Genomic DNA, 72,089 nt, shown 5'->3' on the forward strand with positions numbered 1-72,089 from the left:
ACATTGAACCCTAAATTGAGTATTTTTGGAAGCAGCACGTAATTAACCAAAGTGGAATAAATCCAATTTTGAGGAAATGGAGAAAGGATGAGGATTCATAATGATTATAGTTCTTAGGATTCTGTTTTTACATCTTATTGAAAAGAAAAAAAAAATTAGACTGGAAGATTATTTTTTACTGTCTTCCAAAGCTCTGTGGTATATTCTTTGTGGGAGGTATGAAACCAGACTGGTACTTTCTTCTTTTATCTCATGTCTGTCCTTCCTGGAAGCCTGGGAAGATGGACTTTGGCAATTGACTCCCCAGTGATCTGGGTGGGGGTTGGGGGAGGGTCAACAGGCCACATAATGGGGAAACTCAGACTGTGAACTATCCAAAGAATTGTTCTTAATTCAACACAATGGGCTCAATTAGACCATTGCCATATCTATAGATTAAATATCAACCAACTTGTCATTTTCCACGTGTAGCAGAGACATATGTTGTTTGTATTGCCCAGAAGCTATTCAATTTCCTTCTGATAACATTTCAGCTTTCCCCTGGGGAACCACCTGTTATCTCACTTTCAGGTTACAGGTTTTCTGTGGAGTTGGCTAAGTTGCCAGCTCGAAGAGTTGGTATGTTTTTTAGCCTGGACCATCAGAATATCACACACCCTCGACCGTAGCAACTGGTTCAGTGATAGGCAGGTAATCAGAGTCAATAAAGTGAAACAGTTCTTTTGTTGAGATTGCTGAGACAAAAGCACTCTTTCCTTATTTTCCTCACCTTTATCGTGACAGAATGGAGGCCTGAATCTGTTATGCCATATTACTACCCCAGAAAGTGAGAGTGCAGCAGGACAGGCTCAGTGGACAGATCCGGGCATGATATTCTGCTGGTCCCATTCCCAGCCCTCTTCATTATGGGAATAAGTAAGTGTCCATTCTGAATCATGTTTTCTGTTATCTGGTGTTGTAAGTGCTTTTCCTGAAATATTCAATTTAGGGTTCAATTTCATGTTCCGTGATATTTCTGTTGTCATCCTCTCTGCCTTCTCTTATAAATCGGACTCAGTGAAAACATTTAATGTCCTGCTCATTTTGATGCCACAATATATGTTAACTTGTATTGATTTCCAAGTTGTGGTCGTGATATTCTTTGTCTTGGTGTTGGACTATATTTTTGAGAGCACTGAGCTTAGAAAAAAATTCTTATACCTATGGATACATTATTGAGAATTACCTTTTTATAACACTTTGTGGATATCGTGGCATTCGGTCTTGAAGTACGTACAAAAAGGTTTAAAAGCCAGGTCTTGGATGAATGAATAAAAGAGATGTGATATATAACTCTGATGTGATCAGAAAATACAGTGAATGTTAAAATTAAAAAAAATATTATAGTAAAAGACACATTGCCATGAATCTCTCCTCAAAATACACCTCCCCCCCACCACCAGTTTAAACACAGTTATCCCACCATTCTTGCCACTTTCCGAAGCAGTTCTGGAAGTCTTTTTTTTGTAAGTGTCTTTATTAACACTGTTGTGGCTGCCTGGATGTCCTGAATCAATTCAAAATGTTTACCTTTCATGGTCATTTTGACTGGGGAAGAGCCAGAAGTTGCATGGTGCCAGATTTGGTGAATAAGGTGGATGAGGACACCCATAATGTGTTTATTTGACAGAAATTGCCCTACCAGCAGTGATGTATGACACAGAGCGTTGTCAAGATGGAGGATAAAACCGTTTGCCCATTTTTATATAATGTTATTAACCAATGTTATCTCAATAAATTTAATAAAACCAAAACAAAACAAATGAAAAAAACATACCAGGTCTTGTCATCCCAAACTTTCTTTTCTGTTTGGAAAGATAGGACTGGTTATGTAAAGCAGCGGAATGGGAGAAACAGCTTTATATCGCTGTCAAAATGAGGGGTTCCATTGAGTCTGATGGTTCAGAAAAGGGATAGATGAATACGGTTTGGGGTGTTCAGAGAAGAATTCGTGGGAGATTGGAGACTTTAATTACATCTGACAGGTTGCCTCTGAGGAAAGAGGAAGCCAATGTGACTGAAGCAGAAGCTGTGCCTTAATAATATGATCTATTTTTATTAGAGTGTCAATTTAGTCATCTGAAAGATGTGGTTTTGTCAAATCTCAAAACAAATCTACATTAGAAGTAGAAGGATCAATTTCCAGTTTATGGTCCAGCAAACAGAGGTTTTGTGCGGTGATGTGAGTTGCCCGACTTACCCAGCTTTTAGGTGGTACAGTGATAAGCAAAATGAGCCACGGTCTTCCTGCAGAGTTTGTGCCTTTAAAGGTTGCACTGGCGATGTGGAGCCAATTCACAGAGAGCCTGCAACACCAGTCTGAAGAGACTGATGAGATTGCTCTGGAATTTTCTAGTTGCTCATACTGTGAGGATTTTAAGTTGAATCCGGATTTTGGTGCAATTTGAAATAACTTAAGTAAGAAGCCATCTTCATGTAGGTCCTTGGTGCCACTCGGATAAGGAAGCGTCTTTAAGTTGGAAGAAGGCTTTCTTTGCTTCATTGCATCCCAGTTTCCCTGGGAGCATCCTGTCCTCACCCCTGAATCTGTTCCCCAGCTTGTTTCCACACATCAGAGTAAAATTAGAATTGGAACGGAAGGTTAAAGCCTATTTTGCATTAGATGTACTTAAAGTCTATTTATAAATGTTTCTAACAGCTGCAAAGTAGCTTTCGAACATGTCTAATAATTGAAATTATTTTGTAATGCAATTCTTGTCATACATCATTAAGATCATCCTCCTATCTCTAGGCTGACTTAGGAGAGGCTCAGACATTTGGACTGCCCTGCTGAATAAATTGCATTTGTTTAGAGCTACCAGAAATGCAACTGCCTGGCTGAATAAATCAAATTTGTTTATAGCTATCAAAAATGCAGCATTAGTCTGGTGATTTCAGAGTGACTGCTCCATTCAGATGTTCAAAGTCTTAGCAGCTTTAGAGTTGTTTTGTAGAATTCATCCTTGTCTTGGTTACCAGGGTGTGGAAATGCCAGTCTCTTGTTATTTATTACAGGAGATAATCTTTTCCCCTGAGATCTATGTCTCTCTCTGACCATTCAATTTAGAAACGGAGAATTGCCCACAGTCTGTCCTGTGTCGGGACGAGTGCTTTTGCCTTTAAAACTCCCGTTCAGTCTTGCTTTCATTTTCCTAATTATTTCCATTATCTGTTGCTGCACATAGCAGCACTTTTGCTTTTATATATCTGTAGAGGAATCAGTGAGCTGAAAACAGTGTTTTGTTTCAGTTTACTTTTACTAGGAATACTGGTTACCTACATCCTTATCAGTATAAACATCCTAGAATTAAGGAAGGCGCAGAACCCAGGGGTATAGCAACCATACGCTAAGCCAGAAGCAGGCATCAAAATACATGCGTACCTCAGAGATATTATGGGTTCCCTTCCAGAACACAGCAACCCAGTCACAATTAAGTGAGTCAATCTCTTCGCTGGTAGAGGGTCTTGTCTTCATTTTGTAAGAAACGCAACATCTGTGAAGCACAATCAAGAGCAGCACAATAAAACAAGGTATGCCTGTATTCATTTAAAGTTCAAATCTGGAGAGAATAGAGTAGAGACAGGTGATAGCCCTAATGCGGAAGAAAGCCAAGGGCTGAAAAGTAAGAGTGACTCAGGGCAACGCAGAAGCAGAAGCTAGAAAGCCAATGTGGGTCACGACCCAGCACACATGAGATGTTTCACTGGGAGCCATGAAACAGCACTGAGATAGAACTCCGCTGGGCTGGGCCCTGATGCTGCTGGATTTTATTTTTAATTCTTATTTTCATCCATTCCACATTCAAGCTTCTACGTCCAGAAATTCTGTAAGGCCCCAAGTGAATTATACTACCCTTGATTGAGAACTGATGCATGGTGATTTGCATATATTATCTCTAATCCTCATAAGAACCCTCAAGGTAAGTACTTTTGCTGATGAGGGATTTATAACTCAGAGTGATTTAGTAAATCTACCTAGGGTTATGCAGTTACTGTGTGGCAGAGCCAGTTGTGTCTGAATCTAAAGCTGGTTTGGTTTTCTCTGAACTCCCTGGTTTTCCTTTTATCTAACGGAAGTCCAAGTCAGAATGTTGGCTCTCCAGTTGCAATCAAAATTATACACAGGCAGAAGACAAAGAGGTGAAAGAAAATATGGAATTCAACTGTTTACCTTATTGTCTTTTCAGATTAGCTCAGAGAACTTAAGTAACTTTCCAAGGTAACTGATCTTAGTGTGGCCAAAACAAATACGGAAGCCCAGGTGTCGATTCCTAGACCAGTATTAGGCTCAAGATCTTAGACCCTTTAGGCCAGGGGTGTCCAAACTTTTTTCAATGTTTTTTACCAAGGGCCATATGCGGTAAAATACACAAACAGCCGGGCCACTCACTCGAGGTGAAGTACGTATTGCCTCACCTGGTTTATTTAAGTAAACTAAATATATTTTTAGAATTTGCTGCGGGCCAATTAACAATGGATTGCGGCCGCAGTTTGGACACCCCTGCTTTAGGGCTAGGAATGCAACTGTGTAAGGGCATGACTGGCCAGAGGGGACTTAGTCCTTAACTGCAACTCCCTTCAGAGATTGCAGTGCATTAGCTGGGCACTGCCTAGTGTGGAAAGGGCTGCTTTCCCACACATGTCAGGTAAAGTCTTTGAAACTGCCTATGGCCATGCCTGAAAAATCACAAATAGGTTTCTTATCAGGAGCGAGACTCCTCAGATGCCATTATTACTCCAGACCAAAAGAGACAAAAGAAGAGGACCGTGCAATTTAAGCCCAGTGAATGTGTTCATGGTCATGTGAGGAAACACTGCCACACTTAGAATGACAAGTAGGGGGAGAGCATGGTGGGAGGAAGAAATACTCCAACATCCTCTTCTTTCTTCTGCTCACTCCACCCACCCCCATTGGCCAAATCCAATGAAAGGGCAGAGGGTGAGGAAGCTGGGGGTGATGCAGTTCTTAGTTGGCTTCCCACAGTACGCATCAGGGGATGGAGTCGGGAAGCAAAAGAAGCATAATCAGCACTCAGAGCTTTCAAAAATGCCAGTGATTGGGTTGCATCTCTAGAGATTCCGATTTAATTCTTTGGAAGTAGGCTTAGCACTTGTGTATATTTTGTAAAGTTTTTCAATTAAAATTAACCTGCACAAATAGAAGTTCACAAATTATAAGTGTAAAGCTCAATGAATTATAAAATGAACACACCACCATGCAGGTCAAGAGACAGACCACTATCGGCATTCTAGGATCCTCTCCCAACTGTCACTTTCTAGCTTCCCCCAAAAGCAACTACCATCCTGATTTCTGGCACCACAGCTTAGTTTACTTGTTTTTTAACTTTATACACATAGAATCATATAGTTTATATTCTTTTGTGTCATTCTTCTTACTCTGCAAAGAGAATTCATTGCATCTAGGTTTTTATCCCAATTCTGACAGAAGAGAATTTAGACCAGTGCTTCCATGCAGCCTCCCTATGATATCAAAATCTACAGTCAGTGAGTTTTCATCTTCATGTTTGGGATCTTAACTACAACAGAGTTCCTATTTTTCACTTTTCCTGCAGTTAGCTACTTATCTAGACATTTCTTGGCATAACTGATGTTTTCACTCTTTCAAGTCAAGTATTGCATAGCCTATATCAGGGATTCAGAGAAGGCTATGCTGAGGTCTCTAAGATAAAATGGATTAGAATGATGCATGAATTACAGCTCACTCTCTCAGGTAGTATAAGATGCATATGAAAGGAGCAATACTGATGGTAGAGGTACTATACATGCTTGAAAAGACTTTCCTTGCAAAAGAGAAGTATGATCTCTTCATTGCTGGGTCAGACATTCTAAAGAATTTTCTGTTTAGTGGTGAGGACAAGTCGTTTTAGTGATTTGAGTACAAGGTGTGGGGTTAATGGTCGATAATCGATAGTTAATGACTCTAGCAGATTGATGTAATAAATGTAATTTTTGAGGGAAACAAAAGTTTCCATGTAAATGCATAACTGGGATAACAATTTTAAGTAATTTACAGTAGATATTTAGACCTTAACAGATTCTAGAATCCACCTGTATAATAAAAATGTGGCAAAGGATACTGAATGTCTGTTTTAAGGAAAGATGACCCATTACCACATATGCACAGCACATGAAGAATGAGATTGTAATGTATAACTCAATAAAGCCTTATTTAATTTCAAGTGATGGACAGTAATTTCAAGTTTTAAATACACACAGGACTTGGTTGACTCATGTATTACCAAGTCAGTGTTGTGTAACTAGGGCCACAATGTCCTGCTCAGTGGCTAAAATCCAATTAGTCCCTTTTTGCAGATGGAAAATGTATTTAGAACTTAGCTTGAAGAGAATGCATTGTGACTGTGTCTTCTCCATGGGGACTCCTATGTTTTCTAAGAGGACTATTTATGAAATAAGATCTGCTCTGTCTACAGAATTCTGCATAAATAGCAGCCTTGTGATGACATCAGGATTGGATGCACATAGGCAGTTCCTTCCTGGTAGAGGTCTTCAATGTAGTAAAGGATCACCAGTCCCTTTTCTTAAGTGGTTGTTCATAAGCTGACTTGTTTCAGTGACACACAAAGTCATGCTGACGATGTGAAATCCTAACTGATGCTCTGACTAAAAAAACAAATTCAGCTAATACTTTCAGGGGGAATAGTGGATCTTCAGAGACTTGCTTTGAATTATACAACTTGCTCTCAATCTTTCTTAAAGCAACTTTTTCTTTCCTTTTTTTCCCCAAGAACTTGTTCTTAATTTGGCATCTTAGTGCCATGTACTAATAACATAAAATAGTTTTAAGGTCAGAAAAAGGAATGACCTTAAAGCTGTTTTGAGATTTATTTTTCTGGGCCAAACCCCTAATTGTGTAGCTAATGTGACATTCACCATTCTCTTACCATGGAAAATATTTCAACGTTGACAAAAACAAAATATCTCTAATGACTGAAATGGTTGTAAGGAGCTTTGAAGGCAGTCAAACTCTCTGTCAACATCTTTGCTTGTCAACCATGTCACTGACATTGAGGAATGGGAAGGTAAGGTTTGAAGAGATTTACAAGATTTGTGAGAGGGGAGTTAAATCTATCCATGCAAGAATTGTGTCAAATGCAATTTGAGTGACAGTAGTGACTGTTAATGAACAGTTCCCTCTGTCAAAGAAAGAATGAGGTGCTAAGGTCTCCTGTGTCCAATACATTGGGTTATGTCAGTTCCCAACATTCTTAAGATGCTTGCTCTAGACAGCATGATTGTGAGTAGGGGTGTGTGATGTTTATAGAGAAATTTTCCCTGTTACCCACCCATGGCTTATTACAAGTCTGTGGTGCTACTTTCACTGTAGTGAAAGAGAGAATGTAGTGAAGAGAGAATGTTGTCAATTCTTCTTAATGCTATTATTATCGATTTTCAAAAGTTGTTCTTTAGTATTTCCCTTCCTACTATTTTTGGTTTTAAAATTATTTCATTTATGGCATATAATGATGGTCCTTCGTAGAGTTTGTTACTCTAGTTATTTAGTTATTATTATCATTTTTAATGCCCTTAAAAACATTTAAAAGCAGATAAATTTATGTTGAGTGCTTTTCAATAAAATAAAAAGTCTGTTCTATAAATAGCAAAAGACCCAACTGCTATTTCACATGATGCTGTTCTAAATGATCAGAAATATAAAAATGAATGGGGACTTCCTTTCCACTCTGTAAACTGTAATATGCAAGTACATTGTAGAAAAAAGGGTTAGTGGAGTTAACGTCTAAGACTCAATCTCAATTGACAAGTTGGGTAGAGTACGATCCTGTTGTGTAATGTTCACCTTGAAGAAAGGGTTTCCAGGAATATCTCCCCTACTTTTACACTTACCTCATCCTCACCTAGACTATACAAAGAGGAGTTGCTATGAATTGGTCTGATTTTTGCATGGCTGTGATTATTATGCAGAGATATAGCTGGCTCTCTCAGGCTCTGTATTCCATGTGGCTGGAATACGACGAGGGTCCAGCCCAAGTGTGGATCTGATCTTCATTCTCCTGTCTCTTTCCTTTTGTGGTTATCTATTCAAGTGTTTAGCTGGAGTATAGCAATATCTGAGGTTCATGTTTTAGTTCAAGGGGGAAGTAGGCCTCCTATGTTGGGTTGGGGCTAGAGTTAGAGTTTGGATAACATAATACATTGCCATTCTAATTTATGATACTAGAGTTTCCTGTTTATATAGCTGTCTTGAAAAAATTGGATGGAGGTGCATTCTGGGATAGAATTTAGGATTTACAGATTTTCTGGCTATGAGTCAACCTACTGGAAACTCAGATAATATTAACAATAATACCCCAGTTTCATGAGAAATATCAATTCAGCTCTTTTGTGCTAAGCAAAAATTTCTATAAAACTCAGAAAAAAATTTCTGAGATGATATTAATGGCTGGTTTCATGCTGACTTTCCTTTAGTAAACCCTCTCCTTACTCCATTAACTTGTGTATCCCTCCCTCCACTAGATTACCATTTACCTAACAGATTTAATTCTCATAGACATATTATGATTCATTGCAAAATTTTGTTGGAGATTTAAGTATCTCTTAAAAAACTAAACTTTTGGGTCAGAAGGCAGAATTGCATTTATCTTTTTATGTCCAGCACTAGTTATCACTGTACCTGATATGTGGCAAATATTCACTGAAATTTTTTGAATGAGGATAGGAAGAAATAAATGAGTAATGTAACTAATTTCATCAAGTTTGATACCCATGCAATTATAGTATTATATCAGCATAGATCATCACCATTGATTTTAACATATAATGTCTTCCAATCCTAGTCCTATGAAATGGTAATAGGAACTTTCTTTTCCAACCCTTGTGAGTTTACAGATTGAGTTTTCTTTGGTTTGTGATTCTCTGGGATAGCCATGAAAATGCCAGTCATTTCCTTTGAGTGAAGCTATCACCACTACTTTCTCTTATCCTTATGAAAATACATAACTTCTTGGTTTTTGAATTTGTGTGACACGCATTGACTCAAATAAATTAACACCCTCATCTGATCTGACTGACTTTGGTAGTAACAGCAAGTACTTATGCCAGTGCAGACATCTATTGACATTACCCAGGAACCCAGAATTGCACAGTATATTATCATTTCTATAATATGCATTGATAACAGTAAAGTTTTATTTTACATTTTTGTTCCCTAGCACATCTGTTTACCTTGTAAAGGCATTTTTAAATATGTTTAGTTAGTCCCATGTGGATCATTTTTCAGAGACAAAACCTCAGCATACAGAGAAACTGATTTCTCTTTTTAGCATCTATGAATAGCCATATTAGACTTTTTAAATGCACTAAAAATAAGGGGAAAGTCTGGAACTAGTTACCTGTTTGTCTTCAACAACTACAGCTTTATTCACACAGAGTGGAATGGCAGTAGGTCTTTTTGATTTTTGATAATTTGTTTTCATTTGTTTCTGCGATATTTGGTAGTCCTGTAATTTATTGAAGTTTAAATAATTGCTTGAGACAATCAGCCCTGTTATTTTCAATTTAAAAAAAATCTGCCCTTAATATTTGTCTTCCTGTAAACCCATATCTAAACTACATAAACTTACCCTCCTGTGCCCTAGTTTTCTTGCCTGCAAAATAAAGATTTTGACTAAAATTTTCTCTAACTCAAATAGGCTATGAATCTATGAATATTTGTTATGCTTTCTCTATAATCCCAACTAGTTGTTTTAAAATCCTGATTCTCTTATGTATTGTATTCATAAAACTCTCAGGTTTACGTCACTGCAAATTTGATAAATATGGCCCCTAACACCGTCAGCCAATTATTGATTTTGCTGACAAAAATATTGATCGAGATAGGCTGGGGACAAAGTCCTGTAGGGAATTGATTCATTAGTTGCTACTCTTTGGGCATACTTCCATCAGTTATGACTCTACTAAATTGTACTAATTTCAAACTCATTTTTATACTTTACCTGTAGATATCAAAAAGGATTTTCAAATACTTTATTGCAGTTCAGCTATACCATATGTACATCAATGTCTGACTTAACTATCTTTCAACTCTACAAAAAATGGAATGTGATTAGTTTGATATTGTTCATTTTCAATTACTTATGTATTTAACTCATTTCTGTCTCTTAATACCTACAAGCTACTCCATTATAACATCATTCTATAACTCTTCCTGGAAATTACATAAAGCTTTTCAGTCAGAAGTTTGTAAAACCTGCCTGTTTTATTTTGAGTCTTGCAAAGGCCCCTCTCCAGTTTCTTTGCATCATTCCCATTTTACCTGATACTTCCAAGAGTATCCAAATGTGGCTCAGACAAACTCACTTATTTCCCTCAGCATCCCAGGATGCAGCCCTTCTAAAGCTGAGCCTGGAATTATTACAATCTTTTTCAAGTTTGTCACCCTCTTTAGGCTTCTGTAACCATTTACCATAATTTCTTGCATATCATTTTCTTCATCAGAGAGGTAAAAAAAAAAAAAAAAGTAGTTGAATAGTTCAAGTTTACCTTTGATGACAACCAGCGTTAAAATATTTGATTTTTTCTGGGACTCTCATTTCCTTAATACTGTTTACAAAATAGCTTTAGTTTTGCTGACAAAATGATCATCATGGGTTATCATGATGTTCTTTACATCACTCACCTGAGCTCATCAAAGATCTTTTTACATAACCACCCTGGTTTTCTCTTTTCTACCTCACTGAGGTACTTCACAATTGAATGGTCAGAATTATATTTCTTAGAACCTCACAGTCCTCTCCAGCCATCTTCCTTCCAGAGTCGAATGCCATGGAATCACTCCTATGACCTAAATATTAAAAAATGTGCTTACCTAAAAATCCATGCTAGTCATTTGACAGCCAGACTTCACATCCATATATAGTTGTAGAGCTTAATAAGTAAAATTGCTAATTTTATTTACAATTAATTGTCATTTCAAAGTCCATTCAAAATTTTACCACCTTTATTTCACCAATCAATATTCCTTCTTCAGGCTGGAGTCACAGTTTCTTCACATTCAAGTTTCTCAACTTGAACATTATCAAATTTTGAGCTTTGTTGTAGGATGTCATCCTGTGCGTTATAAGGTGTTTGGCAACATCCCTGGTTTGGTTCCACTAATGTCAGTAGCATCTTCCCCCGGTAACAATGTCTCCAGACATTGTCAAATGTCCTGTTAGTAATTAAATTACCCTGGTTGGGAACTAACTGCCCTACTAGTTTCCTTTACTCGCTAGGAGATGAACTTTCTACTCAAGATCTTCTCATGCCCTTTACCATTTCTCAAGCAAGTCTTCTAACCACCTCGCTTCCCCTCTGTGACTAGAACATAATGCATAGTAGTAATTTATCATCCCTTTTCTCCTTCTGATGAAATAGCTGTCATAAATATTTTCTCTCTCATCTTTTAACATTAAATACCTCAGTTTTATTAGACTTCTTCCATCGGGTAAGCGGGTTTTATAGCATATGTATATATTATTTAAATACAGAGCTATTCTACACCCCTTTAGGGCATAATTGGGATTTTACCACGTTATGAAATAGTATTTGTCTTTTAAAAATGTGCATTTTTCATTGTGATAGTGTGGTACCGTGTCAGGTGGTTGCTGGATTTATCATGGTGATCACTTCTTTAGGTATATAAATGTTGAATAACTATGCTGTACCCCTGATACTAATATAATATTGTATGTTAGTTATATTTTTAATAAAAACCTTAAAAAAAATAATGTGCATTTTTAAGAGTTAAAATCTGAAAAAAAATGCTAAAAATGTAAGCTTATAAAGATGAAATGAATGGTAAATACAATGCTATGGAAGTTTGGATATCATATTCACAACATCTGATATGATATGAGTGAAGTATATAAAGAAAGTAGGACTTTGGACCTTAAAAGAAATGGAGGATCAAATGGAGAGGCAGAGAAAGCAGGAAAGTCACAAATGGTAAAACTGTGACAAAAGCACAAAACTCCAGAAAGCAAAATATTTGGGGGAGTTGTGCAAGGTTTGTTTATGCTGCAGAAAATATTTCAGGGGAAATGATGAACATTTTATTAGGTGGTGTATTAGTTTTCTTTAGCTGCTGTAACAAATTACCACAAGCTCACAGGTTTATAATGCCACAGATGTGTTGTTACAATTGCATTTTTCATAGGGGCTCTTAGGGGAGAATCTGTTTCCAGCTTCTAGAGGCCAGTTTCACTCTGGTTTGTGTCACCCTTCTTTCATTTTCAAAGCCAACAATAGCAGGCAAGGTCATTCTTATGCTGCCCTGTCTCTGTCTCTGGTTCTCTGTTTCCAGGAAAGATATTCCAATTTTAAGCACCCATGTGATTAGATTGGCCATACCTAGATAATCCAGAAAAATATTTCTATTTGAAAGTTCTTAAATTAATCATACCTACAAAGTCCCTTTTGCCATATTAAGTAACATATTTACAGGTTCTAGGATTATGATGGGAGCACTTTGGGGGAGGGGTATTATTCTACCTATCACAGATAAATCGGCTAAATGCAGAAAGCCTTGAATAATTGCTCAAAGGGATTGTCTTACGTCTGTAGAGAGGAAGAGCCTTTGAAGGGGATCGTGTTTCATAAAGAAACTCAGATCATCACACACAATGAAGTGTTTCTATCACATTAGTAACCTTCATGTTTATTTCTATTTTTCCTTTTTCCTTTTGTTCTAACATTTCTGTGGCCTTTCCTTGATCCTTCAGCACCTGGGACTACCATTTAGCACCTATGTTGCCAGTTACAATGTGACTGATATCCTACTAGTGCCAAATGTCATAACGAGAGGCGGGGCATTCCTTTTGTTTATGTGCTAGGAATGAAGTTGGAAGGCCAATAAACCAGTGCTGGAATACTCAGGGACAGAAATGAAACAAACATATTAGCTCTAAGTCATAAAGAACATGACTTGGGGTAAAGCAGAAGGTCAGATCAAACATTCCTCCATAAAAAAACTGACCAGAGGTTAAGGCAGTGAAATGAGTTGTCTTAGTGTGTTTTGGCTGCTATAACAGAATACCATATACTAGGTGGCTTATTAAACAACATACATTTATTTCTTACAGTTCTGGAGGCTGGGAAGTCCAAGTTCAAGGAGCCAGCAGATTGGGTGTCTGTTGAGAGTTCACTTCCTAGTTCAAAGACAGCCATCTTTAATGCTATGTCCTCACATGGATACATGGAGAAAGAAAGAGATAAGGGAGCTCTCTAGGGTTTCTTTTATAAGTGAAATAATCTAATCCCATTCATAAGTGCCCCAACCCTCATGACCTCAACACTTCCCAAAGGCCACACCTCCAAATAACATCACATTGGAGATTCGGTTTCAACATATCAATTTGGGGGGTGGGGGTGGACAAACATTCAGTCTATAACATGGGCAGCACAATTAGAGCAATCACAACACAGTATAAGTAACAAGAGTTTAAAACTAAGGCAAAGTTTGCCTCAGCTAAAAACTCTCTCAAAATCTTCTTGCCTCAAGAGACAGTAATTTACTTTTCCAAATCAAGTTAACCTAGGGCTCAAGCTCTGTGATTAGCATTGCTCCTTAAAACTTGTAAGACCTGGAACTATGCTGATAGGAGAATCGTAGACTATTGGATACAGAGTATACTTAATGATCAGCATTTTCTAAACCTGCATTATAATCTCCTGGGGGAAAAATTAAAATATATATTCTCAGACTTGCCTAACCTGCAATATCAGAATCTTCATGCGGAGAGATCAGGGAATCTGTATTTCTAAACAAGCTCCCCAGACAATGTCTTTAAAGATAGCCTGGTACAGATATGTGGGCTGGCTATGGAAGTGACAGACATGTGCCCTCATTTCACAGAGTTAAATTGGGGTCTAAAGGAGTTAAGATATTTTCCCAAAGTCGCATTTAATAGAGTAGAATTCCTCAGTCTAAATGTCTGCAGTCCAATCACTGGTACATGACAGTTTGGAGTCTACTAAGAACTGCAGCACATATACACATATTCTGACCAAAGAAAGTTTCATGCACAGAGCTTCTCCTTTTTGCCCTGGACAATTTTGGGCTTGGCATTACAATTAGAAAAACCTAAAATGTGTCAATCAAAGAATTGATGTTGTATGTCTGTGTAGATACATGCTTTCATTTGCTCCAAAGCATCTATGGACAATTTCCTGCTTCCATCATGAGGCATATAAAGGCACCTGATCTGAAATCCCTAGTTTCTTGTTTTCCTCGCTACCTTTTTTTTTCAAGTTGGCCTCTTGTGCTTAAAAGGCATTCATTCAGGTCTTTCTTTAGGCCTGTAATACATTCTCTGAAATCATTCTAGAGAATGCAGATTTGATTAGGGTGATGTTTTTGAAATATCAGAGGTCTTTCTACCTCATCTGAAAAAAAAATTGGGAACACTGACAGATGTCCTCAGAGATAATGGTAACTGAAGCAGATCTTCAGAAATCCTTACAAATAGCTGTTATTCAATTTTTCACTTTCCATTTTTCCTTTGGACTAAACAATGTAAATACTGCAATGTAAATATATGAGGAAATAGAACTTTTTAAAACCAGTCAAACCTAAATTCTAATTACATGTTTTGTTTAATGCTTCCACTTTCCTCCCTCTTCCCTAATTTTGCGTATAATAGCTAGAACTTATCTTATTTGGATTTTGCATTAGTGACTAATTGGTAATGCCAGAATTGTTTTGAGGACACCGTGATTCACTTTATTTAACAAACGTTTATTCTGCCCCATGTGACAGACATACATGAAGGTGGCCTTCATGATCTTAACCTGGCCTTCATGCCAGTATGTGATTACTTTTGCTTGAATGTGGGCAGAACCTGTGACTTGCTTCTAACCAACAGAATATGGCAAAGGTGCTGGAATAAATGCGATTGCATATGTGATTATGGGATTATGACTCATAAAATGGTAATGCTTATCTTGCTGGAATCTCTCTCCCTCTGACTGCAAGAAAATAAGTGGCCATTTTGGGGAATCTTACATGGCAAGGAACTGTGGGCAGCCGCTAAAACTGGAGTTGCTTCCAGCCAACAGCCAAGAAGAGACTGAAGTCCTCTTTCTTACAGCTGCAAGAAATTGAATTCTGCCAACAACATGAGCATCGCCTCACATACTGGAGATGCAGTAGGTGCCAGGAGTGTCCTGCTGGTCCTTGCTGAAGAACTGGAAGCAGAAGCTGTAAATAACACATTTCACTCAAGAGGAAAAACTGTTTCTATCATGTGTAATATGCAATCTGTTGACCTTACTATCAATAGCACTGCTTTAAAGATGTCTCTGGAATTTGATATAGATTGGAAATACCTTAACATCACTAGTGAAAAATGAACTCTTTTTTTTTTTTAACATTAATTAAAGAACAAAAGTACATAATATTTTTAAGAATGAAGGTGTCATGGAGTATAATTGAGTACAGAAAATTATATACTTCTAATTGCTTTATTTTGCAGCCTGTCTTTTTTTGTAGGATTAGTTCTTTATACTCAGGGAAGTAACTCTATTGTTTTTACTTTTTGAAAAAAGTGTTAACTCTTGAAATAAAATATTTTCATAAAAAAGAAGGAATGTACATCAACATAATAAATGCCATAAATGAATCATGCTTAGTGGTGAAAAACTGAAAACATTTCCTTTACAATCAGGTAAAGACAAGTATGCCTATTCCTGCCACTTCTATTCAACATAGTGCTGAAAGTTCTAGCTACAGAAATTAGGCAAGAAAAATAAACAAAAGGCATTCAGATCAGAAAATTGTCTTTGTAGATGACATGATTTTATATATAAAAATTCCTAAAGGCTGCATATCATAAAACTGTTAGAACTAATTAATTTGATAACTTTGTAGGACATGAAATCAATATACAAGCATCAGTTGCATTTTTATACACTTTACAAACTATGTGAAAAAGATACTAAGAAAACAATCCCATTTACAATGGCATCGGAAAGAATGAAATACTTAGACATAAATTAAACCAAGGAGATAAAAATCTGTACACAAAAAAAACAACAACAAAACAAAAAAAAACACTATAATGCATTGATGAAATAAATTGAAAAAGACAAAATAAATGGAAAGATTTCCTATTTCATGGATTGGAAGAATTAATGTTGTTAAAATGTCCATACTACCCAAAATGATCTAAAGAGTCAATGCAATCCCTACCAAACTTCCAATGGCATTTTTCACAGAAATGGAAAATAAAAAACAATAACCCTAAACTGTATGTGGAGCTACAAAGACCCTAAATAGTCAAACCAGTCTTGAGCAAGAAGAACAAACTGAAGGCTTCAGCCTTCCTGATTTCAAACTATATTACAAAACTGTTATAATAAAAACTGTACACTACTGGCATAAAAACAGACACACAGGCCAATGGGGAAAAATAGGGAGCCCAGAAATTAACTTATGCATATACAGTTAATTAATCTTTGCCAGGGTGCCAAGAATACAAAATGAGGAAAGATAGTCTCTTCAATAAATGATGTGAGAAAACTGAATTTTCACATGCAAAAGAATAAAATTGGACTCATATCCTACAACATACACAATACTGAACTCAAAATGGATTAAAGACAAACATAAAACCTGAAAGTGTAATACTATTAGGAGAAAACCTAGGGGAAAAAATCTTGACATTGCTCTTGAGAAGGATTTTTTTGGATATGACACCAAAAGCACAGTCAAAAAATAAAGAATAAAAAAGTGGGATCACATTAAACCAAAAATCTTTGGCACAGAAAAAGAAACAATCAGCAAAATAAAAATGCAACATATGAAATTGTAGAAAATATCTGTAAACCATATATGTGACAAGGGATTAATATCCAAAATACATAAGGAACTCATGCAACTCAATAGCAAAAATACAAATAGCCTAATTAAAAAGTGGAATAAGTACCAGAATAGACATTTCTCCAAAGAAGACACACAAATGACCAATAGGTATATGAAAAGTTGCTTACCATCACTAATCAACAAAGAAATTCCAATCAAAACCCCAATGAGATGTTGTCTCTCACCCATTAGTGTAGCTATTATTAATAAAACAAAAGATGCGAAGTGTTGGTGAGAATGTGGAAAAAGGGGAATGCTGGTACACTGTTGGTGGGAATGTAAGTTGGTACACCCATTATGGAAAACAAGTATGGTGTTTCCTCAAAAAATTAAAAACCTAACCTATGATCCAGCAATCCCACCTCTGGGTTTTTATTCAAAGGAATTAAAATCAGGATCTCAAAGATATAACCTGCATCCCTATGTTCATTGCAGAATTATTCACAATAGCCAAGACATGGAAACAGCCTACATGTCTGTGGACAGAAGAATGAATAAAAAAAATGTGGTATATACATATAATGCAGTATTATCAATCCTTAAAAAAAAGAATCATGTCATTTGCAACAGCATAGATGAACCTGGAAGATATCCTAAGTGAAATAAGCCAGATACAGAAAGACAAATACTGTGTGATTTCACCTATAGACTGTGGGGAGGAGGATAAAGGGAATTGATGGTCAAATGGTACAAAGTTTTAGTTCTGCAACATAAATATGTTCTGGAGATCTATACGACATAGTGCCTATAGCCAACAAAACTGTATTGTATACTTAAAATTTGCTAAAATGGTAGATCTTCTGTTAAGTATTCTCCACACATACACACAGTCTTGAGCAATGATAATTATAAAGTAGGTGGAGAGAAACGTGGAAGTCACGGGTATATCTGTACCTTGATGGTGGTGATCATTTCACAGGTGTATATTTTTTCCTAAAGTCATTGAGTTGTGTACATTAAATATGTACAACGTTTTGCCTGTCAAACATACCTCAATAGGTGATTTGAAAAAAAGAATTATCAACCATAAATTATCTTTCCAGTGAAACTATCAGGAATAAAAGATAATAAAGACATTCTCACGCAAAGGAAATTGAAGAAAATTTGCTGCCAGAAAATCTATTCTTAAAGTGTAGCTAAATGAGTGGAAATGGAGAGTTGTTTTTAGGCCCTTCATGAGAACGAGGAGAGTTTCTCAACTAGACGTTAAGAGCCTGGGACGTGTAGCTTACCTATGTGACCACAAAAAGAAAAAAGTTTAGAAAGGCATTTGCCATTCTCTGTTGCCACATATGAGAGTTCTTCCCCAAAGAATAATGTCCATTAGCCCCTTGTATTGCAAATGTATTCACTAGCTAGTGGTTTTTAATGTAATTTGTTTTGTGGGGGAGGCTGTTGTTTAACTAGAAAAATGTGTTATACTTTCTCATGCAGCTGGATTCCCCCTCACCCCCTTTGGTTTTGTGTTTAGAAAACCTGTATTTGTTGGAAAGAGATATACGAGGTCTGACAATTAAGTTCGCGGACTGGTTGCAATGATGTTGCTAACCTTTTTTTGATATCAGAGGAATTACTCCTTATGAATTTGTACCAATTGTACAAACAGTTACCCAAGTTTACTATTTGGAAGTGATGAAAAGGCTGCGTGAAAAAGGTAGACGACCTGAATTTTTCGTTATCAATTCATGGCTGTTGCCTCACGACAATGCACCAGCTCACATGGCACTGTCGGTGAGGGAGTTTTTAGCCAGTAAACAAATAACTGTATTGGAACACCCTCCCTACTCACCTAATCTGGCCCCCAATGACTTCTTTCTTTACCTAAAGATAAAGGAAATATTGAAAGGAAGACATTTTGATGACATTCAGGACTTCAAAGTAATACAATGACACCTCTGATGGCTGTTCCAGAAAAAGAGTTCCAAAATTGCTTTGAAGGGTGGACTAGACATTGGCATTAGTGCATAGTTTCCCAAGGGGATACTTTGAAGGTGACTGTAGTGATATTCAGCAATGAGGTATGGAGCACGTTTCCTATGATGAGTTCGCGGACTTAATTGTCTGACTTTGAATATACATACAGCTATAAGTTTTTGAATCGTTTTAGTTTCATCTTTTACATTTAGTATTTTTAATTGATCTTCATTTTTGTGTATGGTGTGAAGTAGAGAATCCAATTTTATCTTTTCTCAAATTAAATTGTCCTACAGAAACTTAATAAATACAAACAACCTTCCCTCCTGTACATTTAAAAATACCTTTTTTTTCATATGCTAAATTCCCCTTTGGAAAATTTCAACAATTTTTCATTAATCTGTGTAACACTTATATTACTATTTTTTTAATATTTGAAAGCACAGTATACCTTTTATAAGTCTTTTATTTCAAAACATTCTTGTTGAACCTAAATATTTGGTTTTCCATATGGATTTTGAAAAATATGCTATTTCATAGGCACTGTACATTTATCTTTAAAATTTGTTCCTAGTGTGGCTTAAAAATAATATTTTTCCAATGTGTGTATTCATTTTTAACAAATTACTGAAAATAGATATGAAGACTATTACCATAAATTTATCATGTAACAGTCACTTTAAAGCATTCTCATTGATTCTAATGACTTTCCTCTTGTTTTTTGATTCCTGTGATCTTTATTTCAAAATATCTCTTCCTTTGGAATCTAAAGGCTATGTCTTTCTTGCTGTTACTGTTTTTGTGTGTGGAATACTTCATACACTACATCATGTATTTCCCACAGATAATTTATCATTATTTCAGTAGAGGTATAAGTGCTCCTTTAATTTGCATAGTCAAGTTTTTAATATTTTCCTTGATTTCCCTTATTGTCCCACTTTGTGCTGTTGGAGATACATAGAGAGGTGATATCAGTTTTACTGTCTAGTCAGTCATTTAGAGTCCCCGGTTGTTGCAGAGGAGAAGGTAGCTAGAGTCATTGGCACTCACATCAAGGGGTCACACTAAACTGTGAGTGTGATGAACTCCGTATATCTGATGCCTGTTCTTTGCATATTATATGACTCTGTCTCATTTCTTTTACCATATGTTCTAGACAAGATTCCTGCTTGACCATGATATGTCTAGATATCTGCTAGCTTTTTACTTGATGTAGCCTCAATATTCTTCATATTAACACTGCAGATGCTTTTGAGGAATGTTCAGTAATGTGTCACACTAAGTGGGCTTCTTACATGTGTGCCCACTGTCTCATCCTTGGCCACCCTCCCCTTTTGCCTCTTCCTTCTAAATTAGATTGTATTGGTAGAATTTTTTCTGATCCTTTTCCATATGTTTTACCAGCTCTGAACAATTTTCTAGAGAGTCTACATGTGAATGCACTCATGATCTCTTTCTTTAATCTTGTTTCAACACTGTGTAAAGTAATACTTCAATTTCTTCTAAGTTGGTTACATATGGTATGGTCATGTAGAGACCTAGGCTGAAAGTTGCAGCTAATCTTTACTTTCTTAGGGGAAATCTCTATTTCTTTTACTTTTCTCATATATTAAAGAACTAAACACCTGTAACTTCAACATTTTGTCCTAATACTTCCACAAGCACATGAACATTATTATATTACATTGACTTGGAGAATGTGTTTGCTATAGTCTTTCTCTTCATCTAGCTGTGCAATGGTTGTTTTAACCTATTGTCATAACCATCATCACTACCACTATCACAGTTACTATATGTTGGAGGTAATCCAGTGTTTCTCAACCTTTTTTTCACTATTGTTCCTCTCTAAGAAACATTTTTAGACATATTTTTCTAATTAGCATCCTGAGCATGAAATTTTAATACCGTAGATATACCATATATCTGATTATGTATTCTGACACTTTGGAGGGCCATAATCAATTATGATTTCTAGATTTATTTCATCCCTCAAGAACCAATTTTTACTCATTGGTCAAATTATTGCCCACATTGAGAGCATGGTGTGATCTTTGTGCTAGGCAATTCTTTACATATTTTATGTTTATGCTATCTCATGCTGAATTGATTACTTCTGGGTATATGACTGCCCATTCTCTGATGATGAATTAACATAAAACTATTTCTTCTCCTACAAATCAGCTTATAAATTTTGCCTTCCAAATGTCTAGACAACCAATACTGTCCTTTTGGCCCTTTTCATGCTTGATTTCCCCTGTCAGCTCTTTCACCACACATTTCTGCAGAGCCCAAATCATGAGAAATTAGTAGTGTCAGAATACGGAAGGACTGATACTACATTATGCCACATGACAAGAGCCATGTCTGCTATTGTAATGAGATTTTCAAATGTTAATCACTTTTTATTTTTCTCACTGCATAACACCTCTGGAACCAGGCTCAAATTGGTAGAGGCTACCTGTCTCTCTTGTGGAAGTGGTAGAGGTGAGGCTCCTGTCTATCCTAATGCATTTTACAATTTTATTCATTTGCAGAAGAGTAATCATTATATCCATGCTGATTTGCATTCTAAACATGTGGATTGTAACCGGCTTTAAAAATGTAATCACATACAAGAAACATGTTTGTAATAGGTGATACAATCCTCAGTGGCCACTGTTGATTAGAACATGAATAGTTGGCATCCATTCCTAGGTTGGTTAATTAAATTACCTATTGAGAATTCGAGAATAGAGACCAGAGAGTCAGGCAGTAATGGAGGAGAAGCAGGAAGGAAAGGGTAAGGGAGCGAAGAAGAAGGAGTAGGAAAAGAGAAGAAGAAAGATTTGCTATCAACATTATTTTGTAGGGAAAAACTGGTGTTAAAAAATTGTGGAAAGGACAATTTCATAATGAAAGACACTTTAAAAGTAATATGCTTGATACAGTTTAATTTTTTTATTTTTATTTTACAGTGATCTGTTAAAATCTTCAACTCTTACAAGAATAAGCCCTTCCTAATCTTTGGTCCAAGATTAGTAAGTGTTAATGGATTCTCACATATTTCAAAACCTTAGATACATATAGTTGAAAGGACAATTATTTTGCTCTTGGTTTGCCTTGACATATATCAACTTATTTCAGGAGTCAGTGACGATTTTCTAGAGATGAGTCATACTAATTGGCAATTACATATGACTTTGTAATAAACAATAGTCATATTAAGAATTAATAGATGCCATGTAGTTGATTGGCACCATCTTTCAAAATATGGGGCTCATGAGGGAAATTACTGTCATTTTTTATTAAAAAAAATGTTTGGTAAACTGAAATGGCAGTTAAGTCAATGCTGATAGGACTGATGTGGAAAGTACAGCCCCTTTGACTTTAGTGTCTTGACCATCATTGTATTTTAGGTGTGACCCAGCAATACATGAAAAGATGCTCCCGGGGGACAGAAGCAGGTGGGTAGGCCAAGGAGAGTGAAAAACTCTATGTGACATTATCCACATACATCTACTAATATGTGGCTTTCTATCAGATGCATTTTCTGCCACCAAGGATTCAGGCATGACTCTGCATACACTAAGCTAAACCATAGCCAATTGTGATATATGCCTCCTAAGATGCTTCAATTATAAAAACTTGCACCAAGTCCAATCTACAAAAATTCATTTTGCTATTAATATTAAATGAATTCTTGCCTAGATTTTCTCTCCTCTTCGGGGTCAAACTTGGTGGAAGTTGAGATTTGGTTGAACTGCTTTAAAAATTTAATCAAGTGTTACCTCAGCAGGCAACAGATGGAGGAAAAGCCATTTGATATCAGATCAGTAGCAATGTGCCCAGTACACGATATGAAGCACAGATGTTTATCTGCAATGGCCAAAAAGTTGGAAAATGAAAACTTGGAAGAAAGCAATTGAATTCCAAAACCTCTCCGATGCCATATTGTAAACAGGCAGGACAGCCTCCAAGGGGTAGCGTTAATACCTGATTCTCTTACCATCTTCTCGTTACAGAGGATGCACAAAAGTGCTTGTGCTCAGCACTAAAACCTCAAGTCGACGATTCTCTTTTTTGTTGTTGTTGTTGTTGTTTTTCATCCTGAACAATATTTCCAATTAACATGATTTCATGAAAAAATTTTCTGTTCCCCCAGTGTCTCTTTTAGTTTTACATTTAACATTTTATTTTTTTCTCTCATGCCCTATATGATGAAAATCCAAACTGATTCTCACACATCTTTTTGGCCTCTTAAAAAATGTATAATTTAAACTATTTAAGTGTCTCGGGTATCTTATGTCACAATTACCCTAAAGTAAACCACATTCTTTCCTGAATAGTAGTGAGTTTTTATCATGTATTTGCTTTTATTGATGAGGTAGTATTTTGTATTCTAACTTCTCTAGAAACGGTTTCTCTCACAGAAAGGGGAAAATATTTGAGTGGGTTGTCACTTGACACCAGGGGCATGAATGAAATTATCTGCTCAGAGTGGGATTTTGAGTTTCTCTCTGTAAAGAGGCTCACCTCTCCCATTGCAGGGCCTGGGGACAAAGGACAAATGGAGAGTACTCCATCTAACGGGCACGTCTTCAGTCCCTTTGCCTGGTTCCCATGTGTCCTGTAGAGTATCCAGGAGCATGTGCGTGGAAACCTCAGACTGTAAGTCCCAGTTCTGTCAACCACTTGAAACCACAGCCACCCTTGAAACACTCCTGAGATTTAAAGGTCTTCACATCAGTGGCATGTCCTGCCCTTAGGAGGACAGGCTGAGGAGAAGGGCTGCATACTGCGGGAAGTTGACATGGGGCTGTTTGGGCAGGGAGTGCAGCCAGTGTAAGCACGCAGAGGGCAACATAAAAGTAGAACTATGTGGGCTCCATGTGGGCTTATTTCCCCACACATCTGTCTTCCTCTATGGAGGGACACAGCTCAAAGAGTGCCACAGCAGGGATCTATAGCATATGGCCCAGGACAGCAGTCCAGTTACAGAAGTCTAAGATTGTTGCTGTGTATACATTTTATTCTTTTAGAAACACAGGGAAAAGTAAAATACATTATGATACTTTGTATTTCGACAAAGACAAGTGCTCAGCTTGTACTTGTTGATCAGTGTTATACCAGCTGTGTAGTTCCATTTACATTATTTCCACTTTGGGGGGCGAGGGGCATATCCTAAGGTGACATCCAGTGATCTCCACTTTTGTATAACCCCTTTTCCTTGGGATGGGATTATTTATAACCAATAGAACATTGCAAAGGTGTGATTGGTTATGTTATATGGCAAAGATGGTGGGAGCTTATATAAGACTCAGTCTTGGGAGACTGGAGAGAGTCTTCAAGACTCCCCTGGCTAGTCTTGAAAAAGCAAGCTGCTATGTTGTGAACTGCCTATGGAAAGGGCCACGTGGCAAGAAGCTGGGGGAGCCCTTAGGAGGGCTCCAGTCTTACAACCACAAGGAACTAAATTTTGTCAATAACCACAAGAGCTCACAAGGTGACTGCCCACTTCAGAAAAGGTCACAGACTAGCTGACACCTTGACTGCAGCCTTGTAAAACCCTGAGCAGAGAACCCATTTACACTGAACCCAGACTCCTAATACTGTGAAAAAATAAATATGTGTTGTTTGAAGTTACTAGGTTTGTGATAACTTGTTACACAGCACAGGACAATTAATACATCAGTTCTTTGGAGTTTGGACATTTGTTTTTCCTTCTCCTGTTGTTCTTGTGCTTAGTCGTTTCCACAGCTTTTATGGTCTAGTAATCACCTTATCTTGGTGCATAGGTACTTGTGTTGGCTTTAATAACATCTTCTGGGAATGCAAAATTCCCTGTATCGTTTGAGTATTTTTTGAAATTATTTATTTGATTTACTATAACTGAACAAAGATGATCATATTCAAAGATATCCCAGAGTTTGAAGACCTTGCTCATGACTTGTCTCCTTTCCTTTCCTTTCTAATCTGGTCTCACATGCATACTTATTCCCCTGACATCTTCCTGATTTCTGACTTTGCTCCTTGACACTGGCAGAAATAGTTCCTCTTCCTCCTTTGATATGTAAACCACTTTCTTTGATTTCCAGTTAATTTTTTTTAAATGTAATACTTTACTTAGTAATTGTACTCCTATGTAAGCCCTTCTTTGCTTAAGTTGTAGTCTCCTAATATGGTAGGAGGAGCAGGGGCAAAAATAAAATTATTTATGTTTTTACAGTCTGTCCTCAAATCCAAAAGTGCCTCATTTTATGGCTTAGATAGAGTGGACTCTCCTTAGCTACTCACATATCTAAATGAGAACTATCTTGTTGAACTGCACAGTTTTCAGCCCACACATTTCTTAAAAAGATAATCAGCTCACTTTTTTTTTTTTTGAATCTAGCAGAACAGATCAATGACGCATGTCTCGGTAAGACTCAAAGGATCCTTCCCATCCTGAAACTGACAGCACCTTATTGATAGACTTGGGGATTTTGATTCAGCAAGTCCTCATGTGTTTGGGAATTTGGGTGCCATGAAAAATAGCAGCCTTATAGGGCAGTTGAAGTGAAGGATGTCATTTGATCTCTAATGTACGTATGAAAAATACAGGTACTTTTTGAAGGACAGATACAAGCTGAAATCAACTGGGGAAGTCTAATAAGTAGCTTGTGTTTCTGCTCCAGTTCTTTCCTTTGCTGGCAAGAGCCAAGAGCCAAATGGAGCCTCCTGTGGGTTTTTGTCATTCTTGGTTGAAGCCCTGAATGTTGGCAGACTGTCCCCACAGGCAAGGTAAAAAAAAAAGAATCGAGACAATAATCAGGCACTGTGTGCTAATAAATCAGAAAAGGTTTGGGGGGCTTGTTTGACTCAGCATGGAATGAATGGTCTGGATAAATGGCCTCCACACTGCTTTCTGTGCATGACTAGAGGCAACCTGAAATCTCTGCCCTGTTGATATCCCTGAAAATAAAACCTATGTCTCCTCATGAAGTGTCCAGATTGCTTTAAAGCTCAACTGCTTACAAAGAGATTGTAAACCTCAGCCATCATTGCACCATTTCCCATGAAAATCTGGGCATTCACTTCAAGTAATACTGGTAAACTGATAATCTAAGATTTGAACAGTTACACAATGTCTGGTTTGGGGACTCAACTGTCTTGTCAGGAAAGGGAAAAATTAGCAGAGAGGTTATGTGTGCTATGAGTAGAGGAAATAGTGTTACAATCAATTTGATTTGAACTTTTGAGAGCTGCTTTTCTTTGGCTTAAGTGTACCATTAATGCTTTGGGAAAAAACGAGTCGTTTGCTCTAGTTTTCTGTGCAGAAGCAGGAGAGTGGCTGACACTAGATATACTGCCGCCTTTTGTGTCACAGATGTGTTTACTCTTTGTGATGTAGATTGCAGGATCTACCCTGTTGTTCATGGAGATAGTCTAAACAAGTGTTCTCCACAGAAGTTCCTTAGAGTCAAAGATAATATCCAAAAAGACCTATGTGATATCCTCATTTGATATTAATACATAGTTGCTTAAGTCTGATCAACAAAACAACAAGCAATGGCAGGGCCCATGAAGTTTACTTATAGAGCCAGCAGGTGGAAAACTTCTTAGCTGCACTAGTTGTAGGGATATAGTAGGAAAGGAGAGGTCACCCACGATCTATCTATTTACAATCAGCATTTATTAATTCTAACAGAATTCCAGAAGATTAGCTCTGTGTAGAGACGGGCATGAAATAACAGTGGATAAATCATGCAGACCTATCTCAGAATCACTGTGAATTGTCCTTCTCTCCAATTTTAAATGTAATTTTGATTACATTTGAGACCATGACACACAATTTTTAGGTTTTTTGTTTTTTTGTTTGTTTGTTTGTTTTTAGTTTTTCAGTTTCCTTTTAATGTAAGAATGGATTCTCTTTAGTTATCTAACTTCCATGAGGCCTGCTTCCTGCATTTAGTTTTCAGGAAATTTGTTTTATTCTTTAAAAAATTATTTTGCTACTTCATTTCAGTTCAAGAAATTCAAAAGAATATAAAAAATTTAACAATATCCACACTCCCCTCCCCCAACTCTGAGAATTCTATTGTTTGCAAGCTACAGAAGAGAGACCATTGGGTCCCACTTACCTAAGATGAAATTGATACTAAAAGTCTTCATTCCTTCCAGAAGTTTAATGCCATTATCTTTGAAAATATAGGAGAAAAACAAAAAAAACTCCAGAAACTTTCTGAAGTACATTTATTTATTCTCAAAGTTTCCAATTATGTCCATTTATCCTCCAAATTAAAAAAAAAAAAATCTCATTTAACTCTTCCTATTAAAAATGGATTATGCTTTACTTCTAAAAGTACATAGAATAGTCAAGGAGTTAAAAGGGGGAAAACAATAGAGCTTGAATTAGGAAGTGGGAGGTGGATGTCCCTGTGTAAAAACATTGGTAATCATTAACTGGTGAGTCAATTGGTTGATTGATTTATCTTCGAACATATTTATTGGTCATCTATGTTCCAAACATAAAGATACACTAATACACGTTGTTAGACTTGGCCAGTCCCTGCCTTTATCAACTTCTGGTCTAACAGAAAGACATTCGTTAAGCAACAATGTATTTTTAAATGAATACATAATTACGAACTGAGATAAATTCTATGAAGGAAAGGAACACCACTTTTCAACAGAGGACTTACAAGAGAATATGACTTTCCCCAGAAGAGGAGACTTGAAATATTAGTTAGTGATAAATAAATAAGGAAGAGAGAGAGTGATGAAAGAGCATTGCTTGCTGCCAGAGCGTATGTGCAAAGCAGTATGGGTTGCATTCGAAGCTAACAGTGGTTGAGATGAGAATCCGGAGAGAACATTGGGAAGAGTCAGCAGAGACTAGATTACACTGCTTTGCATGCCACGTTAAGGACAGCAGGTGGCAAAAGTGACAGGATGTACATGAGTATTTGTGTGTGACTACGTTATATACGATTGTAGTGCTTCTCTTCCTGGAGTTACTCCCTCCCTCACTTTGAGGAAGCAAGTTGCCATGTTGGGAAATCCCATATTGCAGGGAACCATGGGTGACCTCTACGAACTGAGCGTGGCTTTCAGCCAATAGCGGAAAACTGAAGCCCTTAATATTACAACTGCTAAAGACTGAATTTTGCCAACAAGATGAGTGAGCTTGGGAAGCAGAAATGTCCCCAGCTGAGCTTCAGATAAGACTGCAACCCCAGACAAGTTACCCTTTATTGCAGCTTTGTGACACCCTAAGCTGAGGATCCAGTGTAGCCATTTTTAGATTCTTGATCCACTGACACTGTGTGTTACACTGTATATTGTTTTGAGCTTCTAAGTTTAGAATAATATTGTTCTGTCGCCATAGGCAACCAATATAATGATGATGCCAAAATTGTACTGAATGTGGCAAAAAGTCTCATCATTCAACAGATAAAATGTTACTAGTCAATAGATACATGAAAAACTGACTTCAGTCTCTGAAACTTGATTTAGGAATATCTATAAATTTCTCAGAAAGAGTTTATTCTCAAAAAGTCAATGGTATGAATACAGAATAATAGGTGCCTGTTTATTTGAACAAATCACAACTTCCTTGGTCTTAGTTTTCTCACCTCTAAAAAGACACTATTTGCCTTTCTACATGAGGGATTATTGTAAGATTAAATTGAGATCATTTTAATTAAATAATTATTAGGCTTGTTCTTGTATAATACTTTCACATATGATACATGAAAGCCAATGATAACTGTAAAATGCTAGCTATTTAAGTGGAAGTATTAAAATAGTGTTAATAAGTTCTCCTCCACTCTCTGTGACTTACCATTATTTAGATATCCGACTTGGACAGATTCTTCACTTAGAGTTCTTGTTTTTCTCTCTTTGATTTAAGAAGAGATTGGTTGTTAATATCTTTAGTAGTTCTCATAGTGTAGTAGTTCACTTTAGCAGGGGCAGGTGTATTATTCCACATCTATATTACAAGAATTCATGTGGATGAGTTACCTGCTTTCTCTTAAACTCTGCTTTTGGGCACAGTGCTACATGAAATTCTCTCTTGTAAAAATTTAGTGCTTTCCATTAATATTTGCCTTTACATTTGCAAACTTGTCACAAAAATGAATTTATTTTCAATGTTTTACCATTTGTGCAAATGCCATTGTCACCAAAGGGTGAAAATATAGACAGAATTTAAATACATAATATCACAAATGTTTTTAAAACACTTTTATTAATGCAGTTCACAGCACAATTAACATAAATAATGTTGTTTTTAGTCCACTGGTTCCCAAAAGCATTAAGATGCAAAAGCAAATAATGGAGAGAAAGAATTCTCAATATGTTTAGAAAAAAATGTCAGCAGCTGGGTGCAAAATGTGATTCAGCTGCTTCTGTAAAGTTAATAATAACAATTTTTAAAAGTTCTGAATTAGGAGAGACTTTTTGTTGTGTGTTTTCCCTATTGGCTGGTTTTTTAGCTCATAAAGTATTCTTACTGGCTGGGTCAACCGTCTGTGACAGCTCCATTTTGGCTGGTGAGTGTGTGTGTGTGTGTGTAAATGGCCAACCCATATGGGAAGGATGAAGCATCACAGACAACAGTTCAACTTGACGTGTATCATTATTTCATTAAAGCAAGGAAAACTGGAAATCACTGTATTTAAATTACGATGGGCCCCTTAAAAGTGCCACCTCAGAAAATCAGTTCTTTCAGGTTTCCCATTCATTGAATACAAACTGCACCACGTATGTAGCTAGTCAGGAGCAGAAATGAGCATAATCACAAAATCACTGGGTTAAACATCTTAACTACATTTTCAAGACTTAGCTGTCCCAAATGTGAATGGGAATTAATCACAAAGGAAATATACTTTTATTTAAATAAAATATATATTTCCTTAAAGATGAAAAGGTTTAACAAACCAGTACAATTCATATAGTTACTGTGAAGTGATACAAAGGTAAACGCAATCTTAGCTAACATTTGTTGGGTACTTAACCATGTGCCAGTCTCTATTCTGTTGTTTCTACACAGGTTATACAGTTATTTTTCTGCTCCTACTAATCCTATCAGCTGTGTTCTCTTCTCATCTCCATTTTATAGATGAGGAGTGTGAGATAATGAGAGATGCTTAGAATAAAGTTGGGCCACACGGATGGTGAAGGTGGAGCACATTGGGCATTCAATAGAGAACGCTAAGTAAAACACAAGAGAAATGACTAACCAATAATGGGCAAATCCATCTTGGGAAAAAAAAAAAAAAGCTATGTTTAATAAAACCATAAGCTAGCTTATTGATTTTTTCAGCTTGGAAGTGTAACATTTGTGTAGGTTACATGCCCTGCATTCTCCTTGATGATTTTCAAACAGTGATAATTTTAGATAGTTTGGATTGTCTGTTTCTCTGTAAGAAGATAAAGTGATGAAATACATGGTTTTACCATTCTATTAGATTCTGTTGGTCACAAGGGACTGAAGCTTCTTATTTTACTTAAAGAATCGGTGATTATTTGGGAGCCTACACATGTACACTAACCCAGGGCACATCTTGAGATAGGCATTGTTACTTCATGCAAATTCTAGGGCCCTAGTTTTGCTTTTATGGTAGAGGAGAGGAATGGAATATTTAACATGTGGGGTATATCCCCGTAACTATTCCGTTTAATAAACAAATGCCCAAAAGTGAGCATGAGCTGGAATATAGGAATTTTCTGTTTCCTTGGTCATTTTCTCTCACAGCAAGAACATCATATGAAACCATGGGGGATTATAATGTTTAAAGAAGCATACTTGTTGACACAAAATTTCTTCTAAAAACAAAATAGTCACTTCATCTGGTACTCAATGAAAGAAACCATGATTTGCTCCAAAGCTAGAAGAAAAAATAAAAGTGATATTTTAGTCTCTATAGTGGCATTTTCCCAAAGGATTCTCAAAGGAAATGGTGACTATCTTCAATGTTTATCATAGAATCTAAACTCGGAGTAATAATGGGATGCAACTGGCAAGCCAATGCAAGTGCCTTTAAAATATTTTAGTTCTCACCTTCTTTGATAGCTTTCCTTTTCTGTATTGTTCATCCTGCTTCCCCTTAATGCTTTTTATTTTTCTTATAACTTTGGTTTACTCATGGCTCTGACATTTCAAGACCTGGCATGGGTCGCATTCTGTTTTAAGGTGTCCTTTGATTACTCTTCCTTCTGCTAATGGCCAAATTTTCTAGGTTTTCTTCTTCTTCTTCTTCTTTTTTAAATTTTATTTTTAGCTTGAATTCCTGAGACTCTATTTGACCCAGTCCATTATTTTTTATGCTGCAACATCTCAACTGACCAACCTAAAATTTTACTGTTTTGGGGTATTGTTCTAGTAAACCATTACCAGTTACTTAGTACAAAAAAAGAGTGTTCTCCACTTTACTGGCCAACAATCAGCAAACATCCAGTATGTCACTTAGATACAACTGCAGCCAAAACTGACGATTCTTTAACAAGAATTCTGTATTCAAGGCTGCTAGTATTTGTCTTCTTATTTTTGAACTTTCCCAATTGTCCTCAACAGAAAAGACCCATGATTTTTATACTCTGACATTTTTACTTAACACTCTCTTGATTCATAATAAACTAACAACAATAAAACTCTTATTCTAAACTTTCTTGGGACCAAAGGAGTAGGGGTAATTTATAAGTTGTGGATATCAAAATTAAAATTCCTTTTGACAGTTAAGAATATCCTAAGCTGATAAGAATAAGTGCCTGGCTTCAATCAAGGGCAAGGACGAAATATTATGTGGTGATATGGTCATTGAAATCTACTTGAATCCAACAGTTTGGACAATATTTGTCTGGCTTTAGTAAAAATGCATTAGTTCTATTAGCTCAAAGATTAAAGCATTCTCTTTAGGACTTTGATCCTAAATAACAAGAGAAACAGTATTATTTACTATTATAAATTAGCCAATTTCTTGAGGAATTTGAGTAGATATAAAGTAGACCATGTATATAAGAAAAGGATAAATTAGATATGTTGTGTGAAATGAGGGAGATAAAATTCATCAAAATTTAATTTCAGTGATTTTTTTCTCATTAGATGTGATTGATCATGTTTTTATAGAATATAAAATACATCCTAGGATAAAGTTAGATGTTTTTGGTATCTGTATAAATTATTTCATTCTGTAAGTGTTAACGCCTCAGGACATGGCTTATTCTCTGAGAGGGGTGGTCTTATTATGTTCTCAAATAATAGAGTATGTTCAGGCTTTAAGTGTATATATATATTATATATAATATATTATATATTATATATAATATATATGTACATATATTACGTGTTATATCTCTTTCCAACATATACTATACCATACAGTCTACATCACAATCTCAATGTCATTATGACGTATAATAATGCAAAATTTGAATCATTGAGACAAAATTTAAAATGTATTTATCCAACTATCCTTTCATCTTTAAACAATTAGTCAATGTCCACATGGTGGGGAGAAGAACCTGTCTGTGTTTGAATAAGATGCAGAGATGTGTAAAAGAAAAATCTTAAAGAGAAAGAAGGGTATGTATAGACACTTATAATACAAAATAATATAAAGTGTCATAACAAAAGTAGCAATAACATGATTCCCTAGTTAAATGTGGGAGCAATTAGCTGGATGCATCAAATTAGCTGGATGGTCAAGAAAGTCTCCATGATGTAATGGACATTTGAATGGTCCTTAAAGAAGGGGTAGATGTTTAAAACGTATTGGGCAAAGAGGAAGAGAGCTATAGGCAACAGAAATGGTACATTGAAAGGTGAAGCATAAAAAACTGTTTGGGGAAAGTTCATGATAAATGTAGAGTTGATAAAGGACAGTTCCAGACAGTAGAGCTGGAAAGGAAGACTGAGGTAAACATGTTGGTTCCTTGAATACCAGGCTAAAGAGTTTTGGTCATTTCCTCTGCCCAACACCTGAGACATAAATAGTTTATCAGAAGTATCAGCAATTAAACTGCTGACATGTAAATCCTTACTTGCCCTTGAGACTGCATAATATAGTTTAGATATTTATTCAATTATGTCTTAAAGACAAATGAAAATATCGTGTATGCATCTGAAACTGACTTTGAGAGAGGCAGCATACCCCCAAAGATGTAAAAGATGGGTTATTCTAAATTGCCACATTCCTTTATATATTCATTTTTCCTTACAAATGAAATGGAATGTAAATCTCTCCTTATTAGTTGATACAATGAATTCCTGAGGAGCAAAACCACACTTCATCCCCTTTCCTGTCAGGTTTATCTTAGAAGAACATCTCAGGGGAACTGGAGGATTGTTGTATTTTCAGGTCTTGATTTTCAGGAGAAGAGTCATAGGCCAGAACAAAGAAAAAGATGATTGTTCGATGGGCAGTGCAAACATCTCTACCTGCTTGATGCTCAGAGATTACTTGCTGCTTCATATGAGTAAACAAACATTAACTGTCATTAGCTAGGAGACATGACATCATTAATAGGCCACTATCTCTGGTTGTCTGTGTCCCCTAATACAGAAGTATGGATGGAGAGATGTGAAGAATATTAGAAGTTTTAATAAAAGAAAATTAAACACATTCAAATTTGCATACTGAAAGCTGATGCAACTGGAGGGATTTTGAGTAGCTCTGGTAAGAAAGTAGAGAAAACAGTAAGTACAATGAATGAAACCCAGCAAAGGGACACGGTGCAAGTCAAATATATAGAACTTTGCATTCAGGGTGATATTCAATAAATAGTCATTGGTAATGATGACAATCAGAGGATGGTTTAAACTTTATGAAATCAATCGTATGTATTTTTACTATTGGAAGTTTTTTTTGGATTTAGGCAGTTAAATCTATTGTTTTTAGGTTCACATGGAAAAGTAAACTGTACTATTCTCTCTGAGCCTCAGTTTTCTCACCTGTAAAATGAAAAGTTGGGGGGGTTGTCAAAAACTATAGCTCAAGGGCCAAATGTGGCCCTTTGTAAGTCCTTGTAAATAAAAGGTTTCTAGATATAGTTATGCCTCTTCGTTTATGTATTGCCTTTTTTGGGTGATGACAACAGAATCATGTAGTTGTAACAGACTAAATCTTCCACAAAGCTGAAAGTATTTACTCTCTGTCTCTTAGAAGTCAAATTTGCTGACCCCTAGATTGGATTACTAAAATCAGTGAAAACAACCCACAAGTCTAGGAGTAAATTCTGATATTAATTAGAACTGTGGTCTGCATTCATCAGTGAAAGTCTCCCAAAATATGACACATTTGGACTCCTGACAAACACTGAGGTTGTGGGTATACACGTACAGTCACTTAGCAGGTAACTTAAAAGTCTGAATGATTACTATGCTTTCTTTTACTGGGACTGCACAATTAGTGCTGCATTAACTATGATTAATTCAGACTTTATCAACTTGATATTTGTTATAATTCAGGCAGACTAGCTACATCATACCATTATTGTTTTGTTTTTTCTTTAAGGATTTGTTGAAGATGTACATACTAAAAGTTTACAGGGAAATATTTTACCTTAATGAAACTTTTTGAATTATAAATTAAGTTATTGATCACAATGTTGGTTGTTGAAACACATTTCAAAGAATGTTCTCCTTGAAAAGCTTAGCTTCCCATTTGAGTAAGAGACTTAAATCCTGTACTTTGGATTCAAAAGACATAGGGCCCAATTCCAGGTCTGAAACTTTGTCATGTTCCTCAATCCCTGTGAGTCTCATAGCCCCCACATTCTTTGACCCTCTCCCCATCAAGTGGTGGGGATTATGCACCTTCCCTGTGAGTCTGGGTCGCTTATGACTCTTCCACCAAAAGAGAAGGCTCTGTGTGACTCCCAAAGCTCACTCATAAAAGAGGATGCAGCTTCTGCCTTGGTGTCTGGAACACTCACACTTGGAACTCTGAGCCACCAGGTAAGAAGTCTGCCAATACTGATGTCAGCATGCCATGAGGAAGCCAAGCCCCTCAGTAGTCTTGCTTTTCATTGTGAAGCCTGGCATGGGAATGGAGACCCCAGATCATTCCATCTTGCAGTTCTTGAGTCAGCCTAGCCTTCGAGCCTTCCCAGAAATTGATCCCAGACATCGTGGAGCCAAGAAAAGCTATACCCATAAATAATAAAATATAAAATGGCTATAGTTCTATGCCACTAAACTTGGGGGTAGTTTCTTTAGCAACAACAATAATAAAACTGTTCCATCATCTGCAACCTGAAAGCAATAGTAATAAATGTGATACCACTGTGTTGGGAAGGCTAAATGAAATAGGGAATGAAAAACTAAAATGCCTAATCTATAATAAGCAATGCATTAGAACGATTAATACAAAGCTCCTGAAAACGATTCTTTAATTCTATTATTTTTTTCATTGTGACTGGGTTCTGTATTCCTTTTACCCTTTCTCTGCAGCACTCACACACCCAGCCTCACTGCCAGCCAAGTGGAAAACATGGATTTAACAATATCAAGCTCACACATTTAGTAAAGCAGACCATTAGAAATACCTATTTACACTATTCAAGAAAATAAAATCCAGATGCGAAGTTAATATTAGTTTTTTGTTAATTTACCCATTTATTCAAATAAGCATTTATCGAATGCCTAATGGGTCAGAACCTCTGAGACAGCCATTGATAATCAGCCATGAGAAAAATGCCTACTTTGCTTTTGGCCCAGACAATTAGTGACTGCAGTTCCTGATTTAGTAGCACTATTCTTTCTAACACGGTGTTTGTCATCTAACTTGCATCTTCTCAGATCAGACAGATACTTGCATACATGAGGAGACAATAAACACCAAATCTCAGGATTTTTTTCACAGTGAGGATTAGATTCCAAGTGTTTCCTCCAAGTTTATTCTACTCTTTTGTTTTGTTAGTAAACGAGGAGCTGTAGGATTTGCATGGCAAAAACTGTGAGTGAACAGTGTGAGATTTGAGTGCACAGGGAAGTGAAGTGATATTTTTTATGCAAAACAATTTCATTCAAAGCCACATCATTGAAGGGCACCAGTACTGATGAGAACAACTGTGCATTGACACCACTCTGTGTAGACAAATTGTCCTGCATGGTAGCCTGCAAATAGGCACTCGGGTAAACAGTTCTCTGCGTCAGGATCATAATTCAACTCATTATTTTTTCCTTTGGAAGACATTCATACCAACTTTGTTAAATAAGGCAGTATCTCTTCGATTATGTGGTATCATCCTAATGGTTATGATCTTTTGCAGAACTTTAAACAGATTACATTGGGATGGGAGTGCCGAGATGTACTAGGGACCCGAGGCAAGGTTGGATTTAGCAACAGTTTGTTGGCCAGGAGGCCTCCATCTTCTTTCTGCAGCCGAGATAGAAGAGAATGTTGGAATGGGCTCAATTAAGTGCCAAGCACTGATATAGGCGTCCCATGTACATTTTCCCATTTAATACTCATGATAATCCTTCAAGGGAAATATTTATCGTATCCAGAAATGGAAAGCTGAGGCCTAAATTAAATAACTTGCTTAATGTCAAACAATTTGAGACCTTTTGAAGTGTGAGGATGGGCTGTCTCTTGGGGACACTGTTTAAGCCCATAAATAAAATGGTGACCAGTGGGTAGAAATCTCTCTACCCTATTACTTTACAGTATTTATATGTCGTTTTAAATACCTTAAAATAATTTTTGAAGGAGGCAGGCTCGATTAGAAAATTTGGAAAACAGTAGCTGATAAAGAGTACAATGAACACCACCTTTAATCCTACTATCTAGAAATAATCATTGTTAAGATTCTGAAGGACTATAATTTCTTACAGTTTTTTTCTCTCTTTTTAAAAAATGTTTTCAATTACAGTTGACATGTAATATTATATTAGTTTCTGGTGTATAACACAGTGATTAGACATGTATGTGGTTTACAAAGTGATCACCCAGTTTGGAACCCATCTGACACCATAGTTATTACAATATTATTGACTATATTCCATATACTTCATATCCCCATGACTATTTTTATAACTGGCAAGTTGTACTACTTAATCAGTTCATCTTTTTCACTCCCCCCTGCCCCAATCTCCTTCCTATCTGGCAACCATCAGTTTGTTCTCTGTACTCATATCTATGAGTCTCTTTCTGTTTTGTTTGTTTGCTTGTTTATTTATTTATTATTTTTTTTTTAGATTTGACATATGAGTGAAATCATGTGGTATTTGTCTTTCTCTCTCTGACTTATTTCACTTACTTAATACCCTCTAGGTCTGTCCATGTTGTCGCAAATGGCAAGATTTAATTTTTTTTTATGGCTGAGTAATATTTTATTGTATATATGTATCACATCTTCTTTATCCATTTGTATATTGATGGACACTTAGGCTGCTTCCATATTTTGGCTATCGTAAATAATGCTGCAATGAACATAGGGTTGCATATATCTTTTCAAATTAGTTTTTTGGGTTTGTTTGTTTTTTGAGAAATAGAAGTGGAATTGCTGGGTCATAAAGTAGTTCTACTTTTAATTTTTTGAGGAATCTTCATACTGTTTTCCATAGTGGCTATGCAAATTTGCAATCCCATCAATAGTGCAAGAGGGTTCACTTTTCTCCACTTCCTTGCCTACACTTGTTGTTTGTTCGTTTATTGATGATAGCCATTCTGACAGGTGTGAAGTGATACCTCACTGTGGTTTTAATTTGCATTTCCCTGATGATTAATGATGTTGAGCATCTCTTCATATGTCTATTGACCATCTGTATGTCTTACAGCCTGTTTGCTATGACTTTTATTGATATAAAAAGCCTGCCTCTTAAACTAGATGTAATGCACACTTAACTTGTGAAAGGCAGAAACTTATAAAGAAAAAAGTTAAAATCATTAGTAATTCCAGATATGTTCACATTTGGAGAAATTTTCATACACACACACGTACACGTATAGGTATACACATAGGATATATATATATATATATATATATATATATATTCCATAGTTTCTAACAATTTGATATCATACCCTATATGTAGTTCTAGATCCTTATAAATCCATTATTATTGTCTTGTTAGGGAAACCATCCATTTAAATTAGATGTATTAAGAGAGAGAGAAAAGAAAGGCATGAGGTAGAAAAGAGTGGGCATGTGGAGGAAGAGAGGAAAAGAGAGGGAGGAATATTGGCGTAGGGAGAAAGAGAGAGAAGCTAGTCATGTGACTTCTGGCTTTATCAGCCTTAACTATAATCATTCATATATATATATATATATATTTCCTATTTAAGTCTTTATGGAATTTCATAATTAAATATTATGTACATATTGGGAACCCATTTGTGTTGTACTTAACAGTATAGAAACAGACTCATAAGCCTTGTAATCATAGGACATGTCTCAATATCACCATCATCATCACCATCATTATCACCATCATCATCATTATTTGCCACTTGCTGAGTGCTTAGTCTTGCCAGAATTTACGTGAGACATCTCATTTAATCCATCCACCTTCTAAGGTAGGGACAATATTTAATTTTACAGAGGAGAGTGCCGAGATCCAGAACTATTAAGTAAATTACCCAAGGTCTCGTAACTAGAAAATGGTGCTAGATTTTGAACCTAGGTTTTTCTGACTCCTTCGACTAAGACTACAGTCCTAAAAATCATATTGTACTGATCTTCTTGATCACAAGTTGGGGTTGTAGCTTAGTTACTTGCTAAATATATTAGCTGTAACATCATAGGCCACAGAAACATATTTGTCACATTTTAGAAATGGAAAGAGAACACAAAAAACTCTTATTTTCTTCTCTCTCTCCATTTTTTTTTTCCTTGTGGAAAAAATGGAGGTTAGAATAAGCAATACCCAAAGACAAAGGCTAAAAGTTCAGACTTTCAATCCTAAATGTGGAATTGAACTCCACCAGTAATAAATAGATCTTTGTTTGAATAAGTCACTTGACCTCACCAAGCCTCATTTATCTTTTCCTTAAAATAATCCCTACTTGGGGTTGATGTGAGGATGAAATGAGATCATCTAAGTAAAATGCCTGGCTCATTGTATGTGTTCAATAAATGACAATTATCTAAAGTCGCTCCAGTTTCTGAAATTAAGCATTACAAATCAGGAAATTCTCACTGAGTATCCACCATATCCCCAAGGTCATCTACTGAAACTAACTCTGAAATACATGTTCCTTACAGAAACTCTTCATTGCAACTTCCCTGAATGTTAGGTCTTTAATTTTAGAAAGTAATTTTTGGTTCATGTTTTTATAGAATCACTGACGGACAAATAGAGAGGGAGAGTGAGCACACACAGAGACCATTTTATTATGTGCCCTTCACAAGGTTAAGTCACTTAATTAAGTCTGTACTAGTTCTTCTCTCCCCTTAGAATTTCCAGTTGAAAACTCTTCGTTGTAAGTGTTTTATCCAAATTTATGGATTGCTTTATTTTCCTTGATCTCTTCTAGTTCAACTCTCACTTTTTTTTAAGGTAAAAAGAAATTGGACATGCTATTGTCTTCAGCACTATTATCAAAGGTAAGAATTACAATGTGATACACTTATCTGATGCTGTTATGATATTCTGCAGTTTGCAGACATTTTTATGATGCAGTACCACTTTCAAATGGCATTATACTGCTTTCTCAATTATTGAAATTATTGGCCATGTTGATGTATTGACTAATCGTTGCTTTTGGCTTTGTCCACAAATAGCAAAAGAAAAGAGAAACAATGCAGCAGTCGTTTCAAAGTACATCTTGATAAGACCAGTCAATTCTTGAGATTTGAATTTTCATCAGTCTTCCTTAAGTCTTGAGTTTCTTTGAAAATATTCTTTGATGATTCAGGCATATTGTAAGAGTGTCAGATACATGTTATTATATTGCCTCTTTACATAAGGCATACTTCTGAACATTAAAAATTTACAAAGACAAATCCATTTCCTTCTGTTTTATCAGTGATTAACATGTTCACTAAACAAGGTTAAGGGACAGAAAGTTGACATTGTAACACTGTTTCCTCTGCCTGAGAATATTAAATGTCTTCCATTACATATGATAAAATATTCAAGGTGATTTGTGACCAGGTCTATAGAGTTAGGCTCTTTTAGTTGGTGATGACAGAGATTGACTAAGGGATGGGTTTAATTTTGAGGAAACAAAAGGAAGTCAGGATGCTCCCTCAGTAACTCATCAGTGATTTCTTAGGGAGAAATGGCATTCATCCATTATATCGCTGTAACCAGAAAACTATTCTACCAATGGGTCGTCATTCCCATCACTTGGCTGTTCTTTGCCTCTGTGCTACCTAAATTGCTTCTACAGCAACTCCTAATACTAGTTTTATTTATTCGTACTCACTTTGTATCAGTGACAATGTCATGCACTTTGTGTGCTGGTATGAAATCTTTCCTTCAAATACCCTAAGGTCTTCTGATGGGGTGGGGTTCAATGCTCAATATGCAATGCTGAATGCCCTTCTGGGCTGAGTTCTTATCCCAGGAGTTCTCATAAGCTAATGACCTGTCTATAGATAACTCCCTTTGGCTCAGTGTTTGAATTAGTAGGTGACTGCATAATTCTGCGACAAAAGATACAATATTTATCCTTTAGCTCAAAGAACCCCTTGAGCTTCGTGGCACAGGAGCCACATACTTGTAACACCTAGGTATATCGAAGCTTCTGTTTAGGGCAAAACTGGAAAAAAAAAGTAGCTATTATTACTGGTAGCACTAGTGCTATTATTACTACAATTACTACATTAGAGGTTATATTAATCATCTCCCCATATATTACAACGTTTCTCCTTTATTTAGGTAAAAATGCCCCATAAATGGGTATGTGTGTCACTCTATATCATTGCAAAAAAATAGTTTTATTTGTTCAACATCCAAGAGGGGATTTATGCTTGCTTCACACAGGCAAATACTGAGGTTGTGGCTTTAGGAACTACCCTGGTGCTGTACTGTAAGTAACCTGTCCTAATTTCTGGAAAGCAGAAGGCAGTGATGGCTAAAATTGCATTTGAAGATAAACTATTAATTGGAGCAAATAGTTCCAGGGCTTTTATTTTGCAATTTATTCACTCTGCTTTAGCACAAAAATCCTTCCTTCTGAAAAGAATATGTAGAATTATTTTTCTTGCCTTTTTGAAAATTTCTTGAAAGCTTCTATTCCTTTGGATGTCAAATGCACCTAATTAGTATGAGCTGATGTGTGAATCTTACTCATTTTTTAAAGACAAGATGGGAAAAATCTTATTTGCATGAGATTTAGAGTTGTGAATTTTAAAGCACAGTTTAAAAATTAAATCATCATACATCTTAATTAAACTAGGAAATTTATTTGCAGAATGACAGATATAATTGTTTTTTTTTTTTCTTTTAATACAACTATCCGTGTGATGTAATGGGAAGTATCATTGAGTAGGAGTCGTGATATCTGGATGCTGGTTCAAACTGTGCCAATAACTATTTCTGTGATATTGGGAAAATTATTTAAAAGTTCCTGTTTTGATTTAAGTTTCCTTATATGAAAAATAAGGTATGTATAATTGGATTTCTATTTCCTCTCCCAAAACTTGGGAACACATTGTATTTTATATATGCATTATGTGTACACATACATTATATATCTGTTTTTCCCTTCCTCTCATCATCACAAAAATGCTGACAGAAACCATTAAAATTATTGAACATACTTAGATCCCTAATCAAGAATATTTAAGTTATGTTTGTATATATCGAGACAGTCAGAGGAGGATTGTGTGTTTTCAGACAGTCATAGGAATTTGGACACACATTCAGCGCTTGGTACATGTTAGTGTCTTTCTGGTACTTTCAGTTTTCTTTCTAGTGGGCCTTCTTTAAATACTGGGCCTCTTAACTAAGTTTTGGAATAAAAATACTCTTCAGTCTACTAAATCAAAAATAACTAGATTCCTTACAAATCCTACCCCAAGTTCTTTTATGACCTTTCTACCTTTGTTCTGCAGCTGCCCTCAGACCAACACAACTCACAAACATACAGGTGGATTTGTACCAGCATTAAATGCTGAAGATCAGCTCTCACAGGGCAAAGTTTCAAGCATTTTGCAGATTTTATCCAGAAGGAAAAAATACTAAACTTTAGCAAGTGCTGTGATCCCTCAGGGGTGAACATGACAGCTGTTTTAACATCTGGGAAGTCATGTCTCTCGTCAGCTCAGCAAAAGAGCTGTAGACTGCTGAACATATCAGAAAGAAAGTGTACATGAGCAAACTGTCTTAGAACTTCGACAAGACAAATTGATCTAACAGCTTTGCTCCTCTGAATAGTTTATAACAATAAGCTGTCAGCAGGTTGAATCTAAGACCTGGGAGTATTTCGAGCTCTCCATTATTCTGAAGTCCACAGATTAGGAATGCTTTAAGGAGAATGAAGGCTCCTACTTGATAATTAGTATTAGTGACCTGGAAAACAACAACAACAAGCAAACAAAAAGACTGTTACCCAGTCAATTGGATTTTATGAAAGTTGATTGAAATACTATATAAACCGGGGAGGAACAAAGGCTGTTAGAATATTTTATAGAAAAAGTTATGGACCAGGAAGAAATTATATATATATATATAATTAACCATTGATAAAAGCAATATGATTGATTTTGCCCCATTTCCATCACTGGACCATAATGTATTTTCAACAAATGTCTAAATACACATTCTAAGATATACGTCATTCATTTATTTATTCATTGATTAAATCATGCCTCACACATGTTTACTGAGTACCTATTATATCATTTATCTACTGTATATCAACCCTGGGTCAAGTGCTGAAATATTCATTACTTCCCCTCTCCTTATGGAATCTGGTGAAGAGACAATTATTAAGCAAAGAATTCCAGGCAAAGATAACAATATGTGCAAATGTTCTTAAGCAAAGGGAACTTGATGACTGGAAAGAAAGAAGATTAGTGGTGCTGAATTGGACACACAAACTCAAGCCAAGACTTTGCAGACCATGTTAACTTTTGATTTTTGTTCTAAATATAGTCAGAAGCTTTGGAAGCTTTAAACAGGAACGAGAAAGATATATGATTAGATTTTCATTTATCACAGATCATTCTGGCAACTGAATGGAGATTTGGATGGGGACTTTGGAGCAAGGTGGAGAATCGACTTTAGGGATATAATTTAGGAAGCTATTGCTGTTGTCAAGAAAGGAAATGATGCTGGAAACAAGATGAGGCATGGGAATACAGATTTCAAAGACTGAGGAAGTATTATGTTGGTGTAAAAGTAATTGCGGTTTAAAAGATTAAAAACAATTGCAAAAACTGCAATTGCTTTCGCACCAACCTTATAGAATGTATGAGACTTGGCTGTCCACTTGGGTTATATACATAAGGAACCATATAAATTATTTATTCTCAAATCTGGAATAATTTTAAAGTAATATTTTTACCGTTAGTAAAAATGGCTACAAAGTATTACTAATATCTTTGACACCTGCTTTCATCTTTATGAAATATCATTTAATATCTGGCACTTTCTCAATAAAAGCTGATGGTTTCCACATGATGATAAAGAATTGTCTTTAAAGCATATTTAATATGAACTGCTCTTATTCCTCTATAGTGGAGGTTAGCAAACTGTGACCCAGGGACCAAATTCAGCTCAGCTCATGACCTGTTTTGTAAATAAAGTTTTATTAGAACACAGACATATCTCTTTACGTATTGTCTACGGCTTATGAACTATAGCAGCAGTTTTGAATAGTTGTGATGGAGACTCTATGGACTACAGACGCTGAAATATTTATCTGGCACTTTAAAGAAAATGTTTGTTGATTCCTGCTCTAATAGTATATGAACCAATGTTACAGTATTTGTTTGTTTAATTGATTAGAACACTCTTTACTGGATGTGTTACAGCATAGAAAATGAATCACATTGTGGAATTGTGATTTTTTTTTTAATGTCCATCAAAATCCTCCTTGGATTAAAGGATTGAAAAAGATGTGTTTACCACTGATGTTACTACAAAGGAAAGAAGAATTATATTAGCCAGATCAATTTTTAAGATATGTGGTATATAAACTGAAAACCACAAAAGAACAAGACAAACAAATGAGAAACAAAAACTCATAGACACAGACAATAGTTTAGTGGTTACCAGAGGGTAAGGGGGTGGGGGGTGGGAGATGAGGGTAAGGGGGATCAAATATATGGTGATGGAAGGAGAACTGACTCTGGGAGGTGAACACACAATGGGATTTATAGATGATGTAATACAGAATTGTACACCTGAAATCTATGTAATTTTACTAACAATTGTCACCCCAATAAATTATAAAACAAAAAAATTACAATTTCCCTCAATGATCTCAAGAAGTGGAGAATTGTATAGGATTTAATGTTACTTTTGAATGCCAAATTCTGTAAAGAGATCCATGTATCTCATATTTAAGAATTCCGAAGTCTATCTTGAATGTGGCAAAATGACGTGAAAATATACAAAATTAAGCCAAATGAATGTGTATAATTGTTCTGCTAGTGGAACAGTGAATATGGTTAAATAAATGTACAGGTTTCTGTTTCCTAGCTGAGACTGAATTATATATTTTCTCTCTCTCTCTCTCTCTCTCTCTCTCTCTCTCTCTCTCTCTCTCTATATATATATATATATATATATATATATATATATATATATATATATATATAGTTAGCTGCTAAAGTCTTTCTGATGCTACTTAGATAGCACATACAAAAAAGAGGGCCTTTACATTTTTTTTTCCCTAGAGGCCTCTCATCTTGATTGCTTGTTATAAAACCATTAGCCAATGTCAAATAAATTTCACTGTATTCCTACAAAAATAAAGTTTAGATTTGAATTAAATTTTCACCAAATGATTTTCACAAAGCATGAAATTAACTCAGTGCTGAGAATCACCCATTGAAATTACACCCTTGTCAAGATTTTCCTAATTAGTCATTACTCATGGCACTGGCTCATTTTTCCTTTGCACAACAGGAGCTATCTCCATTTATTCAGAGAGGATGATGCTTCTGCTCTCAACTCTTACCAGAAACTGGCTCCATGAAGATTCCTCTTGCAGCTGAGAAATTCCTTGTGGAATGTGTTGAGCCTACCCTTGACAAGGACAGCAGTGATAGCCACATTCCCATTGCTAGAAGTACCATAACAGCAACATTAGAAGCATACCGTTAGATGGTAACATGCATCCTTGAGCCTCCACTCTATATATCAATGACCCCATTAATAATTTAAAAAGCAATCGTCTTCATTAAGGAGAGAGGGTCTGAGTTTTCCTTCCATATCTTTGGTGACCTAATGAAAAAATTGTTTATTTTTTTCACATTATGCAACTAAAAATATATATACTTGCAAAACAGATGGGATGAATCAAGACCAATGTATTGATTTTAAAATGCTGAGTGCGAAAGGTAAAGAATTTGACCTTGGTAATTCTAAAGGTAATGAATATATACTTTCTCCATAGTGTTCAAAGGAGGCAGGTAGATTCCTTCCTCAAACTTGAATTAGTTCCCTCCTATTACATCAGGTCTCAATATCATTTGCTCCCTTCTCATTGACATTAACAATTCACAATTTTCGAAAGTCTTATTAAGCAAAAGGATGGTCTTCACACTTCCATTCTTTTCTTCAATCATTAAACACCTAATATAAGCCAACTCTTAGGATGCAAATGAATTTTGACCTGGTCTGTGATATCTATGATGACAAATTAGCCTGGCGAATGTAGAGGGAGAGCAGTTCAGCCAGAGAGGCCACATGTGCAAAAGCTTGGTGTGAGAGAGTCCAGCGCACATTGTTTGTGCCCTGGATAAAATCCATGCTCTTTGTAGGGGGGCCTGCAAAGCTCTGTGTCATTGATCCCCTCCCTCTCCCTACTAACTGATTTTGTTCGTTTTCTGGGTACAATAAACTAATTTCCATATCTTAACCTTTGCATTAACAGGTCCCTAAGCCTAGACATGTATTTTTCCAGGCTGTTAGCAAGGCAAGTTCCTTCTTCAACTTCTGAGGTCTGCTTAAATAGTATGTCTTCCATGAGCCCTATCCCCAACCAGGACTAACTCCCACTTCATTATTCTGTAACCACACCATCTTTATTTATTTCATCCCACTGTCTATATGCCAGAATTTTATTTGGTTATTTGTTCACTTGTTTATTATCTTTCTCTCTCACTAGATTTAAATGCTATGAAGACAGTGAGTATGTCGTTTTGATTCATAATTGTGCTTGCAGGGCCCCATGCAATGCCTGGTTTAAGGCAGAAGCTTAAAAAATACTTGTAAAATGTGTATTTTAAAAATATATTGGATAAAATCCAATGATGATGCCAGGCAGTTCATCAGAAACCAAATCATGCAGACCACGAAGACCTCGTTAATGCAGAATTTCACATTTATCTTCAGAGCAACAGGAGCCATGAATAGCTTTACATTGGGGAGTAAAACTATCAAGCCTCATGAACCCCCCTTTCCTTTCTCCTTCCACTTGTAAATACTTACTGTTTTTTATTTTTACTTTTTTTGTGATTCCATATCAGCTTCCTATTGAAGTCTTCCATGGATTTCCAACCAAGATTTGACTCCTCCCTTATTTTGCCTACATTATAATAGCTTTTTCTTGTTACAATGACTTATTTTCCTTATACGTGTTACCAGGAGATTCCGAGCAACTGTAATAGAAAGTAAGGATCATTTAATCCTTTGTGTTTCTCGTAGTGTCTTCTATAGAGTAGGTGCTCAACAAGTATTTACAAAGCGGTAGTTGAATATAATAGAGATACTTGGGACAGATTCTACAGGAGTGGGTGGGTGGATAGGAGGACTTCAAGTTGGGGCTAATAGTTCCCAGAACCTTTGGTCCTGGCGGGACATGTTTAACCCTTTATATACTACTGACTTGTTGAAGGTTAGCTCAAGGAAAGCATTCATTGCTGAGGCAGTGAAGACTTGGCAGTGAAGAAAAATATCACCTTATTAGCTGTACACACAGGCAGATGTAATAATTAAAAAAAAAGAGAACTCCATTTCCTGTATCAATTCTGTGCAAATAATTCTGCCCTTACTTTCTCATCAACATGTGCTGGCATTTCCAAGATCTTTCAGTGAGATAATGCTGGTTCCCGCTAATGCAACGCTGGTGTTACAAACTCTGGTTTCTCATCTCTGTATTGAAGAGGACAAAGACCTCCTTATTTCCATAGGTATTTGTTACAGCCTATTTCTGTGCTATAATAACATAACCAGAAACCAGCCCAGTTTTGAGTGGGTCAGGGTCCCTCAGGCCCATGATGATGGTTTTGTCAAGCAGATATGGGGCACTGGTAGGCTATTTGGCTAGCTCGGAAGAGTCTGTGGTTTCTGTCATACAGTCTGACTCCAACACAAAGACAAGCTTTATTGTTGGTGGTTTATGGTGCATATGTATAGTTGTATAAAACCTTAGCCAAAGGAAATCATTTGGGTGTCGGTTAAATCTTAAATAGCACAGAGAACACATTAAAAACTTGATATTTCAATTCTCTGATTATCATTTTTAAAATCCACTGAAATTTTTTCAATCATTTTATTTAAATAGGAAGCCATCAGAAGATTTCCATAAATCTTTTTAGGAGACGTCCTCCCAATGAGCTATTCTGTTCAGCAATCCAAAGAGGAATGTAATTTTTAAAAATAATGCGTTCCCCCCTCCCCCAGTCAGAAGGCATAATCATTTAAAAAATGAGGCTAATTTTATTTCTCTCTTTGTTTTATAGACTGTATTTACAACATTCAGCCCCAGGGTAATTACCGTTATAGAAACCTTAAAAACAATTTCTGCATGACTTTTAAGGACAAATTTTACCCACTCTCATTATTGAAACTGAACAATATTCTTCTTCTTTTAAATTAGTCTTGGGGGAAAAAACATGTTTCCATGGTGAGTTTTGTGAAATAAATTTCAAAATGTTGGCAGTTTGGACTGAGGAAACAATTATTTCTTGTCTTTAATTATGTTAGAGTCATCTCTGTAACTATTCTCAGATCCACGATGATTACAACAGTGAAATAACTTACATTTTATCTGAAGATGTTAAGTTATTAAAATCCCTTTTTCCCCTGATAAACACACCATTTCTAGTTCTTGAGATGAACAATAATCAACTAAATTAAGAAGAAATATCAAATACTTCTGGGTACAAATAATCAGACTTTGATATCGTAGGTGATGAAAAGATAAAGGAAAGGTAGTTTCTGCCATCCAGGAGATTCATATCTGGTTGGAAAACAGCAAAGACATAATTAATTCTGAAATAAGGCCTGCCCTGATTAGTTCTTTACTAGAGGTTCAAAAATGCATCTGTATATCAGAATATGAATCAGAAAGAGTAATGCTGTCTATATGAATGTGGGGAATCAGTTGCATAAAGAATTTTAAAAAGTGAAACCAATTTCTTCCTTTGTCAAAAATCTCTTAAGGAACGGGTCTCATTGAAAATAGGGTTTCATTTCCTGTTCACAGAAGTTTGAAATACCTGTCTTTGCATCCGAACATCACGAGATATCTGGCCACTGAAAGGATAGAATGCATCACGCATCCATATGGTTCAGTGGTCACAGAGGCTTGACAATCTTCCTGACCCCTCTCTTTCCCCTAACAGGGTGGGTAAAATCTATTATAGAATCTCAAATGATACCCTGGGAGATTTGTGGGCAGAGACAGCTTTCCTCTTGACCTCTGCAACTTTATTACTCATGTAACTAAGTAATGACAAGGAAGAAAAACATAAAAGATGCCTATTTATGTGAATTAAGTTATTTTATGGTCAGTGGTAATTATGTAGTATGTTTTCCTCTTACATATTGACAGTGAGTTTGAAGTTTGCAAATTGTAGCTCTAGCTAGAAAATTAAGCAATGTTACCAAAAGCTAAAAATGTACTAGGAAATGTTTAAAGGAGCATCATCATAATATAATTATTTGAAACAAGTTTTCTTTTCAGAAACTTGGTTTTCTTTATGGGAATACTCACTGTGAAAGGTTAAATGCCTGTGTTTATCCCAAGTAAAAATTAAGAATTGGTTAAAAATACAATTTCCTTAGCCAAGCCTCGAAATAAATGATCCAGCAGGAGGATAAACCATCATTGATCTTTAGAGTACCTGAGAATTCATCAGTGACATTCACGGAAAATGAGAAAATATATTCTGAGCTACTTTAGAGGTCTTAGTGTCAATAACCACATCATTTTGTTATCATGCGAATGTAAAACAATCCTTTCTTGAATTACCAAGCATATGGTGCTGGACACTTTTCCCAAAAAATTTTTCCTATTATATCCCATCCAATTTGATTAACCCAATTATTAACCCAGCCCACTTAGGATTAAGCAGGATTTTACACAGCAATAAGAAAACTTTTCCAGAGTACCAAATTTTCTATTCAATATCTAAAATCCTTAATGGAGTAGGAGTATGACAAAAATAAAAATAGCATTTAAACATTTACTCTGAGACAGGCAATTTTGTACATGCTTTGCATTTACATGCAGCCATGTTATGAGTTAAGTACTACACTCTCATTTCACTGAAGAATGAAAAATAGAGGTGCTTTATAATTGCGCCAAATCCTACAGCTAGTAAGTTGCATAGCTAGGATTTAAACATAGACAGTTTTTCTCCAAGACACATGTTTTTAGCCACTACGGTATACTGCTTATAACAGAATTAAAAAAAAAAAAAAAAAAAAAAAAAAAGGTCCCTCTCTGACTGTCAGTGAAAAACAATTATGTGGATGATTTAAATGGTCTCTTAAAATATACATTTTTTACTTTCTAGACAGTCTATTTGTTGAGTTTAGTGTTTAAGAAGGGCTTGCCTTTATTAAAGAAAATAATTATTCTGACACTAGTAAAAGAGTAAGAACGACTTTGTTTAAAACTATTGCAATAGGGGAGAGAGATCAGGTTCAGCTTTGAATACAGCAAAGAAGCTGGGGATTTATAGCGGAGGAGTAGGGTGAGAGGGTCAGTGGATGGAAAACTACTAAGAGGTAGGGGGTAGGGGGATTCTTCTTCAAGGGTAGGAGGATTCTTGCTAAATTGACCTGATTCTTGCTAAAAGTAGGCTAAGAACTTAGATGTGAAAGGTGGGGGATGAGGACCTTGATCACATATTAAGGGTACTAAGATACCAAGGGTGGGAGGACTCTTGATAAACTGACTTAGCAGAGTTTTGCTAAGACTGGGTCTGTTTCTTCATCTGTAAAATGGGGCTAACATTTATAAAGATTTCACAGGAATGTTGTGAGGATTAAACAAAATAATGCATATAAATAATTTAGAAAAATACCTCGCCTGTAGTAAGCATTCAGTAACACTTAACCGTCAACAATATACTCATCATGACCTATAGGCAATATATTATTGCTGCATGGTGCTTCTCAGATGGTTCTCAGTCTGCAAACTGTTACTACTCCATGATGAGATAAATAATGAATTTGAGAATAAGCATTTAAATAATTTTAAGGCAAGTTTGCAGAGTAATCTTACAGCTATTAAATGTAAAAAGGGGTTGTGTTTTATATGCTTTTCAGTTTTTAAATTTCATTTTTCTAGTAATCCATATTCACTGTATTTCACAAAAATATACATTATTGGTGGGTTTGAAAGGGGGGAAAAGGAACAATTTTTCTTTACCAGAAATTGTTTGAGAAATTCTGGTCTAGAGTAGAGATAGAAATTAGGGATCCATTTGCATACAAATTTTCTAATTGACCAAGAATGAAGTGGCTTATTTAAAAACCACAATAACATATGTTATTGTAGCTTTTCCTTATTCATAATAAGTTTCTCTTCTCTCTTTACAGTGTTTCTTTTTAAAAAGTTATTAAATTTATTGGGGTAACATTGGTTAGTAAAATCATATAGGTTTCAAGTGTACATTTCTATCATACATCATCTATATATTGCATTGTGTGCTCACCACCCAGAGTCAGTTTTCTTTCCATCACATATTTGATCCCCTTGCCAGTATTTCTTTTATCTTTCCACAGAATGTCTATATATACCTATGGCATACTGCAAAAAGTGTTCCTTAATTTTGTTAAATAATGAATCAATTTTTCGTAATTTATTCGCAAATTTAAGAGTTTGCTGTACACACATACAAGCGTAATGATGATAATAATAGTGGAATTTTGGTGAGGTAGTACTGGTTATCGTTTTACTGTAGATCTGCCTCACTCTATTTGAGTATTTTGCAAACTTAAACTCTCTTGATAGAGAGCAACTGTAGCGAAGAAATTATAGCTTTCCATGTCTTAAGCAGATGAGTGAACATAATTGAGAAGTGACTTAAAGTCTACCTAGACAATCATTGAAAATGAAATTCTGAGTCAATCCACTGTTATTCTCTAAGGCAGTAACAGTGAGTTTGCTTTTTTTCACTCTTTACTTAATCAACTGGTAGTTATGGCATCCTGTATGCACAATCTTAATAACTTGTTCATGGGTATGAGTAATCAGAACTGCATATTGATTAAATTTCAATGATAATAAAACAAGATTTTAAGAAATCTCAGGGGTGGTTACTCTGAATTATACCAATTAAGGATTTTATTGAACTTAGGGGATTTAAAATATTCCGCCCTGCTTCTTTTCTCCTGAGTGATTGATGTTACTTGTAATTTAGAAGGGAAACAAAGGGAATATGCTTTTTCAATGTGCAATAAACTGCAATTTTACTTGTATTAAATGATCTCCTTTCAAGAAAGCCTTTTTTTTTCTTCCAATTATGAGCTTGTGGTTTTTCCTATGTAATACTTTCACGTCTTTACAGTTTGCATTTTCTTAACAGATCTTTTCTAACACAAACTTAATACTTTTTGATCACAGATTCAGAATTATCCATTGAAACCATTAGTCCCCATACAGCACAGCAGTTTCTTACAGAAAGGAGTAAAGAGCAATATATTAAGCTGAAAGATTCAAAGTCCTTGATGAATTTAATGTGACTTTAGGCATTTAACAAAGCTTTTATGTTTGACTGTGCTTTTATGCCTTATGGGAATAAGGCTGGCCCTATTTATCTCGCTAGAATAGTTGTGTGAAGATCACATGTGACAATGGTATAAAGTCAGTTTAGATGTGCATTAATGTATTCCATATACAGAATATTTAATATTGGCTCATCAAAGAGACTGAGGAGTTTTTGTTGTTGTTGTTGTTGTTTTCCTTCTAAGGAAAATATTAATCAATGCTGAGCAAGCAATGTAAGTTTTGATGACCCTGTGACCTATAAGCCATATATTAGTACTGAGATGCTGTTCAATGATTAGGTCTTTGCTTTCATTACACTTTTACAATCTTGAAACTTCTGCCATCCTTTGCTTCAATCCTGGTCCTCAAGGCTATAATCTGGGATCCTTTTCAAAAACAACCATCTCTCTAATCTCCAACCCCCACCCTCACATCTGAGGAGGTAAGGGGAATGAATACATTTTGTCTCCTATAATAAATTCAGCTTACCTAAATAGAAAATTCCATTTAGGGATATATAATTTCTGAAAATTTACTTATATTTGCCCAGGTGTGTACCAGTTCCTACACTCTCAGGAGTATCAGTGGTTCAACCTATGGTAAAGATACTGTGTTTCCCCAAAAATAAGATCTATCTGGACAATCATTTCTAATGTTTCTTTTGGAGCAAAAATTAATATAAGAGCCAGTCTTATTTTACTATAATATAAGACCAGATCTTATATAAATATAATATTATAATATAATATAATATAATATAATATAATATAATATAATATAATATAATAAATATAATATAATATAATATAATATAATATAATATAATATAATATAATATAATATAATACTGGGTCTTATATAATACAATATAATATAAGACCAGGTCTTACATTAATTTTTACTCCAAAAGATGCATTAGAGCTGATTGTCCACCTAGGTCTTATTCTCAGGGAAACACGGTATTACTTCAGAGAGCCATTTATTTAAGGGGAAGTGGAGATATTTGGAGTAGGAAATAGAATCATGCGGTTGTTCCTTTGAAATGCAGATTATCCTCTCCATTCTCTCCTGTATGCACTTTCATTCATTGAGTCATCCAGTGTGTGCCAGGTCAAGTTCTAGGCCCTAGGAAATTAGCAGTGACCTTATCTCATGCCTTCCTGGAGATCATGTTCTAGTTGGAGAATATAGACGTTAAATAAAAAGAAAAAAGTGGTGTTGAATGCATTGTAGGGAAAAAAATCACACAATATGGAGGATACAGAATGTGAGAGTGGGACAGTGGAGAGAGGGTTATGGTTTTAAATCAGGTAGATAAAAGGGTAGATTTTAAAAATACAGAGCTGAAGGATGTGAGGATTTAGTAGCATATCTCTGAAGTATTCCTGGTAAACGTAAAAGTGAGAGCAAATGCTCTAAGGTGAGAGTGTTCCTGGTTATCTCCCACACCCAGATGGGAGACCAGTGGGTTGGAGCAGAGGATGTGAGGGGTAGAGTAAAGGAAAAGATGAAGAGCATAGAAAGAAAGCAACATTGCTAGGAAATTGTAGGTAGAGATTAGCAGGAGGTTGATTGGGGCGTATTGTCAGGAACAAAACCTATAAGAAAGTGAGGTAAGTGGGATTTAGCAAAGGGAGAAGATGAACCATGCATGATGGAATTGCAACAGAACCTCAGAAACTCCTATGAGGGGCTCTAGAGGTAAGCTGAGGCTTCTGGGAATTGTTTCACATTGAAGAAAGGAGCCTGGATTTTTGTACTCCTGCATTAACCAGTCATTGGATAAGAGCTGTATCAAGGAATGGATTCCATCCTTGGGTGAGGCTTCTTCCTATGACCAAGAGTAATTGCTGGAAAGAGATTCAGCTATAGTTATTAGCAGTCCACACTCTTAGCAGCTGGGGGAATGAGGGTCCTTTTGCTACAGTGATTATCTGAGTGACCACCCATAGCATTCACTTGAGGGAGGTATTGGAAATTTTCTCGCAGGATGTTGAAATTATTTTATTTTCTCATAAGTATCATTCTAAATCTATATTAATATATAGGGTAACAAGACTAGAAATAAAGGGATCCCTTTAGAGGTCATTTCAATAATCAAAGCAAGAGAGACGGTGATTTGGATGAACATACTAGTAGTAATGGAAGTGGTAAAAAATGGTAAGAACCTGTATACAATTTTATGTAGAGCCAGTAGGATTTGAAGATAGAGCAAGTGAATAAAGTGTCATGAAGGACTCCAAGGTTTGTTAAGCAATTCAAAAGATAGAGTTATCATTATCTGGAAATGCAGAGACTATAGGAGCAGCACACTTTAGACGGCAGTCCAGGAACCTTATTTGGGACATTTAGAGTAGATAATTCAAGTACAGATGTAGAAAAGACAGCCCTATATGTGAGTTCAAAATCTAGGTCAGGGCGGATCGTATTTATTTGCAGCAAATGAGATCTTTTTGCCACTAAACTGAGGAAAGTAAGGACTTTATTTGGCTTCTCTATGATTTAAAAGCTTTCAAGGACTTCCCATTAAGTGGTTCAAGTTCAACTATTTTAGCCTAGACATTTTAAAATAACTTTTAGCCAACTATGTAAATAATTTTAGTGAATTATTTCAAATATAAAGAAAAATATAGAGACTATCACTAACACCTGTATCTACTACCTAATTTTAACAAATCATATATATTGCTATTTTCAATTTAACTTGCACTTTGGCTCTTAATCTTGCTCTCCCTTTGCAGCTACAGTTGGTTCTGCCTTCGTATGTTTCCCATGTCATTTTCTTTCTTGCTCCAAAAGTAACCACTATTTGGAATTGTTGTTTATTGTCCTCATAAATATTTTTATCATCAATAATATACATGTACTGGAAACAACAAACAATATATATATATATATATATATATATATACACATTTAAGTGTACATTATATAAAATATATAGTATAGTAATATATTTTCTATGTTGTTGCATTGCATATGAGTAGTATCACAATATATTTTCAATTTGTAATATTCTTTATTTACTTAACATCACTTTTTCAAGATTTATCTAGGCCGATAGGTAGTAAAATAGGTATGGATATAGCTATAGCTCTAGGTCATTTGCATTGATGCTTATGGCAATCCATTGTATGGCTTTGCCATAATATGTTTATTAATTCTCCTATGATGGATATTTGGATTGTTTCTAAGTTTTCATTATTGAAACTATGATGTGAAATATATTGTTTTATATGTCTCCCTGAATATTACTTGGAGTTTTTTAGAAGTGCATACTTAAGAGAGGAATTGCTTGGAAGGAGAAGGGTGCACATCTTCTCTGTACATACAATACAGCCAGAATACTTTTTAATAATAGTTGTACCAATTTACACTCCCCGCAATAGTGTGTGAGAACTCTAGTTCCTCAGTATTTTTGCCAACATTTGGCATTTTCAAACTTAAAGAGAAATGAAAGACTTACGGTCATGATGTAATATATTATTATTATTTATATTTTCATTTCTCAGACTTCTAGTGAAATTGAGCTTTTGTTCATTTTTCATTGCTATTTGTGTTTTTTCTTTTGTGAATTGTCTATTCATATGCTTTGTGTCTTTATATCTTTCTTATTGATTTATAAGATATGAGGAAGAGAGAGATTTGTATATTCTGAACAAAAAGCTGTCAATTTGGTACATTGCTAAATTGTTTCTTTGAACATTATTTCCAGACTTTTTTCTACTTACCTATTATATAAAAGATTTACCTTTACAAAATCATTTTTCATACATCTATCTTTGCTCTTATAGTTTATACTTTTTATATCTGTCTCATTTATTTTCAATGTTCTGGTCATTAAATGTGTTCCTATATTTTCTTTTGAAAAATTTTTTTAAAGATTTCCTTTTATATTTATATTTTAATATTTTTGGAAATTATTTTTGTGTACCACTTAAAGTACAGATTAATTTGAATAAGCAATTATTTCAGCATTATTCATTAAATAATGCCTGCTCTAAACAATAAATAATCTAATATTTATTCGATATCAAATTTTAAAATATGCATGAGTCTGTTTTTCTGCAATTGCTAGTCTAGCTACTGGTCAGTTTGGCTATCTTTGTGCTAACACCTTTCTATTTTAATTACAATGATGTTATAAATTTTGATATGCCCTACGCTAAGTTTTCTCCCTCCACTCTTATTCATCAAAATTCTCTTTTTATCTTTGGTCTAGAGAGCTAGCCAGATAGCTAGCTAGCTAGATAGATAGACTCATCAAGATTCATGACATACCCTATTTGTATTTTAATACAATTTATATTGGTTTAACACAGTAATGTAATTAGGAAAAAGCACCAGTAACTAATATTTTTCAATTTTTTTCTATAAAGGCTCGTACATTTTTTCTTAGGTTTATCCCTGGGTACCTTATTTTTATTGCTGTTGGTGTTAATGTGAATGTGATTTTATTTTTTTCTTATTAGAAGTCATAATCATATCCCTAGACAGCCATCAATTAATAATCACACTTCAAAAAATCTTTCTTACATTATAATTAGATGTTTACAAGTCTGTCCTCTAGTAGATTATAAGCTCTACGGGTGCCATATATGCCGTATGTCTTCAATAAATGTCAGATGGTTGGAGAAACGACTGCATTTCAATTACTCTTGTTGTGTATCATTAAGAAGTCCTTTGTGGTTCATTTCTCTCTACTGTTACCTAATCTATCAAGTGAGATTGGTGAGAAATTAAAGCTCTCAGGATCTGTGATGAGCTATAGATTCTTTTGCCTCTGCAACATGGATTTAACTGGCTGAACTCAGGAGTAGTATATGGATCTCTTTCACAACACTTGGGATTTACTGCTTGAACCTGATTCAGGTCTCCAGTTTTGTGGCATTAATAGTAGCTCCTGCCTTGATGGATTCCTTACGCTGACTTACCTTTCTTGAGACGAAAATGTTTAGAGGTGGCCCCACTGCCAATCAGTGACAAGCTGTGAAACGGAAATGATCTGAACTCGAACATGCAAGCACTAAATCTTTAGACGTTTCTCTAAATCTTTTCCACAAGTGGATTGCTTTCAGATTTATTCTACATTGACTCTGTTGCAAGTAACCTCTGGGGAGGGCTATCTACCTGTCAGGTAGAACATTTTGACTCATGAATTCTCCTTCTAAGGCAAGGATAATATTAACAAATAGAAGAAAAACACAATAGTGAAGAGAGATTTGAATTTGCAATTTAAATTAAATTGCAAGAGCAGGCATTGATTTATTCTGAATGTCCTTTCAAGGTTGGGCAAAGACCTTCTCAAGTTTGAGGACTTGATTTTTATGGTGCCTTTGCATTATGAATAAAATATTCTTTGGAGTACTAGCAATAATGCACTAAGTTTATAAAATGACTACTTACCAAGATCTCATCGCCCTTTTTAAAAAACAGCCTTGTGTTTTCCTCTTGATGTGCCCTGCCTCAGGAAAACAGTTGCGACCCACGTATTTGTGGTCTATATCACTTGGTCTGAGTGTTTTTCACTGATCCTTTCCCTGATGAATTTGCTTTGTATATTCCTCATTTTATTCTTCCTTTTCACTGCAAGAGATAATTAAAAGTTCTCTAATGCAGATAAGGAAAGGCAGCCATAGTACAGAAATATCCTCCCCCAATGTGAATACTCTCTTTTCAAACTAAGATGTTAGGGGAAAATGTTAAAGTAGTTGCATGTGAGCCTGAAGCTAAGAATGTCTTTCTTTTCTTTAAGTAGTCTGATGTACCTACTGCAGAAAGCAGAATTAACTGCTTGTGGGTAATATAGATAATTTTCAGCAACAATCAAAATTGTGCTATCAATCCCATAATCATAACAATTGCAAGTAACATTGGGCACGTCCATTTCAGAAACTATCTACATGATCTCACTTAGTACTCAAAACTCTTTTTTAGGTAGATATTATTATCATCATTTTACAGATAAGAAAACTAAGACATAAAAAAGCCAAATTGTCTTCTTTTTTGTAAACTATGCAATTTATTCAATTTAACAGAATGTCCATTTTCAATTTTTATAGGAATTAGAAAAACAGAATCACTGAGTAGTAATTCAACACATACACAATTTTTAAAAATGAAAACTTTCCATTTTTATCCCAATTTCTCATTTAATGTCTCACATGATATCTTCCCAATATATACAAATGCGTGAATAAATAATATGGCAGAAATGTCTTCACAATTCCCAGGGAATTTGGTTAATTTCATCTTCTTTGCAAGTCAGTACATCTGCTTAAGAAGAGACAATATTTAAGGAGAAAATATAAAAGACAGATATGAAATGGACTGACACTAAATGTCTTCTTAAGTTCCCTTAGCTAGAAATAGGTGATCTGGGTATCAAAGCGATGCTCTTCTGACTTTCAAGCCAATGTTTTTTAATTACTGCACTACATTGCTCTTCCTTATTAAAATAGTAAGTCTATGTAGAAAAGGAACACAGAGGTTATTACTACATATTTGGCATCAGCGATGACACAAAATATTTTGTAAATACCACTTTTTTCGATGAAATAATTAGAACAATTTGGACTCATTGTTAACTTTTTTTTCCAGAAAGTGATATTCAATAACATATTGAACACAAGATAAAATGCATTTTGGTGTTATTATGGCCAGATTGGAATTTTCCATTGAAGAGTGTCTGAGAGCCCTTCAAAAAAGGACGTTCTATGTGTTAATCATCTGCGATTTTTTTTTTTTTTTTACTAATGTGATCTCTTTAAGACTCACTCTTCCTTCTTCCTTCCTTTCTTCCTCCCTCCTTCCATAATGAGGGTTACTATAAATATACCTTGCAAACTATGGTTATTCTAGTTACAGAGGGGTGTGAGTCTATTCTGATCTATTAGAGGAAAATTCTTCACAGTGTCTGAAATTCAGAATTTATTGTCTTCCTGCTTGTTTTTTTCTATGCTTACCATTTATAAAACTTTTCATGTTTACTATTTGCAAATCTTTTAATGTATAGAAATGGCTTGGTTTTATACTGAGCTAGAGGCTTGCATCATCCTGGTTTCTCCAAAGGTCTTAAAATAAAATGCACAAAGCAACCATGAAAGAAGGGACCACTGTTTCTGGAGTGCAGGAATCATCTGCTCCAGATCTTCTCTTTCTTTCTATCTCTGCCCTCTCTCTCCCTGGGATGATAGTTTACTACAGCTGAGAAGGATATCATATGCAGAGAAGCTTGATTTAATGAAAAGTTTAACACAGATATTTCTTTTGGTAAGATTAGCTGTGCTTGTAACATTGGTGGAAAAATCACCCTGAAATACCTAAGTTATTGGTAGAAGGACCCAGATTTTGGGAAGGAAACTCAATTTTCAACTGAGTGTCTGAAAAGGATACTTCAAGTTGTGATTCATGCTTAGAAGCATTTCTAACACAAGCATATAATTTATTAAATGTTTCAACCAGGGATTGTTTATTAACTTCCGTTATATCCTTAATTACTGGGACATTGATAACTCAAAGTCATCTTTCTCTATCTGGTTGGTTTTAGTTGGTTTGCTAAGTGCCATTCTCAGCAATTAACTCAATCATCACATTTAATGTTCAATGTTAAACAGAGAGGACGAATACTAAAATGTGTATTTATATACTACTTTGTGGTTAGAAGGTCTATGAGTTACTAATAGTTTAATGCAAGTTCTTAATTTCTGAAGTCAAATGAGTGCTTTGGGAGTCCAGCCTGTCTTCTTCTCTTTTTATTTTACAAGCCCCAATGTTTTATTAGATTAAGGGGACATAAAATTTCCCTTTCAAGCTGCTAAAAGTTTTTGTTTACTCCTTTTTCCCTTTTAATTTTTATTTTAGTTTACAATTACAGTTGACATACAATATTATGTTTCAGGTGTACAACATAGTAATTAGACATTTGTATAACTTATGAAATGATCACCCCGATAAATCTAGTACCAATCTGACACCATACATAGTTATTACAATATTATTGACTATATTGTTTATGCCATATTTTACATCACCATGACCATTTTGTAACTATCAATTTGTACGTCTTAATCCCTTCCCCTTTTTCACCCCTGTGCTAACCCCTTTCCCTTCTGGCAACTATCAAAATGTTGTCTGTATCTATGTGTCTGTTTCTGTTTTGTTTGTTCATTTATTTTGTTTTATAAAGTACACATGTAAGTGAAATCATATAGTATTTTTCTTTCTCTGTCTCACTTATTTTTCTTAGCATAATGCCCTCTAAGTCCATCCATGTTGTTGCATACGGCAAGATTTCATTCTTTTTTATGGCTGAGTAATATTCCATTGTATGTATGTACCACCTCTTATTTATCCATTCATCTATTGATGGATACTTAGGTTGCTTCCATAATTGGCTATTGCAAATAATGGATTCATAGGTTTTTACGAATTAGTGTTGTTGTTTTTGTTTCTTTGTTTTGTGTGGGTGTTTTTTTTCTTTTAATTTTTTTGGATAAATACCCAGAAATGGAATAGCGTTTGTTTTAAAGTCCATTTTTTCTGGTATAAGTGTTGCTACCCCAGATTTTGTTTCCATTTTCATGACATTTTTTCCATTCCTTTACTTTCAGTCTGTGTGTATCTTCTGATCTAAAGTGAATCTCTTGTAAGCAGCGTGTAATGTCTTGTTTTCTTATTAATTCAGCTACCCTATGCCTTTTTTATTTTATTTTTTGGTGCTTTGTTGTTGTTGTTTGTTGTTTTTTGTTTTTAGTTTCAGGTGTACAGGTCTTTTGATGGGAGCATTTAGTCCATTTACACTTAAAGTAATTATTGATAGATATATAGTTATTGCCATTTTATTATTCATATTTTTTGTTCTGTCTCCTCCTCCTCCTCCTCCTCCTCCTCCTCCTCCTCCTCCTTCTCCTTCTTCTTAATGAAGTTCCTTGAACATTTCTGGTAATACTGGTTTGGTAGTAATGAACTCCTTTAGTTTTATTCTTGTCTGGGAAGCTCTTTATCTGTTCTTTGATTCTAAATGAGAGCTTTGCTGGGTAAAGTAGATTGGTGCAAAAGTAATTGTGGTTTTTCATTGTTGAAATTTGCCGTTTGGTGTTGGACTACATTCATAAATAAATCTGGTTATATAATACCTCATTTTAATGTGAATTTCTTGCTTTATTATTTTTTTTTTTTGCTAATGACTTATTACTAGCTGTTTATTTTATATTTATTTTAGACTATGGAAATGATGTTAGACAAAAAGCAAATTTGTGATTTTTCTTATTCGAGTTCAAAATGGGTGGTAAAGCAGCAGAGACAACTCAAAACATCAACAACATATTTGGTCCAGAAGCTACTAATGAACCTACAGTGCAGCGGTGGTTCAAGAAGTTTTGCAAAGGAGACGAGAGCCTTGAAGATGAGGAGTGTAGTGGCCGCCATTGGACGTTGACAACGACCAATTGAGAGCAATCATTGATGCTGATCCTCTTACAACTACATGCAAAGTTGCCGAAAAACTCAATGCTGACCATTCAATGGTTGTTCAGCATTTGAAGCAAATTGGAAAGGTGAAAAAGCTGCATAAGTGAGTGCCCCATGAGCTGACCACAAATAAAAAAAAAAATGTCGTTTTTTAAGTGTGGTCTTCTTTTATGCAACAAAAATGAACCATTTCTCACCTGGATTGCGACGTGTGATGAAAAGTGGATTTGATACAACCGGCGAGGACCAGCTCACTGGTTGGACCGAAAAGAAGCTCCAAAGCACTTCCCAAAACCAAACTTGCACCAAAAAAACGTCATGGTCACTGTTTGGTGGTCTGCTGTCAGCCTGATCCACTACAGCTTTCTGAATCCTGGTGAAACCATTACATCTGAGAAGCAAATCGATGAGATGCACTGAAAACTTCAATGCCTGCAACTGGCACTGGTCAACAGGAAGGGCCCAGTTCTTTGCCACAACAATGGCTGACTGCATGTCACACAACCAACACTTCAAAAGTTGAATGAATTGGGCTACAAACTTTTGCCTCATCCAACATATTCACCTGAACTCTCTCCAACCAACTACCACTTCTTCAAGCATCTTGACAGATTTTTGCAGGGAAAACTTTTCCGCAACCAGCAGGATGCAGAAAATGCTTTCCAAGAGTTTGTCAAATCCTGAAGCATGGATTTTTATGCTACAGGAATAAATGAACTTATTTCTCATTGGCAAAAATGTGTTGATTGCAATGGTTCCTATTTTGATTAATAACGATGTGTTTGAGCCTAGTTATAATGATTTAAAATTCACGGTCCAAAACCACAATTATCTTTGCACCAACTTAATCATCTTGTTTGCAGGTCCTTGCTTTTCATCTCGTTGAGTATTTCCTTCCAGTCCTTTCGGGCCTATAAAGTTTGTGTTGAGAAATCAGCTGACAGTCTTATAGAAGCACTTTTGTAGGTAGCTAACTTTTTCTCTTGCTGCTTTTAAGATTCTCTTTTTATCTTTAACCCTTGGCATTTTAATTACAAGGTGTCTTGGTGTGGGCCAGATTGGGTTCATCTTGTTTAGGACTCGCTGCACTTCCTGGGATTGTATGTGTATTTACCTGACCAGGTTAGGGAAGTTTTCTGTCATTATTTCTTCAAATGGTCTTTTAATTTCTTGCTCTCTCTCTTCTTCTGGTACCCCTATGATGTGAATGTTTGTACACTTGATGTTGTCCCAGAAGCCCCTTAAAGTATCCTTTTTTTGTTGTTGTTGTTCTTTTTTTTTTTTTTTTTCATTTTGCTGCTTTGATTTGGTGTTTTCTGCTACTTTATGTTCCAAATCACTGATTTGATCATCAGCTTCATCTAATCTAACGTTGATTCCCTCTAATGTAATCTTCATTTCATTTATTGTATTCTTCATTCTGACTGGTCCTTTTTATGTTTTTCTATCTCCATTTTTATGTTTTTTATCTCTTTGTTGAAGTTCTCATTGAGATAATTGAACATCCTTATAACCAGTGTTTTGAACTCTGCCTCTGGTAGATTGCTTTTTCCATTTTGTTTAGCTCTTTTTCTTGAGTTTTGTTATTTTCTTTCATTTGAGACAGGTTTTGTTGTCTTTCCATTTTGGCTGCCTCACTATGTTGGTTTCTATGTATTAGGTAGAGCTGCTATGTCTCCTAGTCTTAGTGGAGGAACTTATGTAGCAGGTGTTTTGTGGGGCCCAGTAGCACAATCTCTTGGTCACCTGAGCCAGGTGCTCCACGTGTGGCCATAGTGTGGGTTATGTATTCCCTCTTGTTTTGGTTGAGCCTTAGTTGTAGGCTTGGGGTAGCAGTTATGGGGCATGCTGAGACCAGGTTTGCTTCTTTTGGGTTTGCAAACCTTTCAAAGGTTTTAGAAAAGTCTGCAGAATGAGCCAAGACAGGCTATTTGCATGGAAAACAACTGGAAGCACCTTGGGTTGGCGCTGCAAGTTGAATGGGGCAGAGTCTCAAGGAATTATCAAGGTGGGGCAAACAGGATTAACTAGGTTGATGGAGCCTTACATATGGTGCCCGCCTGAATCTGCATGCTGGATGCAGGGAAGTCTTAACAAGGGAGCAATGGCTTCTGCCAGCATGTCTGTCTGGGAGATAGCTGCCCCATGCAGCCCTCATCCCAAAGCAAGACAATTAAGTTGTTCCCCATATGCCCCTGGAACATTTCAAGCTGCTTTCTTAGTGCTGAAGCTCAGAGTGAGTGAGTCCAGCAATGAGCAAGTCCATGCTCAGGCCCTTAAAGAGAAATGCCGGGGACTCCAGCCACCTCTCTCTTACTCAGCCACAATCTCTGCTGGTTTTCACAGCCAGAAGTTGAGGGAATTCTCTTGGCATTACTGGAACACTGGCCTGGGGAGCCTGGCATGGGGCTGGGTCCCCTCTCTTCTCAGGGGGATCTCGGCAGTGAGATATCGCTTCTGATTTTTAGTCACCACATATGGGTGTGGGACGAGCCTGTTCTGCATCTCCTCCCCTCCTACTAGTCTTGAGGTGGTCTCTTCTGTATATCCTTAGTTATAGGACTTCTGTTCAGCTACACGTCAGGTGGTTCTCAGTGATGGTTGTTTTGTAGGTTAGTTAGAATTTTGATGTGATTATAGAAGGAGGCAAGCACAGTGTTTACCTATTTCACCACCCTAACACCAGCTGGTGTTTTTAAATTAAGTAAAAGTTCATGATGTTGACTAATACTTCCAAGGTTAGATCAAATTTTCATTCTGTAACTCTGTTTGCTCAAGGACCTGTTCTCGACATCAGATTCTTATTTATTAGAAACATTTCATAAAGGATGAAGAATCATTATTCTATTTTCAGAGTTTTATTTTATTAAATATATGATTAAAAATAAAAGGTAAGATTTTTTTAAGCCTCAGTAATTAAAAAATAAAATCATCATCTTATGAAAATTGCTTGTCAAATTTTAAAAAATGAGACTTCAAACTGATTTTACACTGGCAGAGATTAAAAAACTACGTGATATAAAGGAGTTTGATGGTTTCTCCAAACATTCCTTCCAACATCTCACTTAAAAAATATATCCTTGTTTGATTGGAAATTGATTTTAAAAGTACTGTTTCTGTAACTATCATGGACTACCATTCTCCTTCCCAAATTATTTAATTTATTTCCAAATATTTTGATTTCTTTTGGTGTTGAGTTATAATGATATGGCCTCAGGACCCTGGGTCAGGGAGGTTGTGTCCTTCTGGCACCCTTTGAATTGAGAAAGGAAGGCAGAGAGGGTCTTAGCTTGCCCCTCCTTCATTTTCAAGCCTTTGGATGACCACTAAGGTCTGTTATTTTCCTTTTCACTCTAAATTCTTCACCTTTGTTGGCTAGTTGATCTTTAATTCCTAACCTAATAGCAAAATAATTCCCATGTGCATCATTTGGTAACTCTTTTAAACATCTAATACCCCTTCTTCTGCAAGAGCTTTCTGATATTTACCCTGTTTTTATTTCCTTTGTGTAAATCTCTCAATTTATTTTCTTATAGAATATTTAGCAGAACTCACACATGCTTAAAACTCATGAATACATTACTCAATTGACAAGAACAGTAAAAAAGCCTTAGAGATTTAGGTGACATTAGTTTTATAAGATTCTTTTTTTCACTTTCAAAAACATCATCAGTTATTTCGTCTTTGCAGCATTTGCAGTGTTGAGCTGTTAAACAATCCTCTTTCATGTACTGCAAACAATTCTTTAGGAGACTCATGGGTTTTTAACTATATATGTATATTACAATATAAACACACATACACAAACATACACACATGCACACGCACACGCACCACAAGACAAATATATACATTTGTATTATGACCCATGTTAATCTTTATGTGCTTCTTACCGTGGAAATAATAACCCAAATGATTTTTTTTTACTATTATTGACATTGAACATTAAAGTGTTCAATTATTTACAGATTTATAAAGTGTTTAGGTAATCAGCAAAAGTGCATTTTTTATTATTCTATGAAAGGCTTATTAAATTAAAGAAATGGCCAGCTTCACAAGCATCATGAAGTCTATTTCAGCATCATTACCTACACTATTAGATTGCAAGTAAAGAATATTTAAATACTCTTTTATTATCTAATTGCTAAAGAAGCCTGATAAATTTAAGTTACTGGCACACTGAAAAAAATAAGATAAAGTGAGACGTAACTGAATGATTGATTCATCTACTCCAGGGTAAAAAAAAATAAAACATAAATGTGTCAAATCCAGTTATAGAGAATTGATGTTTCATGTAACTCCTTTTGAAGTAGAAATTAAATTTCCTTAAAAGGTTATATTAAGAAGGAGATGGGATGGAACCATGAACCAACACACCACTGCTGTAATAAATCTGGAGGAAAATACATTTTGAAAACTTTTCTGAAGTGTGTTATTAAATTGATTTATTCAGTCCTAAGCAGTAATTATGGAATGTGCTTATCTAGAAACCCTCTGCTTCTATTGATTCTCGTGTCTTCTGATGAAGAGCTCATAATTTATTACATTCTTGAAGTTTAGAATTGTTAGAATTATTTATGATCCATGAGCCTAGGTGTTGGTAACTAAGGCAGTTGGAGTGATGCTTTTATACTGCATCACACTGTTTGTTTCCCTGAGCCCAATGGCTCACTGATGGATCCAAGCAGCATATACACAGTAAATGTTGGTTTCTTGTAGGAAGTTGGAGAGCATTTATCATGTCCAGAGACAAAGGAATCTGTAAGGTTAGAACTGTAGGATCTACCTTTCCTCATTTAAGGAGGGATGACCCTCATTATATTTGTTTACTTAAATATATATAATGCCATAGTCTTCTGGAAACAGAGCTCCATAATTTTCTGTTCTGATGGGCCCCAGGTAGTCATATCTCTAAAAATTATAATGAACAGGCAATGGCAGTGTTATCGCATTTATTTAGTCAAATTCATATCTTCAGTGGCCATACCCTGTGCCTTAAATCTAGACTAGCTGTTGTTCTTCATTTTAGAATTAATATTTCATTTGCAATCACTCCCAAATATGTTTCTCCTTTATCATTTGCTATTTCTATTGATGACACCCAAGTCTATCCAGTTGTCTAGCACTAAACTATGGCATCTTCTTTTATTTTCTCTGGTCTCTTGTTCTTCCATCCAGGACCTTGACAAGGTCCTGTCAAGTCTGACTCCACATGTATTCCCCATCTGTTCTTTCCTTTCTACTCCTGTAGTCACTATCACATTCAGGACTTAATTCCATCTCATTTGGACAATAGCAGTCTTCTACTAAATGATCTCTGCTTCCAGTTCCTTTCTCAGCCAGTTCTTCCTGCTGCTAAATTAATCTTCTTAAAGCAGAGCTTTAATTTTGTCATACTCTAACTCAAACACTTTTGATGACTCCCCTTTGACTCAAATTAAATATAAAGTTTTCTACTTGGCCATCATGATTCTGGGTAATTTGAACATACTCATTTCACTTTTGAACATTTCCAACTGTTATTCCAATACTTGGACTCTATGGTTTTGTCAACCAGACCAGAAGTTTCCAGACTGGGGAATTTCATTAATTATTATAATAATTACTAATTATTTTAATGTTAGGCTTTGCAAATACCCTTAATATAAAAGAGTGTAATATATAATATTAATATAAAAATAAAAAATATACAAAAATGCCATCTATATTTTTGTCATTATTTCATAAAATAAAGACTGGTTTATCTTCAAAGTAGAATGATTGCAAATTTGAAATAAATAATTGCTCTTAAATTGAACAAACTTGTCTTCATAATATGTTAACAATTATGTACTATTTCCCTCATTTTCCAACAACCTGTAAAGAACTCATAATTGTATAAAAACCACAGAACCAATTTATTCCCCAAATCACATACCCACCTTAGGTGATACTCTTCTATATGTTGGAAGTTTTTTGAGGGTAGAGACTATGTCTTTGCTTTTTGCATTGCCAAAACCATGCACTTGAGAATCTGGATAACTTCGTAAGCACAGCTCTGGGCTCATCACAGGTATAAAGTTATTGAATGAAGTGACTCACATGTCATTTTTAAAGATGTTTTACTATGTTCCTATGGTCATTCAGTGTTGAATAAAATATGGGTCAAAATTTAGACTGTTTCCTAAGTTGTGAATGAGAAACAAGGACTCGGGGAATAACAAATTCCTGTTCTAAGTGTCTATTTCATGCCATGAACTTGATTTTTTTGAGAGTCAAGCCATTTTATACCATTCAGATAGAGATTCATAGTTAGCATATTTTATCAAACAATTAGAATGTATATATTCATAACAGAGGATAATATTTGAATTAATTCTGTCCCAGAAAATCAGAATTGTGGTAGATTGAGTGTCAGTAAACTTTTTTCAGGAAAGGGTCAGATAGTAAATATCACAGGCTTTCAGGGACATATATTCTATGTTACAATCAATCGGCTTGCTTGTCATAGGGTAAAAGCAGCCATGAAAAATACATAAATTGATGAACATGGCTGTGATCCAATAACAGTTTAAGTACACTGAAATATGAATTACACATAATTTTTACATGTCAAAAAATGTTCCTTTCTTTCAGTGATTTTCAACCATTAAAAATATGAAAACCATCCTTAGTTCCTTGATATACAAAAGTAGTTAGCAGGCCAGATTTGGCCATGGGTCATAATTTGCCAACACCAATTATAGATGTAGCACTAGCTCAGATAGCTAAATGAATTAATGCCAATAAAAAGGCCTTAATAAGAATTATAGTTCAATGTAATCAATTTTAAATGAGGGGGTTATCCTTATTCTTAGATGCCAAGGTTCTAATTGGATCTTTCTTTATCTGAAGCTATTTCTGAAATGGTTATTAAATATAAGAACTCCATTCAGGAACCAACTATCTAAAGGGTAGTTGGTGGGGAGCAGTTGATTTTTCTCCTTGTGAATCAGTATTTCAATACCTAATTTGTTTTTTGGACTGGGGAATAAGTTAAGTTGGAAATCTCAGAAGACCAACTTGGGGCTATAAGGGAAGGCATTACTTTTTAAGTTGTGAGGTGTGATCAAACAATATGTGAATGTTTAAATAAAAAAAAATTACAATAAAAGAAACATTGCCATTAACCCCCCTCAAAATATGCCCCCTTGCTTCAAACACATTCATCCATGATTCTTACAAGTATCTGAAATAGTTCTGGAAGTCCTCTTTAGCAAGTGTCTTTAGTTGCACTGTTGTGGCTGCCTCGATGTCCTGACTTGATTCAAAACGTTTTCCTTTCATGGTCATTTTGACTTTGGGGAAGAGCCTGAAGTCGCAAGGTGACAGATCTAGTGAATAAGGTGGATGAGGACACACCATAATATTTTTATTGGACAGAAATTACCGTACCAGAAGCGATGTGAGACACAGGGCCTTTCTGCTGTGATCACAAAATACAGTAAATGCTGCTGCCAAGTGCCACCAAATGGAAAGGCAGGGATCTTCAATACGGGAAGTGGTGCATTGAACCTTAGTAACAGTGTGTGACAAGTTTCAATTTGTTCAGCGCAGTCGAGTGTGAGCTATGGTTGAGAGAACGTGTGTTTTAAAGAGCGCCATAAATCATCGCCCATCATGACAACACTCCATGTCACACAGCGCTTCAGGTATGGCTATTTCTGTCCAACAAAAACGTTATGGTGTGTCTTCATCTACCTTATTCATTGGATCTGGCACTGTGCAACTTCTGGCTCTTCCCCAAAGTCAAAATGACCATGAAAGGAAAACATTTGGAGTCGATTCAGGACATCGAGACAGCAAAGACAGTGCAACTAAAGACACTCACGAAAGAGGACTTCCAGAACTGCTTCAGAAAGTGGCAAGAATGATGGGATACGTGTGTTAGAGATGAGGGGGAGTATTTTAAGGGGGATTTATGGCAATGTGTCTTTTACTGTAATAATTTCTGTTTTTAACTTAAACATGCACTGTATTGTTTGATCACACCTCGTGTTCTTTGGATTTGTTTGGTCCTGTGTTTTATAGTCAAAGACTCTCAAGTAATTTGATAGTCCATCTCCTAAAGGAATATACTGTATCTAAATGTTAAATAGTCTCCTAAGGCAGAAGGCTATCCATATGTACAGAAATTTCTATTATATTTTCTCAGGGAAAAAATTGGCAACGTTTTACTTTCTACTTGAAGCTTTCCATACTTTTTTTATGATATATTTTCAGGCAGTATCTTGTCTTTTTATGTGCCCTTCTCCTGACAATGTTTTCCTTGGGGTCTTCTGTTCCATCTTTGGTGAGCAGATCTAATTCAGCCTTGAAATATTAATTGCAGTCTCTGGTGAAAGGATAAATTCTTATGCCTTAAGGATATCTGTAAAAATACATGCATAAGAGGTGAACCTCATTACTTTACTGTAGGGTTCAGCTCTCACTGCTTCCAAATTCTTAGAAGTGAAAAGAACCATTCTCTTTGATTTTAGATTATTGCTTAGGTTAACAATTCTCTGTCATTAAATGTTTAAATCCTTGCGCTATATAAAAACACTTCTGAGCTATTTCGTATTGTAGAACACACATATAGTATTTAATAAGACAAGCAATAGGTGCCAAAAGAAAAAGAAGCTACCTCATTCATATTTTCCAAAATATCATTTCCCCCCCCATGATACTTTCCCTTCTATCACACCCCTTTTCTAAATCTTTATTTTTCTCAAAACTCCTGCATATGGAATAGCAACTCTTGGATTTCTTTCCATTAAGAATGATTTAGAATTCAACTTCTTAAAGTACTCCCTAATGCAATACAGAAAGAAAAAGATTCAAATATAACCAAACTTAGGAGCATTCCTTTATCTGAGTGTCCTAGCTTCTACAATTAATTTCTTATATTTAAATAGAACTTCACCATTTTGAAAATATACTTTAAAACCTATTTTAGGAGGTCAGTGGTATGGAAAACAAATGTGTATTAAGCATATAATATGGACCATTTGCAGGCCCTGAATGATCCAAACATAGAAGGCGGTGAGGGCTCTGCTTTTGAAGAATATGTAACCCAGTGATCAGAGAGGACAAGGCCAGAGGATGTGCTCTAGACTAAAATTGTTGGTGTTTGAAATCCAAGTTCAAAGTTACTAGTTTTATAATCTTGGGGATATCACTTACCGTCTCAACACCTCAGCTTCCTCATTTATAAAAAGATGAAAACAACACAACTTTTATAGCATTGGGAACAACTAAGATGATAGATGAAATTTACTCTTTATAGAGGTCATAGACTAAGTCATGAAAGATGAACACTTTTATGTTTCATTATAATTTTTATTACTATCATTGTTGTTAGGAAAGAGCAGGTAATAATAGAAACACCTATTATAGTTTGCAATTCAGGGGTATAAAATTTTGGGGAAAGCTTTTTAGAAGAGTTGATGCGTAGGTTGGGTCCTAATTTATAGGGCCTTAAACAAGTTACTTAATCAAGTTCTTCACCTTTTAAAATGGGGTTAATGAGTCCCACTTGTCCATACACTGTACAGAGCAATGCTTATTTCCCTCTTTCCCTCCATCTCAAAACAATTTAATAGGTATGACCCATATTGTATAGGTGTGTCTACCTTTCTGCCTAGATTCTAAAAGTGTTTCCCTTAAGCTTCTTGTGTATATATTTAGCATGCAGGATTGAAATGAAAATGTTCAAATAAACTAGGAATGAAACTAGTAGTCTTTTCGAGTTTGAATACTCTTCAGAAATTCTGAGGTCTCATGAAGATTAATGCCCAGGGAGACACAGGTGTAGTGTCTGATAACAGAGAAAATGCACGCTAAAACAGGTCTTGATAACTATCAGTGTGCAGATTACTGAAAAGGACATTCTAGAAATCAAACATTCACCATGCATTTTTCCATCAGGACACAGCTCTAGACAAGGCACAAGGTTCTTGGATGTCCAAAGATGGCAAAGATCTGCTGTGTAATCGAGCATCTTTGATTCCTCACTCATATTGGCAGATGTTGTTTTTGTCTAGCGAAAATGGCAGAAGGATACTTCCCACTGGGAGAGGTGAGATAAGTCAAAATGAAACCTATAATTCATATGATTATAGCCACTGCAAATGAAAGAATCTGATTTGCCTAGAAACCTAATAATAGGCAAGACCATGGGTGCAAAGTAACAATCAAGATTAGTCAAACATTTTCTGCACTGATGGAGGGAAATCTGTGTTTCTTTTATTTCTGCTCAAAGCCATGCAGAGAAGCTAATATTTCTACTGAATCTCTAATGCCCACCACCACTTGTCAGATACATATTTGCATGAATATTGTTCTCACTTCTAAAGGTTGATTATGTTAATAATTCTAACAGTTTCTTTCTATTGTCAGCTTTATCTTTGATTCAAATTTGTTTTCTTGAACTTGATTAGCAATTAGTTTGCTACTCTCTCTTTTTTCCAGAACACCCATACTTAAAGACAATTTATCTTCTTGGGCATCAATAATGTCATCTGTAGAACACAGGTAGCCAAGATTCCTTTTAAATTAGCATACTATGTTTCTCTTCTATAATTTTCAAAGTAGCATTGGACACTGGTTTCATTTTTGTACTAGAAGCCATCTGGTGCCAAAAAAAAGTCAAAAAATTATTTTTATATCCTAAATTTAAGTTTTGTGTTTTTTTTCCTATAGCAGAAAAGTCAATACAATGACATACATAGGTT

This window comes from Rhinolophus sinicus, linkage group LG07, assembly GCF_036562045.2.
Source record: "Rhinolophus sinicus isolate RSC01 linkage group LG07, ASM3656204v1, whole genome shotgun sequence".
Classification (NCBI taxonomy): Eukaryota; Metazoa; Chordata; class Mammalia; order Chiroptera; family Rhinolophidae; genus Rhinolophus; species Rhinolophus sinicus.